Source organism: Ailuropoda melanoleuca, chromosome 11, assembly GCF_002007445.2.
Source record: "Ailuropoda melanoleuca isolate Jingjing chromosome 11, ASM200744v2, whole genome shotgun sequence".
Lineage (NCBI taxonomy): Eukaryota > Metazoa > Chordata > Mammalia > Carnivora > Ursidae > Ailuropoda > Ailuropoda melanoleuca.
The window spans coordinates 67,224,840-67,296,928 of record NC_048228.1 but is presented as its reverse complement, the minus strand read 5'-3'; the positions used below and the strand labels follow the sequence as shown (position 1 = coordinate 67,296,928).

General features: G+C 39.5%; 1 protein-coding gene and 1 long non-coding RNA gene across 8 annotated transcripts in view; both read left to right on the top strand.

Moving 5' to 3' along the window:
- CEP135 (centrosomal protein 135) overlaps nucleotides 1-10,474 on the top strand; it is an 84,055-nt gene extending 73,581 nt beyond the window's left edge. For 4 of the 6 annotated variants that reach the window (XM_034671771.1, XM_034671769.1, XM_034671765.1 and 1 more), the window contains one exon: nucleotides 1-1,311. This exon is cut by the window's left edge and continues 438 nt beyond it. The gene's annotated coding sequence lies outside the window, so the exon portion shown is untranslated. Of the gene's footprint in view, nucleotides 1,312-10,432 lie in introns of those variants that run through there. The other 2 variants (XM_034671770.1, XM_034671767.1) reach the window with 2 other exon arrangements.
- A 4,428-nt stretch (nucleotides 10,475-14,902) lies between these two features.
- LOC117804435 lies at nucleotides 14,903-46,023 on the top strand. 2 transcript variants are annotated; one of them, XR_004628869.1, is made up of 4 exons: nucleotides 14,903-14,997; nucleotides 15,629-15,720; nucleotides 43,559-43,669; nucleotides 44,579-46,023. It is a non-coding gene; the product is annotated as an uncharacterized LOC117804435 (long non-coding RNA). The 2 variants fall into 2 exon arrangements; XR_004628868.1 differs by lacking the exons at nucleotides 43,559-43,669; nucleotides 44,579-46,023 and adding an exon at nucleotides 19,269-19,325.
- The last annotated feature ends 26,066 nt before the right edge of the window (nucleotides 46,024-72,089 follow it).

Genomic DNA, 72,089 nt, shown 5'->3' with positions numbered 1-72,089 from the left:
TCTTTAATGCATTCAAATAGGATTATCCACTTTGATGCTATGCTCTCTTAGTTAACTTTTTTCTTCTAAATGTAAAATTAATTATTCACCAGTTTGTTTTCTGTTAATATATTCAGGTCTATTCTTAACAATAGCAGAGGTCTTGACAAAATAATGATAACCATATATAATTTATTATTGCTAACTCGAAGAACTGTGATGGAAAAGACACATTCATATATTATAGATAGTATTATTATTTTGGTTATCACATGGACTTTAATGCAAATTGTATCAAAGTCAAACTAAATCTGCATTCAGAATTTTGTAAGACAATAGAACAGAAATTTGGGACACTCTTTCAGTAAATAAAATTCCTCCCTGTATTAATTGAAAATCTCAGAGTATAAAAGTATGTGGAGTAAATACAGTATTTTGTTAAAATGCCAATCTGCATTCAAAAATAGCAGTTTTTTTGCTTCTAAACCTGTGTGTTGTAATTTATGAGTCTTGCAGAATAACACTGAATTATGGCATGTTAAATAGAAAACAACTTTTACAATTAATTTTCAAAGTTGTAATTTTAAGGAATTTAGATATATACATACATCAATAGAAGAACAGAAGTACAAAATAGAATGTCAGGTACAAAAACTAATCGTGTTTGAACCATACACATTTGAAGAAAATTCTGTTCTCTGCAGATTTCATTATGATTGAAAAAGAAGAACTTAAGGACTAACATAGGAAAGTTGAAGAGCAGTTATTTATGATACGTTTTGTTTCCTCTTGCTGTTTATTACAGTGGAGTGTGTGTGTGTGTGTGTGTGTGTGTGTGTGTGTGTATACCTGGGGATGGGCACTGTTGTTTTTCCAAAACTAATATGCCTTATATGTTCGGGTTATGCCCTTTGCAATAATTCACTGTGTATTTCGGTGTGACGTGGTTTACTTTTCTACCACCTTTGTAATTTTATGTATTCCACCTCTTTTGTGTGAATTCATGTATTACATAACAAAATACAAGAGAAATGGGACTATTTGCAATGTCATATGGAAAATCTTTTAATAAATATATGTAAATAAAATTAAAAAATCTGTCCCCACCTTTTCCCCCCAAGCAACAGCAAGACATTGTGTTAATATTTTATTTTTAATGTTTTCTATAATTAAAAATGTGTACCTTTAATTGTTATTTTAACCATGTTACTACAATTTTTCTAAATTAGTTTTATTCTAAAATACTGAATGTTGACATTTTATAGATGTTTTTGTTTTAAGTAATTTTAAATTATGCTTGATATAGATTTTCCCAATAAACTTTCCAATTTATTTTCTCTTTCTTACAAATATTTTTTTCTTAAATTTTAGCAATATTCTTAATTCTAAAATTAAGTACAATTAATTCAAATCAAATTTTATCATGATAGGATATGGGGAAATCACTGTGTTTATGTGCCAGGTATTTTTTTTCTCTTTTTTTTTCACTGACTTTGATTTATTTCTAGATAGTTCAAATATAAGAAATGAAGTCAGGGGCACCTGGGTGGCGCAGTCGTTAAGCATCTGCCTTCGGCTCAGGGCGTGATCCCAGCGTTCTGGGATCAAGCCCCACATCAGGCTCCTCCGCTATGAGCCTGCTTCTTCCTCTCCCACTCCCCCTGCTTGTGTTCCCTCTCTCACTGGCTGTCTCTCTCTGTCAAATAAATAAAATCTTAAAAAGAAAAGAGAGAAATGAAGTCAAAATTTCTGTTTGAAATCCATTTACAAAATGATTAAACAGGCTCTCCCCAGTTCTTAGAAGATTTTAGCACCTGACTTACTGTCTTTCTCCCATTAGTTCTATCATCAGTCAGTATCTTCTTAGAACAGTGGTTATTGACCAGGCCTGCACATTAGAGTTACCTGGACAATTTTAATGAAAAACTGATTTCTGAGCCCTACACTAGTCCAGATAAGAATCTCTGGGAGTTAGACGTGAGCATTTGGGGTTTGTTTTTTGTTTTTTTTATTTCTTTTTGTTTTTTTAATTTTAGGTTCTCTAGGTGATTCTAATGTGTCACCAGATTTAAAATGCTAATTTAGAAACTGATCCACCAAACTGATTTCATGACATACTAATGGGACTCAACGTGTAGTTTGAAAACACTGCTCTAGATCTTACCATTATCTCCAAAAATCTCAACTTCTAGCGTGCTATTCACCCCACTTTCTGGGTCATCTGTCGTGCCTGCCTAACAATTCTTTGACTCTACCAGGATCTCCAGACAATTGATTCTCTCACCTATCCCTTGTCTAGAAGTCCCTTGCTTTCCGTTCTATCTAGCATAGGCATCATTTTCTTTGCATATACCCTAAATTCTCTTATACCTCCTAACTGAAAACTCAAATTTTGTTTGTATCCAACTGCTCCAACTACACTGCATCTGTACCTAAGCAGCTGAACGGGACTAGAGAAAAAACCAACCGTGCTGACTCTTTTTCACTTGAAACTTGCAGCCCTGAAAATCAAGGCACTGTGTGAGGATCTGTACACATTTTCCTGGTCAACTCACACTTAATCTCTCCTCAACAAGCATTTCACACCTTCTCTTTACTCAGACCTTCAGTCCTCCCTCTTTCTTGCTCTCAGGTTGTTTCTTTTTTCACTGAGAAAATGGAAACTGAGGAAACTTCCTCACCCTCCCAAATCTATTAACAATATATTTGGAGATATCCGTATCTTTATAACTTCCTATTCTAACATGAATGATTTCTGCCTCTAGCTATTTTATATAGTTGTGATCAGTATTCATTCCTTCTACTACTCAAAAGACTGCTGCATTTGACCCCACATTCCTAAGTCATTTTTGCTCTATTGGCTTGTTCGCACTTGCGTGCATACCTCCCATTTTTAATCTCCCGTTTTAAAACCCTCCCAGACCCAACCATTCCAATTTTTGCACCCTTTAAAGAAAAAAAAAATCTTTAAAAGGTGTTATCTATACTCACGTCATCCCCCCCTTTATACCCATCTTTTCTTCTTGAACTATCCAATCATGCTTTATTCCCATTACTCCAAACCATTTTTGTCACGGTACCAAGAACACCCATGTGTTCTTTATTACATTTTTCACACATAATGTTTCCAGTTAGTGCTTTTTGCTATATTTTGTTCTTATATGATACTGCTTCTGTCCTCTTGAGGAAGGATTGGGGATAGATAGAGCTTTAAAATAAATAAATGCATACGAAGATATGATTAAGGACTTCTTCCAGAAGGCATCAGAAAAAGATTGCAAATGTAAAAAAGCATTTTGGAGGATGCGTGTTGGAGGGCCAACATCTAGGTAATAATGAGCCTTAGAAATATTAGAATGCAAACACTATTTTAAGAAATAATGGAAATGTCACTAAATCAAAGGATATAGTCTAAGGTCTTTATTAAAAGGGCTCAGAAAAAGCCAAGTAGGAGAGAAGGGGAAAACCCACATTTAGATATAGTATTGAAGACGAGGAAAGAAATTTTAAAAGCCCCAGAGAGAACAGTTCACGTGAAAAGGAGCAAGGAGTGTTGGTGAGGTCTATTGTACTAATAAAAAGGGAGGGGGGGGCGCCTGGGTGGCACAGCGGTTAAGTGTCTGCCTTCGGCTCAGGGCGTGATCCCGGCGTTATGGGATCGAGCCACATCAGGCTCCTCTGCTATGAGCCTGCTTCTTCCTCTCCCACTCCCCCTGCTTGTGTTCCCTCTCTCACTGGCTGTCTCTATCTAATAAATAAAATCTTAAAAAAAAAAAAAAAGGGGGGAAGGATAAAACAGGAAAAAGGAAGGGAGGGGGAAAGGAAAGTAAGGGAGGGAGGAGGGGAGGGGAGTGGAGAAGGAAGATCCATAACAATTAGACCAAAACTGGATAATGACAACATGCTAGATGGAAAAACATGAGAAGTCGAATATTTGTGTTATTGGGAGAAGATACAAATACTAACGTTTCAGAAATCAACAAGGTGAAATAACACAGCTAAGAGTCTTAAAAGCAACTATCATAATGATATAACAGTAAACACTTACCTAGAACTTTATTCTTCCCAGGTGCTATTCTGAGAATTTTACATATGTTAACTCATTTAATTCCCACAACAATCATATTCTTTATTCTCATTTTATAGATGAGAGCATGGGCAAGAATTGCCTCTGTACATATAACTAGTAATGGTGAATTCACTTTTAGACAATTTGTTAAGTGACTTAACATTTAAACCAGCACAAGAAAACATGATCCCTGCAGTGAAAAGCAAGAAAACAAAAAAAGTATATTAGAAAATGTGAAACAAGATGGCAGAAGTAAGTCTTTATATAAGAGTAGCCACAATAAATGAAAGTGGATAAATTTCTTCAATTAGATGGCAGAGTCAGGTTGGATTTAAAAAACAATATGTCAGCTACGAGAGAGATAGTTTAAAATAAGAAGCCATTGAAAATTTGAAAATAAAAGGAAAAGATTCACAAGGCACATAGGAACCAAAAAAAAAAATAGAGTACTAATCTTATCTGACTCGATAGAATTTTAGGGAAAAGAAAAAAAAAAAACCAAGGTGTTACATGCTGGTGAACAAGAACAATAATAGAACATGAAGATACAGGCATTACAAACATACAACTGTATGTGTATATGTACATATAGAAAACTTCACACCCAACAAACAGAATACACATTTTCTTCAAGTACATCTCTTAAATTTAAAAATAGACCATATATTAGCCTTTAAAGGAAGGCTTCAAATTCAAAAGGATTAGATCATATAAATCATTTCTTTGACCATATTGCATAAAATTAGAAAATCATTGCATTTGGAAACTAAAATATGTCTTTCTAAATTATCCTCTGATATAGATGAAAATCATGAAATAATTTAGACTGATAAGTAAATGATAACAAAACCACTGGAATCAACATTGTGGGACACAGCTAAAGTAGTAGAGGGAAAATATAACCTAAATATGTTAATCAGGAAATAAAAACCTGTTAACAAATGAGCAAGGATTTAATTCAAGAGATTGGGAAAAGGTAAGAGCAACCCTTGCTCTTTCCCTCTCCTCAAAATAATAGATAAATAATGAAGAACAGAAAACCATGTTAGAGAACAATAACATCAACCACAAAAATTGAGATGAACAAACCAAGAGTTGGATCAATAAAAGGACTGATTGATAAACTTTATTTGAAATAAGGCTTATCAAGAAAAATATGCAAAATTCAAAACAAAAAGGGGAAAATAATTACAAATATGTCAGGTATCAAGAAAATGGAAGTATGAAGAATAGTTACATGCTAATATGTGAAATACACAGGGGCGCCTGGGTGGCACAGTGGTTAAGCGTCTGCCTTCGGCTCAGGGCGTGATCCCGGCGTTGCGGGATCGAGCCCCACATCAGGCTCCTCTGCTATGAGCCTGCTTCTTCCTCTCCCACTCCCCCTGCTTGTGTTTCCTCTCTCGCTGGCTGTCTCTATCTCTGTCAAATAAATAAATAAAATCTTTAAAAAAAAAATATGTGAAATACACAAAATCCATGAAAATGAAAAATGCTGAAATTTGGTACAAGAAATAATATAGAACTCAAGAACAATATGTGATAAAGAAATTGAAAGACAGTTAAATATAAATGTATGGGGTTGTATTTTTCTCAGTTTTAAGCTAATAAATTAACATATCCCTGTTTACTAGATACTGGTAGAAAATAGGAGACTCCTGGGTCAGAGACAAAGGCCTTTATTACTCATGGCACAGCAAGCAGCATAAGCATCATGTCTGTACTGGTTCTCCTTAACCCCCCAAACACCATCCGGGGGGAGGGAGTGTGGAGGAGCCCAGGTGAATGCCAACATGCAAAGGTTCCTGTCACAGCCTAGGAACACTAAGTTTAGGGAATCTGTTTCTTTTATAACGAGCAAGAAGTAAGCCTGCTCTTTGTCCAAAAAGGAGACATTGCCACATCGCTCCATGTTGCTCACAGCAAACACAATGCTGAAAAATGGTGTGGGTGAAGATGGGTTAGGGCCTTGCATTGTTGGCATGCCCACAGCAAGAATATACAGGGGTGTTCCGAGTCCATGGCAGTCTTTCCCAAGGATAATCCACACCTTGACCATATATGTTCTTAGCCAAACTTAAGTTTTTATGTAAGTACGCCACTTCATTGGCCACGCTGCTTAATCTGACCAACAGAGGCTGGGACCAAACCTATTCAGTTTGTCTCATGTAGTATTAGTTAAGGCCAGTATTAGTAAGATTCTATGCAGCAGGAAGAGCCTAACCAGCGGTACTGACCTCAGTCATGCTTCCCAGGATCCCAGACACAGCCAGCTGTGGGGAGCAGTGGGTATTATTTTAGACATTCAGGATGTAGTCTAAGGCCAATCTGTTAATCATTAGGACTCTTGCAATGTAGACTGATCTGCTAATCTCTGGTATCATTGTCATGAGGCAATAGATGAACAGCAAGAATATACAGGGGTGTATATCTGCATGGAGAGAGAGGCTGTGGCCATCTTTCCCGCACTTACAGATAGCCCAAAGAGTCACAAGTCACTCTAGTTTGGGGTTTATTTTGAAACTTGATTTGGATCATTACATTGGTTTGGTTAAGAAACATGGACCACGTCACCGAGTAGTTGGAGCCTTGATAGGCACAAATGGCATAAACCAAGTCTGCTCAGCAACCGGGAGAAGCGTATCCATTTGCATCAATCAGATTTTTAAAAGATTGTACTAAAAAAAAAAAAGATCGTGCTGGTCTGTGTGTTTGTACATAGACAAGGCAGAGTCCGTGTTCGGCGATAGTCACAACAAGATGGTTGAAGAGCAGCCATACCCACGTGAACTTTTCTGTTCTCATAGCACGTGAACAGGGATGACAGATACAGAAGCAGGTTAGATTGCCAGCCACTGCAGTTCTTGATTCAGGCAGACCATATGATTTTTTGCCAGGCTGCAATGTAGGCTCTTTGTAGGGGACAAAGAGAGCATTCATTGCTATTGGTTTGGGCCCCGCTCATAGAATGCTGATTTGTGGATTAGCAGATATAAAGGACCAAATAGAATGCCCAATAGAGGCACATACTGTCTCCTGTTCCCAAAAAGTTCCACAAGATGCTCAACCTCATTTTTGATTGGGGCATGGCTGGAGATGCAGCACTTTCTCCTGCGGGGCCAGAGGAATTGAGCATTGTGAATCTTCCCATACAGTCCCCAGAAACTTCACTTGGCAAGTAGACCTCTGAATTTTGTAGGGGGTTATTAGCCACCCCTGCTGGTGTAGGTGTGAGAGTCAGAGGCCTTGAAACCGAGGCTTCTGACTTGCCAACCTACAGGAGATCACCTTCAAGGTGAAAACTCTGAAATCAGAGGGTAGAGGCTCCCATGCTAAGTCCTGGCTAGCCTGCTAATGATAAATGGCAGTAGGTTTGTCCCACAAGCATGCCTCTACTTTCTGCTCTTCCCTGATTGGGATAATCCTCTCTGACACTTATGGGATGGGAATATAAGCATATAACACCTCAATTTCTACTCTTCATTCTGATGTACAAGCAACAACAGTGCATTGAATAACTCCAAAAAGTCCCACCAATAAGATGGTATTAGCTTCTCTTCCCCATTCAGAACCCTGTCCAAATCCCATCAGTTAAATCTAAGCATCCTTTGGACCAGGTAGGATGGTGACTTGGATGCCTATATCTAGGGGAGCTATAGAAATTTCAGTCCCTCCCTTCCCTGAAGTTTCTCAGTATATTTGTACAGAGTGTGTATGGCCTTCAGTTTTCCATGGGAACAGGGAGAGCTTGACCCAATCATTTAATTCCTTAAGGTAGCAGTACTTTCCTGAGATCAGGACAGAGGAGGGAGAGATCAGAGGGCACAGAGAACAGCTCTCTTCATGAGGCAAAGGCTTGTGTTGATTTTTACTTTCAAAGGGCTGATGGTGGCTCAGGCTCAATCAAACAAAACCAAAATTCTGGATCCTTCCTGCTGACATCACTTAGCTTTGGGGCTCTCTTGACCTAGAAGCCAAAGTCAATTTGCCTTTTAACTGGGGCCCCAGGGCTTGCTGCTCCAGGGTCATGATGACATCTTTCTCCCCCCTGAGGACGAGAACACCATTCAGACACCACCTCTCATTGCTTGGACTCTAAATATCCATGAACAGGACTGAATAAAATACTGTAGGACTGTTGTGGACTGTTGGGTGAGAATATGCACTACCGGTTTCTGTGTAATCTCCTCATACCCTCTTACCTCATCGTTTCTCTGTCAGATAGCCCCATCTGTCAGCGGCCTATCCTTGTTGCCCAAACTGTGAAGAACTATGAGCGGTCTGAGATTCTTGCCCTATGTGCCACCTGGCAGGTTAGCCCGTCACAGTTTCGTGAGTGGTGGCAGAAGACACGAGACTTCTGGGTCAGAGACAAAGCTGTTTATTACTGCACACAACAATTCCTCCTGTCCCCAGATCCCAGCGGGACCACACAGGTCCTTAGATGGACGCCGCACATAGAGGGGGTTTATATCACAGCTGAGGAACAAGAATCTAGGAAATTTCCACCTTCTATATAAGGCTTCAAGCAAATCTGCCCAACCATTGCCCTGGGGGGGAGACATTATCTTTTTTAAATTGGGCAGCAAACAAATCTGCCCCCCTGGTCTGGAGTGACAGTATCTCTATCTTCCAAAGCTAAACAAACATCCCTGAAAGAACGGAGCAAAATCTGTCAGGGCCTCTGAGACAGAGGCAGAATGAGAGCTCCATGGACAATTACCTCCCAACACCTGTAATGTTAACTTCTTCTGTTAAAGAAGTGGTAAAATATACATAAAATACGAACTGTGGTTAATGCACTTTTGATTTTCTAGTATTTATTCAGATTTTTTCAAATCTGTGCTTGTAATAGGGACTGACCCATAGTCATCTTTTGTGTGAAAGCAACATTGTCTAGCTTTGATGTGATAGTTATGTTAACTTCCTAGAATGAGTTATGAAATGTCTCTTTTCCCATGCTCTGGAATCCTTTGCATTACATGGGAATTATTGGCTCTTTGAAAGTTCGATAGAGCTGACTCATGAAATCACCCGTGTAGACATCTTTTTTTGAGGAAAACGTATGACCACGTTTTCAGTTTCTTCAGTAAATACTGATCTATTCAGATATTCTCCCCCTTCTTAAGTCAGTTTTGGTGATTCAGTTTTTCTGGAAAATCTGTTTCATCTAGATTTTAAAAATCCATACCTTAGTAGCTCTTTTCTTGTGAAATACGTGTGTGTGTGTTTTCACTGATTGACCAGAGAGATTGGCCAATTTCTTCCCTAAGAATCAACTTTTTATTTTATTGGTCAAATCTACTACTTGATTTGTTTTCTGTTTCACTGACTTCTCTTTTCATTCATTCCTTCTTTCTGCTTTTTTTGTTTTTGTTCTCATTCTTGAGTTATATACTTAGCTCATTTTTAATCTTTCTTATTTTCTAATGTATTCATTAAAGGCTGCCGAGAGAACTTCAGGCAGCAGCTCCACAACGTTTTTGGTCGTTATTTGTCATTGCTTTCTAAATAGTTTCCAATTTCAATTCTGAATTATTTCTTAACTGGGGTCTCTACACAGTTTATCATCCAAATTGGGACCCTTTGCCAATAAACTATGTATATTATGTCAGGACAATAGGCAAAAGTCAGGACTGTTCTGAGTGAACTGGGAAATATGGTCACTTTATTTTTTTTCACCCTTTTTTTTAAAAAGATTTATTTATTTGAGAGAGAGAGAGAGAGAGAGAGAGCATGAGCAGGAGGGGCAGAGGAAAGGGGGAGAGAATCTCAGACTCCACGCTGAGTGCGGAGCCCAACTGGGGGCTTGATCTCTAACCCTGAGACCATGACCTGAGCCGAAACCAAGAGTGGGATGCTTAACCAACTGCACCACCCAGGCGCCCCCTCTGGTCACCCTATTTTTAACACGAGTTATTAAAAAGGAAGTTTTAAATTTTCACATAGTAGTTACAAATTTTAAATTCAATAGAATTTTAATCAACGAATGTGGTCTGCATGTATCTTGTTTTTCGAAATTTATTGAGGTTTGGGTTTTTTTGGCCAAAAACTTGATTAGTTTTTGTGACGGTTCCCAATAGTTTTGTACAGAATGAGTATTTTCTGCTTTTTGGGTATACATCTCTTGATATCTTTTAGATCAAGTTTGTTAATTCTCTGTGTGATTTGTCAATTTCTAAGAAAGTCTCCCACTCTGAGAACAAATTTTTAACTTTTCCTTTTATTTCAGTTTTTGGCTAAAAAAATTAAAAAGCTCTGTTAGATATGTAAAGTTTCAGGACCGTTATATTTTTTTGTTGACTTGTACCTTTCAGGATTTGATACCTTTTATTTATTTATTTATTTTACTTTTTTAAAAGATTTTATTTGTTTCTTTGACAGAGAGAGAGACAGCCAGAGAGAGAGGGAACACAAGCAGGGGGAGTGGGAGAGGAAGAAGCAGGCTCCCAGCGGAGCATGGAGCACCATGTGGAGCTCAATCCCAGGATCCTGGGATCACGCCCAGAGCTGAACGCAGACGCCCAACAACTGAGCCACCCAGGCACCCCTGATACTTTTTATTTTGACATTTCTTTTATCAGGTATTAATATTGCTACAACTTTATTGAAATACAATTTATATAATCCATACAATTCATCCATTTAAATTGTACAGTTTCTTTAAAAAGATTTTATTTCGTTGACAAAGAGAGAGCACAAGCAGGGGGAGCAGCAGAGGCAGAGGGAGAAGCAGGCTCCCCGCTGAGCAGGGAGCTCGAGTGTGGGGCTCCGTCCCAGGGTCATGACCTGAGCCAAAAGCAGGCGCCTAACTGAATGAGCCACCCAAACTGTATGATTTAATGATTTTTATTATATTCACAGCACTGTCCAACCATTACCACAATCACTTTTAGAACATTTTCATCAACCCCCAAAGAAACTTCATACCAAGAGTTACTCTCCATTTCCTGTCAACTTTTCCCCTGCAACCGTGAATCTATTACCGTCTCTATAGATTAACCTGTCACACAGGTTAATTTGGTATAAATGCAATCATACAATATGTGGTCCTTTATGTCTGGCTTCTTTTACTTAGCATAAGGTTTCCAAGGTTCATCCATGCTATATCATGTATCAGTATTTCATTTCTTTTAATGGTTAAATAATATTCCATTGTGTGGCTAATAGCACATTTGTTTGATCCATTCATCAGTTGATGGGCATTTGGATAGTTTCTACTTTTTGGCCATAAATATTCATGTACCTGTTTTGGATGGATATGTTTTCATTTCTCGTGAGTATATACTTTGGAGTGGAATTTCTGGGTCACATGGTAACTCCGTATTTAATATTCTCAGGAATTGCCAATCATTTCCTAAAGCGGCTGCACCACTTTACGACATCACCAGCAATGTATGAGGGTTCCAATTTTTCTACATTCTTACCAACAGATGTAATTATATTTTGTATTATAGCTATCCTAATAGGTATTATACCTATCCTGATAGGTATTCCATTGTGATTTTTGATTTGCATATGCCTGATAATTAACGGTGTTGAGCACCTTTTCATTTTCTTATTGGCTATTTGTGTATCTTCACTGGAGAAATATCTATTTGGATCCTTTGCTCGTTATAAAATTAGGATGTTTGCCTTTTTAATTATTGAGTTGTACAAGTTCTTTTTATGTTCTGTATACAAGCTCATTTATCAGACATACGATTTTCAAATATATTTTCCCATTCTGTGGGTCCTATTTTTACTCTCTTGATGGTATCATTTGTAGCACAAAAGTTTTTGATTTTGATGTAGTTTAATTTTATTTATTTTTTCTTTTCTTGCTTGTACTTTTGGGTGTCATCTAAGAAACCATTTTTTGACTCCGGGATGTAAAGATTTACTCTTATGTTTTCTCCGAAGAGTTATATAGATTTAGCTCTTACCTTTAGGTCTATGATCCATTTTGAATTAATTTTTATAAATGGTGTGAGATAGTTGTCCAGCTTCATTCTTTTGCATCTGGATATCCAGATGTCCCGTATGGTTTTTTAAAATTAGTATTTGCCTAGTATACCCTTCTATTACTTTATTTTTAGATAACATCATAACTTTGTACTTTGGATGTTAGATACATGAGATACAACAGTTATCCCCACTTTACAGATTTGATGAAGTGTCTGAAGTAGAATGACAGACCCATGCATAGAGACAGAAAGTCAGTACAATGGATAGGATAAGCGTTCTGATTTCTCACCCCATCCCAGGAGCTATTGCCTACCCTCTGAGCCATTTAAATAAGCCCACCTCACTTACAATAAATTCTGAATATTCACAAGAGCTCATCCCCTGGAGTTGTCAGAAGGTAATTAGTAACCTTATGCCTGATTAAGGGAAACTTTCAAAACGATGATACACTTCAATTTTCTCACTTTGGAGATCAAGGCTGTTGGGCAGACACAAGAAGGCTCTGAAAAAGTTGCAAGGGACAAGTAAGATTCTCCTGCCCCACAATATTTCTACTACCTTAGCTTTTTCCTATCTTTGGTTTTTATTTATTAGCCATATGACTTTTGTTTGCACAATTATTTTTTGTCCCACTCAGTTCATTAGTCTCTCCACCCAGTGAAAGATTTTGTTATTGTATTCCTTTACTGAGCACTAAGAAAATTCGATGTTCATGTATAGGGAAAGGATTGAGAAGCAGACATGCTGGAGTACAGAATCAAGAGGCTTTGGAAGTCCATGGTCTCACTGAGAGTTTTCTTAACCTTGGCACTATTGACATTTTGGACTAGATAATTCTTGGTTGTGGGGCTGTCCTGTGCATTGCAAGATGTTAGCAGCATCTCTGGCCTCTACCCACTAGATGCCAGTAGTGGCACCTGCTAATCAGTTGTGGCAACCAAAGATGTCTCCAGACACTGCCAAATGTCTCCGAGAAGGGAACATTGCCCACAATTGAGAACTACTGATTTAACCATATAATCTCTCACATCCTTTCTGTACCCCCTGATACAGCAATTAAGTGGTTAATTTTTAAAAAAGTTCCTTATATTCTGCATCTTTTGTATTATATTATGGTCTCTGAAAATCTATGTCTTCACTGAAAGGCAGCTATTTCAAAAGTGGAATAATGGGCTGATACCTGGTTTGCTGTGTCACACTGTTATTACAGCCCCATATATAGTAAGTATGAACCAATGTGTTTGAAAAGTGAGGGAAAAACAGCACCTGTCAAAACTGGTGTCTGATAGCTTCTGATTTCTGAGGCCCATGAGACATAAAGTCCAACTAGAAAGCTCTATTTTGAGCATTAAATTCTCTAGAACTCTTTCAGCATTTGAAGGCTGTATAATTCGGGTACCTTGCCCTGCAAATTGAAAAGGTGGTAGATCTACACTTGATTAATGTAAATTTGAATTTTTATAGAGTATGTTCTCATGTAGGTGGCAAGACTAAATATGTCAAGAAAAAGATCTCAGTTAGATGTTGTACACAGATTTAATTTTTGGCTCTGAGAGCTCCTTATGCTACTGGATCAAATCAGAAAGATTTTTTTTTTTTTAAATTCCAGTATAGTTAACATACCGTGTTAAATTAGTTTCAGGTGTACCATATAGTGATTGCCAAATCAGAAGGAAGTTGCTCACTCCTTGTAAAATTCTTCATTATGCTTATTTGAAATAAAGCAGACATCCGTTGGAATATGCAAGAACTGAACAACTGAATTTTACCTATAGTCACAAAAATACACAACCATATTTTATGCTGGTAATTAAAATATTTATTTAGAAAAACCCAGTTGGATAAAGCAACATGCACTAGGTTCTCCCAGTATCAAAACTTATCCTTCAAAGTCATGCACTTACATCACAATTATTAGTTGTTTTTGGCATTGGGGTATCTGGCCCAATATTGAGTACCTCTTAGGGTTACCTTCATCTTTTTTGAAGATTTTATGTATTTATTAGAGAGAGAGCGCTGTCTCACACGCGCGCACCTAGCTGGGGGAAGGGCAGAGAGTGAGGGAGAAGCAGATTCCCCGGTGAGCAGGGAGCTCGATCTGTCATCTTTTGTCACGGAGGATTTTTTTTTTTTACTTTGTTTCCAATTTCCCGATTAATAATGATACTGAATTATTTTTAGCATCTTTGCGTGCATGGGGAAGGAAAAGATCACTAGAAACTGATTTCCGAGTTCCACTGAAACAGTCAAAGCAAAAAGTATGGAGAAAAAGTCTCAGTGTTTCCAGTTAGGCCACAAAATGAAAAGTTAACAATTTCCCTTAAAATATCAAACTCAATATTTAATTTCATTATGGCTGGGGACAATAACGCCCAATGTCAATGTCACTGTTCTGATGTACAGAGGCTCAGCGAAGCAATTTTGTTCTGATGTACAGAGGCTCAGGGAAGCCTTTTTATTTCTGTGTGGCATCTTTCAACTTGTTTGACTTCCAGGAGTCCCAGGGCTCTCTCGCAGGGTTGGGGCGCTGCTGGGGGAAGCTCCCTCTGGAGTCCAGGTGGCTCCCATTAGTCTCTGGCCCGCCCAGGTACCAGGGACAGGCTTTGCATGCCGCGGGGTGATGGCTGATGGTCCCGGGCTCTGACCCCACGCGAGCCTCCCTGCGAGCCCACCCCAGCAACCTTAGACCCGAGGCGTTGGGTGGTCCCCGAGCCATCCTCTGCAGGGCTGGGAAGAATTTCATCAATCGCCCTTCGCGTGGCCCGCTCGCTTTGCCTGTGCGCCTCCAGGGAGGGGAGCTGTCCGACGCGCACCCTTCCCGGTGGGCGCGAGACCTCGGGCGCCGGGTGCCCGGCGGCGGCCGGCGGTCCCGGGCGAAGCCGGGCGGGGCGGGCGCGGGTCCGAGANGGGCAGCTGCCGGCTTGCTCGCGTCCGCCACCCGCCCGGGACCTCCGGTCGCCGTCCAGTCGCTCAGCCAGCCACGGCGCCGGGCCCAGACTCAGGTGAGCGCCCTGTCGGCCAGCGGCCGGAGCCAGACAATGGGGGCAGCGGGCGGGCTTCTCCCCTGCACTCGCGACCCCCCTCCCTAGGGCTGTTCCCCCGCGACGCCCCGGGATTCCCGACCTTGCCCTTGCCCGGGGGGCGTGGGCTCGGCGTGGCCGGCCCGTGGACTTAGGGGCGGTGTCCCCGCGTGTACCGTGCGGATCCTCCCCGAGGAACCGGCGCTGGGTGTGCGCCGCTTTGGATCTCACGCGAGGGAACCTGCCGGCGGGCTGCGCCCCGGGAACTTGCTGAGAGCGTGGGACCTTCTAATTCCCTTTTTCCTTCCCGCGCAGCAGCATCCTGTCCCGGGGTCCCGGGGTCGGGTCCCTGCTGCGGCGGGGGCAGAGCGAGACCTCGCCGTCTGGGATCTCAGACGCTGCCCGCGCTCAGCCCTCTCCCCACGCCGGAGCTGCATTGCTTTGTTTAACCTCTGCCAAGCCATTTCGCGCAAACTCTTGTTGCCCCAATTCTGATGAGCCACCAGTTTGATGGCTGAGGCAAGACAAAGGTTCTCCCTGTTTACTAAGGGCTGGAGCCGGGAGACTGCACGCTGCCAGTGGTGTAAAATGTGTTTTCCTTATCTTCTCCCAGGCATTCTTGCGATGGTTTTCCTGGTCCTGTAACCGTCATTTCTTGCAGAGGTCTGTAGTGGTGAGATTGGACCTCCTAACCCTACGGATACGGTAGGTGGGGTATGGCTTTTATTCATGGTTATCAGTAAACAGAAGGGCAGACGTTTACATTTTATGTTTGTTGTTCTCAGAAAAGAGGCATCGTAATATTTTCTGAATTCTGGATTTTAAGAAAGAATGTATATATAAAGAGACATTGACTCAGTAGGTGGAGGGGGGCGGGGGGGGACCTAGTAACTACGGCCATGTGTTGTGAAATTTTAATATGGTTTTACGAATAATGGCCCGGAAACTGATCTGGTGTAGGTGAGGGAGTGTGAGAATGTTGGGGGTGGTGGTGATGGAGAGGGAGTGGTTAGAATACAAAGGATAAGGCAATTTTAGTAAACCGTTCTTAGTAAATATCTTGTAGCAAATTTCAATTCAATAAGTTGTCAGTAAATCGGTGTTCACCTGTAAAAATCACCTATCTTAGTTATTGAATTATATATAAAATGGCTAACAATTATTTGGTATTGTATGTGACTCAGGAATCTGAATACAACAATCAATTTCGAGTAATTTTAAAATGTCAACAAAAGAAATACACCTTCACTACTGCCTCCTTTATTCTATGAGAAAACTGAACCTTAGTTCAATATATTCAACAGAAAATTGTCTGTAAGAAAAGAAATTTCAAAGGCGGGTTTTTTTAAAGAAACCTTTTGAAAAATGCATCTTATGTAGGTGATATGGTTGCACTATAGATTACTTCAACTCAGAAATGTGAAGGGAAAAAAAATCATGCTACTAGATGGCCCCTTTCCAGTGTTAAGATGTATTTTCTTCAAAACCTTATTTTTACAGTCACCTCTGACATCGAGAAACTTTCACTCTAAAGATTTAGTACTTAGCACTAAATTTGGAGTCAAGAAAATAGTAATCTTGACTTGACATACTTAGGCATTTGGTTCAGGAAACAAAAGCTACCGTGTAGTTTTTTCTAAACTATAATGCACTATAATAAATGTAAGCTATTATTATTGCTGGATGAAGAATTGTATTTTTTAAAAATTAATTGAAATTAGTATGAAATTCTCCAAAGCAAGGGACAGTTTATAGTCTTTTTTTGTAGTCCACATTTCTAACTTGGCTTATAGTAGGTGTTCAATAAATAGTTATGGAAAGAATGAATTAATGAAAAATAAAATACAAATGGACCAAACAGGCATACAGATTGAACTGATTTTCTTCTATTTTAATGAACAATTACTGAAGGCCTACTGTGTGTCAAAATTGTGTAAAATGTTTCCAAATATAGTTTATAAGAGCCTGATGACTTTCCTTTTTTGATCACTTTTGATGTCTGTTTCTATGAAGAATGGGGCCCTTTGGGTGGTATTAATGATCATCTCATATAACCGCATAGCACGCTAAAGCATTTCACTTGTTGTGTGTACATATACTTTCCCACAATGGCCTATGGGAAGGCAGACCAGATGCTATCATTCCTGTTTTGTAGGTGAGGAAACCCAGACATGGCGAGATTAAATGACTTGCCAGCTCCTTGGCACTGAAGCAGCAGTGCCAGGGGCAGAAGCTGGATCTCATGCCTAGTGTTTTCACCTCTGAATCACACTACCTTTTTCAAGATATACTATACTCCAGAAAATCACTCTCAAGTTAGGATTCATGGAAAAAGTCTAACTTTCAAATAACTTTTATATAAGGAAAACTTATATTTTACAACCTAGTAATTACCGAAGTGGCTAAATGTGCAAGTTAAAGGTGACTAAATTTGAACCCTGGATTAACAAGTTACTAGCACCGTATCTTTGGCAAGTGACTGAATATCTCCAAGTCTCAGTTTTCTCATCTGTAAAATGGTGGAGGTAATAGTACCTATCTTAAAGGGTTTGGAAAAGGATCAGATGAAATCACGTATATACGATGTACATAGCACAATATTTTAGCACAAACTAAGCATTCAGTGTCAACTAATTATTTTTCTTATTATAATGTAAAGCAGTGCCTTTTATATATTAATTTTTAAAAAGATTTTATTTATTTTAGAGAGGGAGAGAGCACGAGGGGTTGGGGGAGGAGCAGAGGGGGAAGAAGAAGAAGGAGGAAAGAGTCCCAAGCAGACTCCAAGAATCTCAGGCAGACTCCATGCCAACCATAGAGCCCAAGGCAGGACTCGACCTCCTGACCCTGAGGTCATGACGCCAGCTGAGACCAAGAGTCTGATGCTCAACTGACTGAGCCACCCAGGCACCCTTAAAGCAGTGGCTTTTAATATATATATACATTTGCACAGTAAGCGGTGAATTTTATATTGCCATCTAGTATACAGACATGTTACAAATATGTTAAAAAGAAATTCATGAATGAACGCTTAAACTTCCTATGTGCAATGCATTTTTATATTTTTATTCTATCTTATTTAAAAATGCTGGTTAAGAACCACTGAATGATTTCAGATGCCATTAATGGGTAGGACCTGAAGTTTGAAAAGCGCTAATGTAAAGGATGATCAGGTTAAATGAAAGAAAAATATTTTATTGAATCTTTATATTTTTCCTTTTAATCATTTACATAATTTGGAATGAATATTAAATTACACTGAAAATAGATTCTTAAATATTTCATAGTAATTACAGTATTCAGTAATTGAGTATTTATCATGATCTAGGTACTGTGCAAAGCAGTCAACTTATATATGTTATCTTATTTAGTGCTCACAACAACCTGTAATTTGGCCCTGTGTTTCCATTTGATAATTGAGATTACGACTCAGAGAGGTTTTATTAACTTGCCCAGGATCATAAAGTTAGTAGAGATGAAGCAAGAATTCATACTGAGCTCTGTTTGACCCCAGAATTCTCTGCTGTCTCACCCCCACCACTCTGTTCTGATGTCCTGTCACAGTGATTGCTGTAGATTTATCATTCTTTTTATGTAAATTCAAATGGCAATCTCAAGAATTTACCCCTTGTGGTACATCTTTTGTAGTTTCCTTTGAAAGGACCATTTGAAGAAAAATTTCAGCTTAGTAAAGTAAGAAAGCATATTGGGTAGACTAGTAATTCACTTTGACTTTGACTGTTCTTTGATGTAAATATTTTGGAATAGCTTCTCAGATTTTTACGATAGAGTCAATTAATTGGTCAGTTTTATTGAGCACCCAAAGGTTTAATATGTCTTCGAAAGAGACATGAAATAGCTGTGTAACTATAAAAAGACTTCATTAGGAATGAATGTCAGCTTTTGTTAAGGCACAAAATGAAGACTTAAGAGCTGCGAAGAGTATTTTATGGTATATTGATTTGTCTCAAAGTCACCGGGCAGTACAAGTATTTATTTTGTTAAATACTTGAAGGAAGCACAATGAACTGCCCTATTAATTTTTTTTTTTAAATTTCAGTTATTTGCAAGCGTTTCTTAATTTTTAACAGTAGTTCAATTTTAATTTTTTGATTTTTGGGACTTTCCTCTTTTAAAACCGTTGTCAGAATAATTAAAGAATGTTTTAAGGGAATATATTTTATAAACAGTACTTAGAATTTACAAGTAGGTGATTTTTTTTTTTTTAAAGATTTTATTTATTTATTTGACAGAGATAGAGACAGCCAGCGAGAGAGGGTACACAAGCAGGGGGAGTGGGAGAGGAAGAAGCAGGCTCATAGCAGAGGAGCCTGATGTGGGGCTCTATCCCACAACGCCGGGATCACGCCCTGAGCCGAAGGCAGACGCTTAACTGCTGTGCCACCCAGGCGCCCCACAAGTAGGTGATTTTAAATGACAGTAGAAAAGCAGATTTCCCTGTTTCTTTCACACTTACATCTTATAGATTCAGACTCTTGTAGTGTCTGGTTTGCCCTATTACCGTTGACATGTAGGAGTGCCTCTTAAAAATGAGATGATTACCAGGTGCTTAAAGATACATAAGTATGCTCCTGCTTTTGCATTATAGTGTCTCTGTGCGTGGAGCTTTAAACTCTTAACTCCATGTTTAAACAGTTTATTTGTTGAATTAAGGTGAGTCCTTTCAAGTTTGATAATTTTAAAATCAGAGTCTGTGTAGATCATGATGATATATTTGACAAAAAACATCAGTTTCATGGTTTATGTGGTTTGAAAATCCATATGTTTCTGTTCATCAGTCTTCATTTTCTGTTAAGATTAGATAGAAGTGAATACATTGTTTTATTTATTGTTGGATATCAGATTTCATCCTTAGGTTAGCCCTCAAAAAACTGTTTTGCCACTAATGAAATGTGTACAAATTTAGTAAGCTTACATCTTATGCTTAATTTACTAACTTATTCCTTTTGTCTAACACTTGACCTTTACTAAACTGGTATAGTTTCTGTGAGCATCAGGAAACATTCCAGCTATTGAATTGTTGTAATTTGATACTATACTTGGTTACCTTATATTTTGTGCTATTTTTTTTATTGAAGTATAATTGACATACAATGTTACTAGTTTTAGGTGTACAACCAAGTGATAGTACTGTTACTCTCGATGTGAAAATTCTTAGAGATAAGAGCATAATCAACTTAAATGTTTATGCTGGTGGCTTGCAGCAGATCCATATGCATATATTAGATTTACATATAGGTGTGATTTCCACAGATATATGAGAAGTGCAAGATTATAAACTCTTAATCCATAAATTAAAAAGATTCTTAAGGAACTCTGTGGAATTAAAAAAACAGAGTAAAAACCTTTAAAAGATGTTGAATGTCTTATAGTTACATGTTATCAGAAACATTTAAGAAGCCAAACAGCCCAACCACGTGTAATAGCTTTTATATTGTAATAAGTTTGCATGTGAAAAGGTGATTCCATTTGAAATGTGAAAACGAAAAGCAGGAATATTTTCAATCAGATGTTAAAATCTTCACCAGCTCTTTCAGATGTTTGTAGATTTTTCAAAAGCGTATTTTAAGGCTTAAGGGGAACTTTAAATAAACTTGCTTCTAAAACTTGCACTATAGTAAATATTAAGTGTTTGAGGAAAAGATACAGAAACTGCATTTCCTGAAACACCTTGGGAGATATTTAAATCAGAAGTAAGTACTCAGCTCATTAGAGACAGGTTGTTAGGATGTAAAAGAGGTAGCAGCTGCTAAGAGGAATTATTCCCAGTAACAAGAAAGGATTTACTAAAAGGTGTTGGGCTTTTACCAGGGAGGGTAAGAACAATCCACCCAGACGTCCACTGGCCTCCCTGGTGAGGGATTGCCTGGCACAAAGAGGGAAAAAGGGGAACAGGCAGGGAGGGGATGCAGTAGAGAATTTTGGTTATTATTTAAATCTGAGATAAACTGGAGTCAATATATAATCAGTGAAAATTCTTGTTAACCCATGGTTTATAATAACCCATGGTTTCCTCACATAGGAGACATAGAAAGGAAGGGCCATGGTCCTATGATCAGTGTTTTTGGAAAAAGAAACATCAGTACACTGAACCCCTTGACAAAGCCATTTGTGATCTTAGATGGGGGCCACAGCTGTTCTTAGGGAAGCTTGTGACTGATCCAGCAGAGCTAGTAAGACACTGCTGGTGAATTCCTGACTGCTTTAAATGATGCATGCAGGATTTTCTTCATTTTGAAAAGTTCTTAGTAAATTTAGAGTGACTTTTTCTCTACCAGAGTATTGTTGTGACAGACGCAGTGGACTTTCTTGGCTCTATTATGATGCAGCTGCCCAGGCACGTTTGTGATGGGTTAACTGTTTTCTAGAGTTAATGAGGTCAGGGTCACAGGTTCAATTCTTGGGAAGGCCAGTTAGCTTTGCTTTGTTCTCTGATCTCATATTGTACTCTTAACCCAGACAAGCCATCTGGCGAAGGCAGATCAATGATCACAAAGGGACTAATAAACAAGACAGTGTGAGAGAAGCAGCATGACTCTTTCTAGAACAGTGGATGTTGAGTAATTAGAGAAACAATCCCAAAAGCATGTGCAAATTGTGTTTTATAGCATTGTCTTAATATGTGGAGGAAAACACGTTGTCTATTATTTTTCTTTGTCATTTCTGTTGAAGTCTCCTTTTAACAGTTGTTTTTTCCTAGTTGGGATTTTCTAGAAGTCTCATTCATTATGTTCTTAATCTGAATGTTCTTAATCTCCCTTTAGGTTTGTAGGATGGTGGTTATAGTAATGGGAACGGGATAAGTCTGCGAGTAGTAGATCAAACCACCTACTCTGTTGTTTACAGATCCAACTACACTGAATTTAGCAGGGGATCACTTAACAGTTTTTCTGAGTCTCCCATGACGTACGATTCTCTTCTTCCCTTTATTGAAATTACCTCCAGTAACAAGCGAAATACTGAAAATCATCTAGATTTGTGCTGTCTCATATGGTCTGTGTGGCTGTTGAGTATTTGAAATGTGGCTTGTCCAAATGGAGATATGGTGTGAAAAAAGAATGTAAAATACCTTATTAATAATTTCAAAATAGACTATGTTGAAATAGTATTTTAGCTATGTTAGGTTGAAGAAAACATTATTAAAATTAATTTTACTTGTTTCTTTTTACTTTTCTGAATGTGCCTGTTAGAAAATTTAAAACTGCATATGCAGCTCACATTTGTGGCTTGCGTTCTACTGGGCAGCAGTGTTCTAAACCAGCCCCTCATTTTACAGACAAGAAAGCTAAGGTTCAGAGGTTAAGTAACTGAGCTGAGTTCTTTCCATTGCCTGTAATCTCTTCTTGCTAATAGGTTAGGTGTTCTGGAAGATGGAACTCTTTGAACCATTAGAGGACCATTTAGTTCATGGCAATTATCATTAAGTTGCAAGATCTGTGCTTGAGTCACTGTGTGTTAGGTGTTATGCCAATTTGTGTGTGTGTGTGTGTGTGTGTGTGTGTGCACACGCACATATATAAGAGGGAGAATTTGTAATGTTGATGTTTAGACTCAGGTTTAGCTTCCTATGTAGGTCAGAGGTCTTATAGCTTTATTTACTTCTGAGAAAAACACATTAGGTATTAGACATTAACAGCTGTATCTTGGATAAATAAGATGGTGTTCATTAAAGAGCTACTTTAATATATATTTCTTACTACAAAAATTTCAGATAGTTTTTTTTTTTTTAAGATTTTATTTATTTATTTGACAGAGATAGAGACAGCCAGCGAGAGAGGGAACACAAGCAGAGGAAGTGGGAGAGGAAGAAGCAGGCTCATAGCGGAGGAGCCTGATGTGGGGCTCGATCCCATAACGCCGGGATCACGCCCTGAGCCGAAGGCAGACGCTTAACCGCTGTGCCACCCAGGCGCCCCTCAGATAGTTTTAAATGAACTTTGGTGGACAAAGCAGCAAGATTTTCAGGCTGTATCCCTTTTGGAAGGAAAAGAGCTAAAGTGAAGAGATATTGCTTACTTAGCCTGTGTTCTGAAGAAAGAGCAACGAGCTTTTATTCTCTTAGCCATGACTGCTCCTGCTGCGCCAGCTGAGGAAGAACTCTCCAGAGTTGGCTGGTACAAAGCCATGGCCCCAGAATGTGGGTTTTCTGTCAGTTCTGTGAACATTATGGTCTTTAATTGGCACCAATATAAAGGGAGAAAACCTTAGGACCAAATTTGTTGTCTTTGTTATTTCTTGTGGAGATTTTTGCTTTCTCAATTAGCACAGGCAGCTCAAATTAACATCTTAAAGATGTTCACTTTATGCACCTTCAGATCTAGTTTTTCTTTTTGGTCTACACAGTTCTAAGACACTGTCAGTTTGTTATCAGTGACCTAGTGACTACTAGTAACCAATGACTTTGTCAGGCAGCCTCTGACACTTCAATTAATCTCATCATCCACACTAGCTAGAAATGTGCAGGAATTTATCTTTTTTTTTTTAAGATTTTTTTTAAAAAGATTTTATTTATTTATTCGACAGAGATAGAGACAGCCAGCGAGAGAGGGAACACAAGCAGGGGGAGTGGGAGAGGAAGAAGCAGGCTCATAGCGGAAGAGCCTGATGTGGGGCTCGATCCCATAACACCGGGATCACGCCCTGAGCTGAAGGCAGACGCTTAACCGCTGTGCCACCCAGGCGCCCCTTTTTTTTAAAAGATTTTATTTATTTATTAGAGAGAGAGCACAAACGGAGGGAGAGGGAAAAGCAGATTCCCCACCGAGCAAGGAGCCTGACATGGGACTCCATCCCAGGACCCCAGGATCATGACCTGAGTGAAAGGCAGACGCTTAACTGACTGAGCCACCCAGGCAACCCCAGGAATTTATCTTTTTAAGTAGGGGTAGTGTGGAGGTTGAAAGGTGGTATGTGATTACTTCCAGAAGATTGGCTTATAAAAATATTTACCGATTACCATTTTTCTCTCCTTTTTGTCTGTTACAAAAACCTGGTTGATCCTGGGTACAGAGAAACAAAACAAGATAGCAGTCTCTGAATGGTTACCTTTGAGTGGCCAAAATAAGTAACAGTGCCCTGTGGTATGAAGCTTAATGAAAAGTATGTCAACCTTAAAAATAAAACTGCCGGTTATTTTACCAGCAAAAGATGTGCTTATTTGAGAATAGCAGAGAATTGCAATCTGGGACATGGAAGCTATGGCAGAATCATAGCCAAGACTGAAGAACAAAGGAGAGGACTGCTCTTTCATAGAGGAAAGGGGGGAGTTGGGAAGGGCTTCTCATGGGCTGAACTGTGAATGCCTCTCATTGGCTGGGCTGCTGGGATTGTAAAAGTAGTGTCCACCTGCCATGTGCCTCTTCCCCTTGGGTCTGAAATTGCCGGCCCGTGCTGGGTGTGAGAGCTCCCCCTGCTGGTGTCAAGACTTCATTCTAAATGAGGTCTTCTTTTTTTTTTTTTTTTTAAGATTTTATTTATTTATTTGATAGAGATAGAGACAGCCAGCGAGAGAGGGAACACAAGCAGGGCGAGTGGGAGAGGGAAGAAGCAGGCTCATAGCGGAGGAGCCTGATGTGGGGCTCGATCCCATAACGCCAGGATCACGCCCTGAGCCGAAAGCAGACGCCTAACCGCTGTGCCACGCAGGCGCCCCAAAATGAGGTATTCTTTTATTAATTTTCACAAGTACCATGACCATCCATAGACCATCCAGGCTGAGTCATAGGAAACCCACTTTATCTCATGGCAGCAGACATGTACTGACTACACACCATGTGCTGGGCAGCATAGGTAAAGCATGAGAAGAACAAAGGCTGGGGGAGTGCAAATTACTTGCATGCAAAAATACTAATAATTTTGTCTTAGAGTCTAACTTAAGAATGTAACATTTTTACATTGTTGCAGAACGAATGCATTATGATTTATGTTCTACATTTCACTAGCAGATTTCATGTGCTGTCATGTTTACTGTCACCTCTCCTTTGTAACAGTAACTAAGTTTTTTTTTCTTTGTCATTGGGGCAGCCAGGTGGGAGGCTGGGAGGCTGTTGTTGCATTGGGAGTCATATTGAGTACACCTTCCCTGTATTCCCTCCCTTTCCCCCTGATCCAGCTGCTTCTATCAGGCAGTGTGGAGTTGGTAGTGAATATAAAAATGAAGAACTCACAGTTTAGTGAAGAAGAAACACAAGGCAGACTGTAAAGTGTGCTAGGATAGATCAAAATGCTATAGGCACTTAGAAGAAGGAGTGATTATTCTGGTGAAGAAGGATCAAATAAAGAAATATAAGGAGGTCCTTACAGAGGAAGTGATATTTGAGCTGGGTCTTGAAGGATGGGGAGAATTTTGACAGATGGAGAGGGGGTGGAAAGGTAAGCATGAAAGCCATGGTATATTGAGGTGGCAGGAACATCTGATGTGGAAGGGAGTGGCAGAGGCAGGGCTAGAAAAGTGGGTCAGGCAAAATTCGGAGAGATTTGAAAAAGGTGAGGAGTGCTGACGTTTTTTTAGGCAATGGAGAGCTATCCAAAGCAGCGAGTGACATAATTGCCTTGACTTTGGAAGGATGACTAGGATCAAAGAGGCCTGGTTCTAAGGCCAGCATTCCCTCTAATTAGCCTAGTGACCTTGCGCAAGTCACTTCACTTCTCTTGGCTTCAGATAATCTCATGTATAAAATCAAAGGGTATGGGGCAAGAATTATCCAGTCAGTCAGTAAACAGATATAGTAGTTACCAAGGGCTTGGTCCATGCCAGTTACCAAGTGCGTTGTTGGTGCTGGGATACAAGAGCAGACATACAGGCCCTTTGCGATGGAGGCGATAATTCTGGTGGGAGAGGGACCGTAAATAGAAAACACGTAAGTATATAATATAATGTCCTAAGTGCTTTAAACAAAGTAAAGCTGAGTGAGTGGAGTGAAACGTGGCACTGTTTCTGGATAGAATAGCCCAGAATACTTTGAAGGGGGAGAGCCATGGGAATATTTGGAATCTCTTCCAGCTTTCAAATCATAGGTATAATTAAGTGAAAAGCTGTGGGAGTTCAGCCTCTTCAACATCGATTAAAATCAGTTTCCAGATAGATGTTGTTCTTACAGTTTCGATTAGTTCCACCAATATGGTTATTGATGGGCAGGATCTTCTTAGCGCTCCATCTTTAGATAGCTTGACTAAGTACAGCACAATCTCATTTTAGAAAACAGTTTCTTTGGTGTGCTGAAAAAATGCCACTCGTGTTGGTAATTTGGATGCCATCTCTCTCCCTCCGCACATTATCCCTCTCAAACCTTGCAGTGTATGGAAAGGGAAGATGTTAACATTTAACCAACTAGATTTGAGGTGGGTGTTCAATATATTGAATAGCTCTTCTGAGTTATTTTAATATAAATTAAAATTAAGTGGGAGCTCTGGGACAGCCCTGTTTTAATTAGAGCTTGAATGCATCTTAGGAGACCATTTCTGCCAGTTACAATCATAACAGTGGCATTACGATTTTTTTTAAAAGAATTGTTAATAAGTTAGGTCTATCCTGACATCTTCCAAGTTTGACGTGTAGGTGATCCTTGTCAAATCAAGTGAAAGGCTGAAGAATGCAAACATTTTTCTTTGGCCCTTAACCTTTTTCCAGGAGATGTGAAATAGTTGAGCAATGATCAGCAGAAGAGTATGCATACAACTGGCTTGTTCTTTATATGAGATATTAGGTTGGAAAATCTGGACTTACTATTTATTGAGGACCGTTAGAGATTTAAATCGATTTCCCACAAATGATGTCTGCAGTGTTGGGAAGCTAGAGTGGTGGGTTGTACTTTTAGAGATGGTGTAAGATGTGACCTCTGCTGGCCTAGAATCCAGGCTATGCTCCTTGTTTCCTTGCCCAGTACTTCACAGCCAGTGAAACTGGCCCTGCCTGAATTATTTAACTCATCTTATCCTTTAAGATAGTTACAAGCAGTTGTTATAGAACTGAATGATTTATAATTTGGGGCTTGCACATGTATTTTCGTTCTTTCTTCATTTTCCCTTTTACTGAAGATAGAAGTACCTTCTGGGTCTTTGGTTCTGCCTGCTGATTGTTTCTAATCCCTGCTCTAGATTACCTCATTCTGCCAGTCCCTGTTGTAATGTGATTTATCTTTTTAAAATTAAATTCTCATTAAAATTCCCTCATGCATCTATCTTTCTCAGAATGTTTAGCTGTTTGGTATCGAGCTTGAGAAGAAAGGAAAGACCTAAGGAAGAAAGGAAAGAAGGAAGGAAGGAAGGGGAGGAGGGAGAGAGAAAGGGGAATTCTGTTTGGACATGGTACTAAAAGGTCATGTTAGTATGTGATTATTATATTTGAATTTCTGAAATTTTTGTTTTTTCTCAAATGTTTAAAAATATTTTTTTTTTAAAGATTTTATTTATTTATTCGACAGAGATAGAGACAGCCAGCGAGAGAGGGAACACAAGCAGGGGGAGTGGGAGAGGAAGAGGCAGGCTCATAGCAGAGGAGCCTGATGTGGGGCTCGATCCCGTAACACCGGGATCACGCCCTGAGCCGAAGGCAGAAGCTTAACCGCTGTGCCACCCAGGCGCCCCTAAAAATATTTTTATTATGGCAAGTATATATAACATAAAATTTACCATTTTAACTTTTTAAAAGAAGATTTATTTATTCATTTTAATGAGAAAGAGAGAGAAAGAGTGCACACACTGTACGAGAGAGCGAGGGGAGGCACAGAGGCAGAGGGAGAGAAGCAGACTCCCCGCTCAGTGCAGATCCTGACATGGGGGTGACCTCACAAACCCAAGATCATGACCTGAGCTGAAATTAAGAGTCAGTTGCTTAACCGACTGAGCCACCAGGCACCCCACCATTTTAACCAGTTTAAGTATATAGTTCATTGGTATTAAGTACACTTAGAATGTCATACAGTCATCTCCACTCTTCATTTCCAGAACTTTTCCATTATCCCAAACAGAAACCCTGTGCCTGTTAAACAGTAACTCCTCATTCCCCCCATTCCCTGGTAACCTTTTGTTCTACTTTCTGTCTCTGTGAATTTGCCCATCCTGGGTACTTCATGTAAATGAAATCACACAGTATTTATCCTTTGGTGGATGATTTACTTCAAGTAGTGTAATATTTAAAGATTTATCCATGTTGTAGCATATATCAGACCTTTATTCTTTTTTGTGGCTGAATAAAATTACATTGTATGTATATAACACATCTTAAAAAATTCATTCATCTGTTGATGGACATTTGAGTTGTTTCTGCCTTTTGGCTCTTATGAATAATACTGCTGTGAACAGTGTTATGTATCTTTTTGAGTTGTGGCTTTGAATATATATCTAGGAGTAAAATTGCTGGAATCATATGGTAATTTTATGTTTAACTTTTCGGGGACCTGCCATACTGTTTTCCATAATGACCATACCATTTTAAAATCCCACCAGCAGTTGCACAAGTGTTCCGATTTCTCCATGTCCTCACCCGTTATTACTTGTTATCATAGGTAATATGGGTTTCTCCTGCTGTCCAAAAGTAGAGCATTCCTTTGAAACCCTTTGTAAGCCGAAATGGCATAAGATGAAGAAGCAATTACAATTAATTTACATGGAAAATATTTTGAGCATTCCCAGACTGCAAAAATAACCTCTTAGGTTTTACCGATACCTACAATATCTCTTGTTAACGGGCATACACAATAAATCGTGATAAATTGCAGATGCTCACAGGGACGGTTTAAAGCTATGGAGGCCTGACGCTGAGATGCTGAGTGTAGTGCTTGGGGAAGGAGCTTGGCAGCGCCACTTTCTCGGCTCAGGATGTGCACTGCCTCTGTAATGGCTCCCTGCAAAACAAATGCTGAATGTTTTTTTTACTTTTTGCCTTTTTTTTGGTAAAATCCAAAATCCTTTTCAGATTTTTTTCAGTTAGTGAAAACAGGTATTGATGTGAGTCTTTTGTAGAAGCAAAGTGGCGTATCATAAACTTTTGAAAAGCAGGGGAATAACTATTACATTGAATATATATACCACATTTTGTTTATCCATTCAGTTGTCAATCAGCACTTGAGTTGCTTCCAGATTTTAGCTATTGTAAATAATGCTGCTATGTACATGGGTGTACAAAGATCTCTTCAAGACCCTGTTTTCAGTCCTTTTAGGGTATAGACCTAGAAGTGGAATTGCTGGATCATATGGTGATTCCATTCTTAATTTTTCAAGGAACCACCATGGGTGGTTCTGCAGTGGCTATACCATTTTACATTCTACCAACAGTGCACAGGTTCCAGTTTCTCCACATCCTTGCCAACACGTGTTGTCTTTTTTTGGGGGGGGGTGTTGTTTGTTTTTTGTTTATTTGTTTTTTTGATAATAGCCAGCCTGACAGGTGTGAGGTGATACCTAATTGTGGTTTTGACTTGCATTTCTCTAATGATTAGTGATGTTGAGCATCTTTTCATGTACTCATGGGCCATTCCTATATCTTCTTTGGAGAAATGTCTATTCAAGTCCTTTGTCTGCTTTTTATTTAGATTGTTTGCTTTTTTGTTGTTGAGTTTTAGAAGTTTTCTATATATTCTAGGTATTAATCCCTTATCCAATATATGATTTGCAAATATTTTCTTCCATTCTGTGGTTGCCTTTTTTTTTTTTTTAAAGATTTATTTATTTATTTATTTATTTGAGAGAGAGAGAGACAGCCAGCAAGAGAGGGAACACAAGCAGGGGGAGTGGGAGAGGAAGAAGCAGGCTCCTAGTGGAGGAGCCTGATGTGGGGCTCGAACCCAGAACACTGGGATCATGCCCTGACCTGAAGGCAGATGCTTAACCACTGCGCTACCCAGGCACCCCATGTGGTTGCTTTTTTATTCTATGAATACTGTCTTTTGATGTATAAAATTTGAAAATTAGTGTGAAGTCCAATTTGTCTATTTTCTCTTTTGTTACCTGTGCCTTTGGTGTTGAAATTGTTGCCAAATTCAATGTTGTGAAGCTTTTGTCCTGTGTTTTCTTTTAAGAGTGTTATTATTTTATTGTCTGGGGTCTTACATCCTAAAACATTTGGTCCTTAATCCATTTTGAGTCAGTTTTTGTGTATGGTGTTAGGTAAGGATCCAGTTTCTTTCTTTTGCATGTGGATATTAAGTTTTCCTAGTACCATTTGTTGAAAAAGGCTGTTTCCCCCCATAGAATGGTCTTAGCATCCTTGCCAAAATCATTTGACCATATATGTACGGGTTTATTTCTGGGCTTTCTGTTCTATTGTATCAGTTTCTAGGTCTGTCTTTATGCCAATGCTATTGTTTTGATTACTGTAGCTTTGTAGTAAGTTTAGAAATTTAGGAAGTGTGGGTCCTCCAGTTTTGTTCTTCTTTTTCAAGAGATTGTTTTGATTATTCTGGCCCCCAGAAATTCCATGTGAATTTTAGGAAGAGTTTTTCAATTTCTGCCTAAAATGCCATTGGGATATTAATGGGGAGTGCATTGAATCTGTAAATTACTTTGGGTAGTATTGACATTTTAACAATATCAAGTCTTTCAAGCCATGATGTGATGTGTTTCCATTTATGTCTTCTTTAATTTCTTTAAGTAATATTTTGTAGTTTTATTTTTGTTTGTTTATTTTAAGTAATCTCTGTGCTCAATGTGGGGCTCAAACTCATGACCCCGAGATTAAGAGTCACATGCTGTACTGACTGAGCCAGCCAGGCACCCCTGTTCTGTAGTTTTAATTGTACACATCTTTCACCTCTTTGGTTAAGTTAAGTCCTAAGTATTTTATTCTTTTTTTTTTTTTAATTTGAGAGAGAGAGCACAGGCAGGGACAGGGGGAAAGGGAGAAGCAGACTCCCCACTGAGCAGGAAGCTTGATGCAGGGCTCAATCCCAGGGCCCTCGGATCACGACCTGAGCCAAAGGCAGATGCTTAACCAACTGAGCGGCCCAGGCGCCCCCTAAGTATTTTATTCTTTTTCATGTGATTGTAAATGGATTTGTTTTTGTAATTCCCTTTTTACATGGTTAATTGTGTGTAGAAATAGAACTGATTTTTGTGTGTTGACTTTGTATCCTGCTACTTTGCAGAATTCATGTACTCTAACACCTTTTGTGTGTGTGTGTGTGTGTGTGTGTGTGTGTGTGTGTGTAGTCTTTGGGGTTTTCTACATATAAGATCATATCATCTGCAAACAGAGATAATTGTACTTCTTCCTTTCCAATTTCGTTACTTTTTATTTCTTTTTCTTCCCTAATTGCTCTGGCTAGAATTGCCAGTACTTTGTTGAATACACATAATGAAAGCAAACATCTTGCCTTCTTCCTGATTTTAGAGGAAAGGCTTTCAGTCTTTCGTGATTGAGTGTGATGTTTGCTGTGAGGTTTTTTTTTTTTTTTTTATGGAAGTAAAAACACCACTTTATTTTTCTGAGTAAAGGCTAATCACTCTAAATTCGGAATTCTAAAATCAAAACATAAGAATTCTCCCCTCCTTTCCCTCACCTTCATGGAGGGAACCAGTTGAGGAGCTGTCAAGCGCTCTTGGTGGTCTTTGTCTCTATGAAACAAAAAACTCTGCTGTGGGATTTTAATATATGACTTTTATTAAGTTGAGGTAGTTTCCTTCTCCTTCTGTTTGTTGAGTGTTTTTATCATGAAAGAATATTGAGTTTTGTTAGATGTTTTTCTGTATCAGTTGAGATAATCATGTGGTATTTTTCCTTCATTTTATTGATAGGCCATATTACATTGATAAATTTTTGTATGTTGGACCATCCTTGCAATTCAGGGATAAATCCTACTTGGTCAAGGCTTATAATCCTTTTAATATGCTGCTGAATTCTGTTTGCTAGTATTTTGGTGAAGATTTTTGCATCAGTGATTCTAAGGGATATTAGTCTGTAGTTTTCTTTCAATGTCTTTGTCTGGCTTTGGTATCAGGGTTATGCTGGCCTTATAGAACAAGTTAGGAAGTATTCCCTCCTCTTCAATTCTTTTGAAAATTTTGAGAAGGATTGGTATTCGTTCTTTACATGTTTGGTAGAATTCACCAATGAAGCTCTCAGGTCCAGGACTCTCCTTTGTTGGGAGATTTTTGATTACTGATTCTATCTCCTTACTTATTATAGGTCTCTTCAGATTTTCTCTTTCTTCATTATTTAATCTTGGTAGGTTTTGTGTTTTAAGGAATTTGTCCATTTTATGTAGGTTATTGAATTTTTTGGCATACAGTTCATAGTACTCTCTTAATACTTTTCGTTTCTGTGGAATCAGTAGTAATGTCCACACTTTCATTTCTGATTTTAGTAATTTTGAGCATTTGCTTTTATTCTTAGTTTATTTAGCTAGAAGATTGTCAATTTTATTCATCTTTTCAAAGAACCAAGTTTTGGTTTCATTGTTTTTTTTTTTTCAAATTTTCTGTTCTCCGTTTCATTTATGTCTGCTTAATTTTTATTTTCTACCTTCTGGTAACTTTGGGCTTAGTTTGTTCTTTTTCTAGTCCCTTAAGTTGTGAAGTTAAGTTCTTGATTTGAGCTCTTCCTTGTTTTTTAATGTAAGTGTTGATAGCTAATTTCTCTAGCACCTTTTGCTGTACCCCATAAGTTTTGGTGTCTTGTGTTTTATTTTCATTTATCTCTTAAGTATTTTCTAATTTTTATTGTGATTTCTTTGGTCCATTGGTTGTTTAGAAGTGTTTAATTTCCACAATCTTGGGAATTTTCTAGTTTTATTTTTGTTATTGATTTCTAACTTCATCTCATTGTGGTCAGAGAAGGTACTTTGTATGACATCTTTTTTTAAAAAAATATTTTATTTATTTATTTGAGAGAGAGAGAGACAGATTGATAGAATGAGTGGGAGGAGGGGCAGAGGGAGAAGCAGACTCCCTGAAGAGCAGGGAGCCCGGTGTGGGACTTGATCCCAGGACCCTGGGATCATGACCTGAGCCGAAGGCAGATGCTTAACTGACTGAGCCACTCAGATGCCCTGATATCTATCTTTTTTAATCTCTTGAGACTTAATTAGTGGCCCAGCATATGGTCTATCCTGGAAAATGTCCCATGTGAAGTTTTTGCTTCATATATTTTGATGGTCTGTCATTAGTTGTGTGTTTATAATTGTCACATCTTCTTGCTGTATTGAACCTTTTATTAATGTTTAATATCCTTCTTTGTCTTTTGTAATATTTTTGTTTTTATTTATTTTCTTTAAATATTTTTTATTTATTCATTTGAGAGAGAGAGAGACAGAGAGAACACAAGCAGGGGAGAGGCAGAGGGAGAGGGGGAAGCAGGCTCCCTGCTAAGTAAGGAGCCAGAAATGGGGCTCAATCCCAGGACCCCGGGATCATGACCAGAGCTGAAGGCAGACGCTTAACCATCTGAGCCACCCAGGTGCCCCAATATTTTAAAATTTAAAGTCTGTTTTGTCTAATACTAGTATAGCCACCATTGCTCTCTTTGGCTATTTTTGTCTGAAATATTGCATCCATCCTTTCACTTTTAACCTGTTTGTGTCTTTGGATCTCAAGTGATTCTCTTGTAGATAGTTTATAGTTGGGTCATGTGTTTTTATCCACTGTGCCAATCTCTGTCTTTTATTAGGAGAGTTTAATCCAATTATATTTAAAGTAATTACTGATAAGGAGGGACTTAATTCTGTCATTGTGCTATTTGTTTTCTATACGTCCTAGAGCTTTTTTGTTCCTCATTTCCTATATTACTATCTTCTTTTGTGTTTAGTTGATTTTTTTTGGTAGTAAAATGTTTAAATTCCTTTCTTATTTCCTGTATAGCTGTTTTCTTTGTGATTACTGTGAGGATTACATTTAACATCCTAAAGTTTAACGCACTAACATGATTTTATAGAACTTTAATAACATACAAAAACTTTTTTTTATAGCTCTGTTTCCATGAACCCTTTTAGTTGTTGTCACAAAATTACATCTTTATACATTGTGTGCCCCAAATCATAAACTAATAATCCTTTTAAATGCATTAGTCTCCTAAGCTATGTAGAAAAATTGGGAGTTGCATACCAAAGTTACAGTAATAGCAGCTCTCACATTAATAATATCTTTTTTCTTTAAATGTATCAGTCTCTTAAATCATGTGGAAAACAATAGAGATGCAAACTGTTGTTACAATTATACTAGCTTTTATAATTGCCCATATATTCATTTTTATTGAGATCTTTATTTTTCCATACAGCTTTGAGTTACTGTGTAGTGTCTTTTAGTTTCACCTGTAGGACTCCCTTGAGTATTTCTTGCAGACCAGGTCTAGTGGTCACAAATTCCCTCAACTTTTTTCTAATCCAGAAATGTCTTAGTTTCTCCCTTACCTTTGAAGGACAGATTTGCCAGATATAGGATTCTTAGTTGACACTTTTTTTCTTTTAACACTTTGAATATATTAGTCCACTGTCTTCTTACATCCAAAGTTTCTGGTGAGATATCTGGTTATCTTATTGAGGATCCCTTGTATGTGGTGATTCTCTTCTCTCACCGTTTTCAAGATTCTATCTTTAACTTTGTCTTTTCAAGGTTTCATTATAATGTGTCGTGGTGTGGGTCTCTTTCAGTGTTCAGAGTACTTGGAGTTCATTGAAATTCTTGAGTGTTTATATTCATGTCTCTTATCAAATTTGGAAAGTTTCAGCCATTATTCCAATATTCTTTCTGTTCATTTCTGTCTCCTTCTGGGGTTCCCATGATGCGTATGTTGATCTGTTCCATGGTGTTACACACATGCACACTTAAGCTCTGTTTGCTTTCCTTTGAGCTCTGTTTCTCAGCGACAATAATTTCCATTGTCCTATCATCAAGTCCACTGATTCTTTCTTCTGCCTCCTTACAACTGCCTTTGAATACATCTTAGTGAAGTTTTCATTTCTGTAATTGTACTTTTCAGCTTAGAATTTGTTTTGCTTCTTTTTAGGTTTTCTCTCTCTTTAATATTTCCATTTTGTTAATACATCATTTTCTTAAATCTTTCCACATCTCCCTTTAGTTCTTATAGCATCTTTAAGACACCTGCTTTAATGTCTTTGTCTAGTATATCTGCCATTAGGTCCTTTTTCAGGGACAGTTCCTGTTGATTTGTTTTTTCCTTTGAACATATGCTTTTCTATTCCTTTTTTGTGACGTGTGATGTTTGTTTGTTTGTTTGTTTGTTTGAACACTGGACATTTTAATCTAATAATGTGATAATTCTGGAAATCAGATTATCCCCCTTACCTAGGGTTTGCTCTTTTTTGTTACTGTTTCTGTTTTTTTGGTTGTTGTAGGCTATGTCTGTGAAGAGGATTAGCCTGAAGTTCTTTTCTGAGCCTTTCCCTGGGCATGTGTGATCATTTTCTAATTTTTCCTGTGTATATGTTTTTTTGTTTTGTTTTGGTGCAAAATGGTGATTTTATTAAAGCATGGGGGCACGACCTGTATTCAGAAAGAGCTGCTGCCCTGGGATTGTGTGGAGTAGCTCAGGGTTGTTTTTGAATGTCTTGGTTTTTAACGTCTAGCTCCTTGAGAAGGGGGAAAAGTGAAGAGTGAAGTGGGGGAGGGTAGAGACACGGGCCCTTTAAATCTCCTGGAAGTCGCTTCAGCCAGAGGGAAGAGGCTTGCAGTACTAGGGGGAGGTGCAACAAAAGCGGTTGCCAGCCTCTTTGTCTGCACTTATGTGGTCAGAAGCAGCAGTCAGCAATCAGAGCACAGATCCCCAGTAGTTGGAGGAAAGAGTCCTTTTTGCCCACCCTAGCTCCCAGTCGTGCAAGCTGTTCTAGGAACACATGCAAACACAGTTGCCTGCCACTCACTGGCTGGGGGTGGAGGATGAGTAGCTGCTACTGTGCTAAGAACTAAAATTGACCAAAATTAACTATATTTTATAGTTCAGATTTACCCCTGGAAGTTGCAAGTCTTCAACAGACTCCAGAGTTGCAAAATAATTGCATCGGACAGGTTCTGCCAGTGAGTTGTTTTCTAGGTGGGGAGACAGATTCCTGGTGCTTCTCTCTCTGCCATCCTACCAGAATCCTCTCCCCTTTGCCCAATTTTGAATTGAGTTGTTTGCTTTTTTTGGTGTTTAGTTGTAGGAATTCTTTATATATTCTAGATATTAATCACATATCAGATCCATAATTTGCAAATGTTTTCTCTCATTCTGTGAGTTGTCTTTTCACTTTCTTGATCGTGTTCACATGTTTTCTTAACTCTAACAATTATACATTCAAGTGAAAAGAAATTAATATAAAAAACAAGCAGCAGGCACAAACCTCGCTATACAAGTAGATGGTAATATTGGCGCTGTTTGATGAAGGCTCCCAGGAGAAGACAAGATGACCAAAGTCTTTGAGTCACAGTCTGGATTCATGTTCCCTTAGAGTTTACAAGTGCTTCTTCTGGGAAGCCGGTGGGCAAGGCCAGGAGTGAATCCTGAGAAATGTAGGGCTGCTTACAGTCTAACCATCTGACATAAACAGGAGTTGAGTAAGGTAATTCAAGTATTTTTTCTTCCATGTTGCTTCCCAAAACTTTGCTGATAACCCTAATCTCATTTTCTTCCATATCTCTATCTACTTGGATTTAGCACTAATATTTTGCCTATGGTATTCACCCTTTGCCCCATTATATCTTCTTCTGTGTTAATTGTACATTTTGCTAATTGTACATTTGTCCTGGTATGCCCATAGCTCATTTTGGTGAGAGAAAAACTACCCACTAGTTCGATCAGTAGCCAGATAAGATTTCCCTCTGGTTATTTCTTTTGGGGACGGGATTATGCACTACAGTTACATCTGCAAGATGTTTTTCATTAGTCCTCTTTTTGCAGCTGCTGTATCCAACTTTCTCAAGAAACTTGCCCTTTTGACCTGAATTGTCGTTGTTTATAAATTGAAGCTGCAGTAGTGTGCTTATAGTTTTCATTGTTAAAGAAAATTGCCATTACTACTCTACCCAAACCCATAGTTAGGATAATGGGAAGAAACATCAGTGTACACTTATTGGCTCTTTGAGTCTGGGAAACACTGAGGTGATTATGTGAAACTAAGTAAGCAAAAAATGGCCATCACAGATTTTCAGGAAATGGTCTTTACGATGTGATAGATGGAGAAAGAGCCTGAGGAGATAGCATAAGTTTTCAGTACATGATCCCTCGTCTTTTAATTTTCATAAGTAAAAACAAAACAAAATAGAACAAATTCTCAAGGAGCGTGAAGGTCATTAAGAAGTTTAGAAATAGCTGTGGTTCCTGACGTTTCTCTGTAGAGGTGCAAAGTTGGAAGATGGAAACCTAACCTCTGTAGTTCTTTTTTTGATTGATAAGATGGGTGCATATAAGAGCCCACTTTTTGTGCACCTGATCAGCTCCAAGTGTGGTCTGCTGTAGAGTTAGCATTGACAAATATGTTGATATAAAAGCAGGAACTATTAATCACATCTTCTTTCCACTCCCAGGGTTCCATCTCAGTTCTTAAGAATGGATAAATTTCATGATGCTAGTATTGCAAAAATAGATTCAACAAGTGTAGATTTTTTTTTTTTTGGCAATTTTGTCTTTTTATAAGAGAAAAGAATTGTTCTCAGACGCAGTCAATCTTCATTTTTACTGAGTGAAATAATAATGCCATAAAACTGCTTTGTTGGAATAATTTTATAGTTACCAAATTTTTATATGTATAAATGTGTATGTATACATATACATATGACTTTACATTTTTTTCAAGATTTACTTATTTATTTTAGAGAGAGAGAGAGAGCGGACACAAGCAGGGGGAGAGGCAGAGGGAGCGAGAGAGAAGATTCCCCTCTGAGCCCAGAGCCTGACATGGGGATCTATCCCAAGACCCTGAGATCACAACCTGAGTGGAAACCAAGAATTGGTTGCTTAACCAACAGAGCCACCTGGGCGCCACTATGACTTTGTTTTTATACAATCTTATTTATAAATAGTTTCTCAAAATTTAGCATTTGTATTCAATTGGTTAAAGAGCCAGTATCTTCAAAAAGGTAATAAGGAAACAAGTGTTTCTTCAGAGGATATTTCAGAGTTTTATTGCACTGAGTAATGTTTCAGTATAAGACAATGAGCCATTTCTGTACCTAGCCTCAGGTTATTGAGTCTTGCAGTATTTTTTGGACTCCTTCCTTCAGCCATGACAAATGTGTTAGCATCTGTCTTAGAGCTAAGAATAGTTTAATATAAATTCCATACCACCCACCATACTTGCAACAAGAGAAGAAATAAATAAGAACTTTCCCATTCCCAGTAGATTGAAACTTCCAGACTCTGACTTTAGCAGATCTTATTTCATGAACATCTCTAAATATCTCTGCACTATTTACAGGGTAGAAACAGTATAGTTAGGCAATCAGGGTTCAGGATTGAGCTGTGTACTCGTAGGACACCTCTACCTACCTACCAGCATGCTATGGACTTCTTGCTCTAAATCCTGCAAACTGGAGCTCCCCTCTCTGACCATAGTCTTCGGCAAGACTTCGGAAAGGCAATTTCAACACTTTCTCAGGTATTTCAGTTCCCTTAAGATCTCAGTTCTTTTGACAGACATTTTTTTTTGTTTAAAGATTTTATTTAAAGAGAGACAGCCAGCGAGAGAGGGAACACAAGCAGGGGGAGTGGAAGAGGAAGAAGCAGGCTTCCCAGCGGAGGAGCCCAATTTAGGGCTTGATCCCAGGACTCTGGGATCACGCCCTGAGCTGAAGGCAGATGCCTAATGACCAAGCCACCCAGGCGCCCCACTGACAGACATTTTTTTGAGTGTCTGCTATGTTGACATTTGGTAGGTGCTGCATAGTAATAACTTACTTCAGTGTGGATCAGTACACTTTACAAGGTACTTGCGTATATGTTAGCTCACCTAACCATTATCCAAGCTCCTTTTCTTTAGTGTTTAAGATGAAAAACTTTCCTTTTGCAAAGCTGAACTTTCTACTTATTTTTTAAATCTTCATTACCTTCCATCTCCTCAGAAACTTTGGTCTGAGATTATCTCCCTTTCCCACTTGTTCTTTCCCTTCTTCATATATATATCCATAGGCCTGGCCTATTATTAAAAAACAACTCTCTCTCTCTGCCCCTCCCTCTGCTCATGTGCCTTCCCTTTTTCTCTCTTTTTCTCAAATGAATAAATAAATAAATCTTTAAAAAATAAAGGGAGGGAGTGCCTGAGTGGGTCAGTTGGTTGAACAACGGACTCCTGGTTTTGGCTCAGGTCATGATGTCAGGGTTGTGGGATCAAGACCTGTATTGGATTCCCCACTCAGAGGGAGGTCTGCTTGGGATTCTCTCTCACCCTCTCTCTTTGCCCCTCTCCCTGCTTGTGTTTGTGCACATGCTCTCTCTCTCAAATCAATCAATCGATCTTAAAAAAAATAAAAATAAAAAACAAACAACTACCAGGGCTTACTTGGAGATGGCATTCAATATTTTTCTCCCACTCTCTTACTCACTCACTCACTCACTCACAGGTTTTTCCCAAGTAGAGCCTCAAGTGTTTACCTTAACTCTTAACATTTCTACTAATTCCTCATGTTATGCATTCTGGCTTCCTATCCTCATCTTCAACTGAAACTACTTTTCAAAGATTCATCAAAAATTTCAAAAAAATGAAGTGACCTTTCTGCAGTCTATATCGGACACAGTTTGGTCATAGATGACTGAAGTGATTCTTCACCCTTCAGGACAACTGAAGTCATCTGAGAGTTGCCAGTGTGGCTCAGAATCACCAACTGTGGTTGTTGGGCAGTAGTTAAGGAGACAAGCCAAAAGTAGGATATTCAGAGCTGTCAGTCCTTGAGGAAGATGATGAAGTGCCTCTGGAACCTCTTGATGTGAGCCTTTATGTTCACACAGGTGACAGGGACCCATTATTTTCTGTGATTCATCACTTTCCTTTTGTACTTATGCATTTGTGGGATGAGGCCACTGACAAAAGTACCTCTGCTTTTTCTTCATGTCCCTACAGGTGATCCCCAACTCCTCTGTAGTACTTACAGCTTCTAGTGAGATAAAGTCCAGGCTGGTTCATCTTAAAACTGAGTATGTGCTGTCTTGGTTGACTTGGGCTCATAGTTTTGAAGGTGCCTTCAGGATACCATACAATGCAGAGCAGGAGCTGTGGTTCTCTTCGAACACCAGAAGGCAGCCATGCAGTGAGTTAGTTTTGAATACCCTCTCAAGAGATAAAAAATCAGACAATTGTATTATTATCTCCATCTTTAAGTTTTCTTGGGAGCATTGTTAAATATGTCAAAGCTCCAATGTTGTGCAGAGGGAATCTTCCACTTCATTTGGGGATCAGTAGTGTATCTAAAATTTTAATTGCAGTCATGATTCCCAACAATGTGGCTAAGAGGCAGGTGTAGAACTGTGGTAGTGACTCTCCTTGGTAGAAAGAATTGTTTTGCTCTGGCTCTATATGTCTATCTGGAAAACACATGTACACACAAATGCATACACTCTCACACATGCAGTATAGGGAAGGCCTGTTATAGTGCTGTGTGCACTGAAGAAACTAAATAAATAGCTTGTTGAATTATTGCATGAAAATATAAATGAACACATGAGGAGCAAGGGTTCCTGGATGTTATAGGTGACTGGAAAATAGCATAGAGGAGGAAAGAAGATGGTGATAGGAGAAAATAGAGGGAAGTAAATGGGTAAGACAAAAGAGTAAAAGTTAGATACATTCAAAAGAAATCTAATGAGTAAGTTAGAATTAGTCAAGATGGCACAAACACACACACATAGATCAATGGAACAGAATAGAGAACCCAGAAACAGACCCACAACTATGGTCAACTGATCTTTGACGAAGCAGGAAAGAATATCCAATGGAAAAAAAGGCAGTCTCCAACAAATGGTGTTGGAAAAACTGGGCAGTAACATGCAGAAGGATGAAACTGGGCCACTTTCTTTACACCATACACAAAAATAAATTCAAAATGGATGAAAGACCTATGTGAGACAGGAAACCATCAAAATCCTAGAGGAGAACACAGGCAGAAACCTCTTTGATATTGGCCGTAGCAACTTCTTATTAGACACATCGCTGGAGGCAAGGGAAATAAAAGCAAAAATGAACTGTTGGGACCTCATCAACGTAAAAAGTTTCTGCACAGTGAAGGAAACAACCAATAAAACTAATAAGGCAGCCTGTGGAATGGGAGAAGATATTTGCAAACAACATATCTGATAGAGGGTTAGTAACCACAATCCATAAAGAACTTATTAAACTCAACACCCAAAGGACAAATAATCCAGTTAAGAAATGGGCAGAAGACATGAATAGACACTTTTCCAAAGAAGACATTCAGCTGGCTAATAGACACATGAAAAGATGCTCAGCATTACTCAGCATCAGGGAATACAAATCAAAACCATGATGAGATACCACCTCACACCTGTCAGAATGGCTAAAATGGACAACTCAGGAAACAATAGGCATTAGCAAGGATGTGGAGAAAGGGGAACCCTCTTACCCTGTTGGTGGGAATGCAAACTGGTGCAGCCACTCTGGAGAACAGTTTGAAAGTTCCTCAAAAAGTTAAAAGTAGAACTATCCTATTGCCCAGCAGTTGCACCACTGCTAGGTATTTACCTAAAGGATATAAAAATACAGATTTGAAGGGGTACATGTACCCCAGTGTTTACAGCAGCATTATTAACAATAGCCAAACCATGAGAGAGCCCAAATGTCCATCAACTGATGAATGGATAAAGAAGACATGGTGTATATATACAATGAAATATTACTCAGCCATCAAAAAGAATGAAATCTTGCCATGTGCAATGACATGAGTGGATCTAGAGTACATTATGCTAAGTGAAATAAGTCAGAGAAAGACAAATACCATATGATCTCACTCATATGTAGAATTTAAGAAAGAAAACAGATGAGCATATGGGGGAGGGGGAAAGGAGAGAGGGAAACAAGCCATAAGAGACTCTTAATGATAGAGAACAAACTGAGGATTGTTGGAGGGAGGTGGGTGGGGGATGGGCTAGATGGGTGATGAGTATTAAAGAGGGCACTTGTTGTAATAAACACTGGGTATTGTATGTAAGTGATGAACCACAAAATTCTACTCCAGAAACCAATATTGCACTGTATGTTAACTAAAATTAAAACAAACAAAAAAAGAATTAGGATGGTTCAGATGGTACACAATAGAATAAGAGTTGCCTGTTCTTTTATAAAAGATTATATAAGACCCTTGCCTTTTCAGGAAGGAATGGAAGTCTTCATCTAAGAGCCTTTGTTTCTTATAGAATATTAGGTGTAGAAAATGGGAATTCAGAAAAGGAACTCCGATAAATACTTCTTTAGAGGAAGGCCAAAAGCAGGAGAGGAGTATTTATTAGGGGAGAGGGGATGAGTGTCATGGAGGAAGAGCCAATTCCCTGCCCTTGCTTAGGCCTTCAGTTAGATACTGGCATGACTTGATTTTCTGAAGAATCTGGCCTGTCCCAGAACATGCCTCATAATATCTCAAATTTTCATCATTTGCTTTACTTATTTGGTTTTGGTTACCTGTCCCTAAAGGGTTCCTCTTAAAAATGCAGTTCTTTGCTCGGGAGACGTAACCTGTTATTAGCATGGATTAGTGTATCTAATTAGCATAAATAACTTAACACAGAAACAGGTTCTGGTTCTACAGCTCCTTGTATGACAAGGCTGAATCTCTCTACCTCATTTTTCAGATCAGATGATTGTACTAGATTCTGTCATTGATTTAGAAATTCTTATTGAGTGACAGTTACATGCTAGAGGTTGTTTTTAGATCCTAGAAGAACCACCGTGAGCAAAACAGAGTAAACTTCCTCTCCTTCTAGAGCTCAATTCTGGTGCGTAAGTGTGGAGGGCAGGCAAACAAACAGATAAGTGAAATATATAGTATTTCAGGTCATGGTTTAAGTTTGGAAGAAAAAACCAGGGAAGAAGGATGGTCCGGACATATGAGGGTGGGAAGATAGTGGTGTTGGCAATTTTAGATAGGGTGGTCAGGGACAGTCTCTCTGAGAAGTTGACATTTGAAGGAGGTGAGGGAACTAGAAACCATGTGCTTATCTGGAGGAAAAGAATTTCAAGCAGAGCAAATAGCAAGTGGCATGGGCCTGAGGCAGAGCCTGCCTCCCATGTCTGAGGGACAGTGAGGAGTCCCTGCAGCTGAAGAAAGGAAGTGAGCAGAAGGAGAAAAGGTGCAAGGAATGTAGAAGCAGACTCTGTGGGGCCTTGTGGGCCACTGCAAGGGCTTTGGCTTTTATTTCAAATGAGACAGGAAGACATTGGAGGGATTTAAGCATCAGAGTGACATGACTTTAGGGGAGTAAGGGTGTCCTCATGGAATCCATTTAGAAGATTATTCATAGCTTGGACTGGAGGGATAGTGGTGGAGAAGTGTTAGGTTCTGGGTATGTTTTAGAGGAGAGGACACAGACAGACACAAGAGAGAAGGCCATATGAAGATGGAGGTAGTGATTAGAGTTGTGCCTTCACATGTCAAGGAATGCTGTGGTGAGAAGCTGGATGAGGCCAAGAAGGATCCTCCCCTGGAGCCTTTGGAGGAAGCATGGCGCAGCTGACGTCTTGATTTCACACTTCAGACCTCCTTAACGGTGAGAGAATAATGGCAGCCTTAGGAAACTAAGACAGGTGCCTGTTAGACATCAATGCGGCGATATTGATGTGACAAATGAATTTGAATTTCAGGGAACAGAGCTGGGCTGGAGATGTAAAATTGCTAGTCTTTAGAGCTGGTGTTTAAAGCAGTGAGAGTAGGGGCGCCTGGTTGGCTCAGTTGGTGGATCATGCGACTCTTGATCTCAGGGTTGTGAATTCGAGACCTATGTTGGGTGTGGAGATTACTTAAAAATAAAATCTTAAAAAAAAAAAGCAATGAGACCCCCAGGGAGAAAGTGTCTTGAGAAGAGATTAGGTCCCACGACAGCCCCAGGGCGCTTCTGTGTTCCGAGGTTGGACAGGTGAGAAGAAGACTTAGGAAGACTAGCTGGTGAGGTCATTCAGGCAGAAGTCTGGGGGGAAGCGCTGACTCTTTCTCCCTTTCTGTGAGTACCAAGGGGGAAAATGATGTATTGCATTAGAGACCTCCTACTTTTAAGGTGCTTGGTAAGCTTTTGGTCTGTACTAACCTCAGATATCTTCCACCAGGGAAGACTATATTTTATGGGAAGAAGAAAGGAGAGGGAGAACCCTCTATCCTGCTCAAGAGGGAGCTTGAGTAGAGAGCTGCCAGAATACTGTTGGCGCGGCAGCAGGGAAGCTGTGTCTTTGGTCCTTCTCTCCTCCTACTCCAAAAGAATGTACCCGATCAAAGGACAAGTTAGAATCAATTAGAAAGTTAGACTCTTTCAAGTAGTTACAGCAGGTTGAGACTAGAAGGGGCTTAATTAATTCGGTAATGTGTGTTCGAGCTTAGCATACAGCTAGACATACAATGGGTAAGCAATTTACGAAACTATTATTAGTTAATATCTACTTTTTAATCCTAAACTTTTATTTTGCAGATAAGGAAATTGAGACTTATGTTCAGGAACCAACAGTGACTGCCTTAATCTACACTGAATGGAGAAATTAGCAGAGTCCTTAGCTTGGCATCCAAGGCCCCTGCTTTCTGGTTCCAACTCCATTTCTGTTCTGACTCCTCACCGGCCACTCTCTCCTCACCCTCTACTCCGTGCACATGTCCTTCCCTCTTGATTCCATGCCTTCAATCCTTTCCACTTTGCCTGTAGTCCCTTCCACTTCCTCTCTCCCTCTCCAGCTCCTTGCCCATTTTCATGGTTCTAACAACACCTGTGAATTCTATCCTGACCTCCCTGCCACCCTACCTTCTTCCTCTTCAAAATTCTCTAGCAGGATTCCCAGGGCACTATCTGGGTGCTGCCCAGCTTCTAGTCCCTCATACCTCTCCTGCGGACATCTCCAGCCCGTGTGGCAGAACAGAGCTTGTTGGGTAAATCCTGAGGGAAGCAGCCCAGGGGCTATTCAGTATGTGTGTGTGCGTGGATATGTGTGTGTGTGTGTGTACCCTTGGGTTCTTGAGGAGAAGAGAATTGTGGTTTTTTTTGCTTGGCAGCTGTTCTGCAGAAGCCCTGCTAACAGAAGTTGTGTGTCTGGCATGGCCTGTGTGACATTTTGCCATCAATTATTACCTTGTAAAAAGACCTTGTAAGTCTTTAAGGTTGGATCCTTTCATAATATTATCTGAATTGAAATAGCTAGTATAATACCCCTATTTGAATGGACAACTTCTGAGAATCAAATAGGTTACTTCTTTTGGTAAGACTCATATTCTCCTAAAATTTTTGCACTAGGATAAACTTAGAGTAGCCTAGAAAAAGAAAAACTTGATTCCTTGCAGGAAGATACTGCTAACAGTGATGTGTGCCCACAGTAACCAGTGTCTTTTCAGATGGACTCTTCTTGCTTCACGGGCAGAGGAATACCAAGGCTTCCTTGGTAACAATAATGACAGATCAGTCATCTTGTATTTACCTTTGCTCCTCTGTCTAAAATTGTATTTACCTTGTCAATAGATGATCTAAGTTATTTTCCTCTACCTTAGTATGTTGTGATTGTAATAATTACTCTTAGTGCAGGTTGCATTTATTTATTTAATTCTTACAAAAGTTTCAGAATTGGGATATGTGGGTCCAGATAAAGCGTGAACTCTAAGGTACATAGTATAAGAAACATAAATTATGCTTCTGTTTATACTTTCACTCTCATAAATTATTTTTATTTGTCTTTCTATCTTGGGTATCATAAATGTGTTCATTTAAACTCTGAGTAAATGGATACATTATATTTGATAGCATAGCATAGTTTATTCCCTCATAGTAACTTGAAGGTAATTCATTTGAAGTTGTTGACATTAATGAAAGATAGTTTATAGAAATGAAGACTCATTTGCTTTAATGTCAGTGTTGCTTCATGGCTGGTAACAAGCAAGAGCAGAAATAAAATTCACTTATGTTCCATCATGTGATTTCTATTTTTATCCCTTTTTAAAAAAAAAAAACCAGCTTTTAAAAACTTTTTTTTTTTTTTAAGATTTTATTTATTTATTTGACAGAGAGAGAGACAGTCAGTGAGAGAGGGAACACAAGCGGGGAGTGGGAGAGGAAGAAGCAGGCTTCCAGTGGAGGAGCCTGATGTGGGGCTCGATCCCAGACACTGGGATCACACCCTGAGCCGAAGTCAGACGCTTAACGACTGAGCCACCCAGGTGCCCCTAAAGACTTAATTCACATACCATAACATTCACCCTTCTATTTTTTATTTTTTAACACTCTTCTATTTTTTATTTTTAGGGGGGTGGGAGAGAGAGTGTGCTCTCGCACATGCAGGGGTGGGGGAGGGGCAGAGAGAGAGAGACTCTTAAGCAGGCTCCATGCCCAGCCTGGAGCCCAACAAGGGGCTCAGTTTCACGACCCTGAGATCATGACCTGAGCCAAAACCAAGAGTCAGACACTTAGCCGACTGAGCTACCCAGACACCCCTAACATTCACCCTTTTAAAGAGCACAGTTCAGTGGTTTTCAGTGTGTGTGCAGTCGTGCAGCTATTACCACTATCTAATTCCAGAATATCTTCATCACCAAAAAGAAACCTTTGGCATTCACTCCTTGTTACTTTGTCCCTGCAGCCCCTGGCAACCACCAGTTTACTGTCTATCTCTATGGGTTGCCTATTCTGGGCATATCATACAAATGGAATCATACAGTATGTGGTCTTTTGTGACTACTGGTTTCTTTCACTTAGCATGGTATTTTCAAGGTTTGTCCATATTGTAGCAAAGCTCTGTGCTCCATTCTGTTTTATTGCTGAATACTATTCCATCATGTGGATATACCACATTGTACTTATCCATTTACCATTTGATGGGTATTTGGGTTGTTTCCACTAATTTGTTTCCAATAATGATGCAGTGAACATTTATGTACAAGTTTTTATATGGGCGTCTATTTTCTGTCTCTTGGGGATATTCTTGAGAGTCAGTTCCTGGCCCATAGGATTAACCGTGTTTAATGTTTTGAGGAACTACCTGACTTTTTCCCACAGTGGCTGTACCGTTTTACATTCTTCCTAGAGGTGTAGGAAGGTTCTGATTTCTCTACATCCTTGTTAATACTAGTTAGTATTGGTCTTTTTAATTATGACCATCTTAGTGGCTATGAAGTGGTTTCTCAGTGAGCTTTTCATTTGTATTTGCTTGATGGCTGATGATGCTGGCCATCTTTAGATACGCTTCTGGACCCTTTATAGATCTTCTTTGGAGAAATGTGTATTGAGATTCTTCAGCAATTTTATGTTTGGTTTTCTTTTTTTTTTTTTTTTAAGATTTAATTTTTTTATTTGACAGACAGCCAGCGAGAGAGGGAACACAAGCAGGGGGAGTGGGAAAGGAAGAAGCAGGCTCCCAGCGGAGGAGCCTGATGTGGGGCTCAATCCCAGAACGCCGGGATCACACCCTGAGCCGAAGGCAAACACTTAACGACTGAGCCACCTAGGCGCCCCAATGTTTGGTTTTTCAAAAATTGCTTTGTAAGAGTTCTTTATTCTACATATAAGTCCTTTAACAGATGATATGGAAATATTTTCTTCCGTGCTGTAGGTTGTCTTCTCACTTTCCTGTTGGTGTCCTTTGAAGCACGAAAGTTTTACAGTGTGACGTAGTTCAGTTTATTTATTTTTGGGCTTTTGGTGTCATAGTTATGAAAGCATTGCCTAATTGTGGTCACAAAGATTTGTTCCTGTGTTTTCTTCTAAGAACTACATAGTTTTGGCTTTTACATTTAGGTCTTCGATCCGCTCTAGTTAATTTTTATGTGTGGTATAAGGAAGGGCTTTGATTTCGTTCTTTTGCATGTGGATATGCAGTTGTCTGGCACCATTTGTTGAAAAGACTGTTCTTTTCCTCAATGGATTGTCTTGACGCCCTGGTTGAAAATCAGTTGACCATAAATGTGAGGGTTTATTTGTGGACTGTCAATTTCATTCCATTGTTCTGTATGTTTACTCTTACACCAGTGCCACCCTGTCTTGATTAATTTGGCTTTACTCCTCTCCTTTTCATACTCACGTTACAAAAAGGGGTATTTATATTGTATAAGTGGAGTTGCCTTTTATTGGATTAGGTAATTAAGTTTGTGGGAAAGGCACAAACACAGGTGCTATTACCCTTGCAAATACTTCGGAAGGCACAACATTGCAGATCAAGCACCATTTTACATTGGTTCAAAACAGGCAGTTTTTTACCTAGCTGCCCCTTAGTTGAGCACCAGCTGAAGGAATTGGCTTCCATGTAAGGGCTCTGCTATTTGAAAAATACTTACCTTTAGGGACGTCTGGGTGGCTCAGTCGGTTAAGCTTCTGACTCTTGATTTCAGGTCAGCTCATGGTCTCAGAGTTGGGAGATTGAGCCCTGTGTCAGAGTCTGCTGAAGAGTGTCTCTCTCCCTCTCTCTTTGTGCCTACTCCCGCTCACTTGTGCTCTCTCTCTCAAATAAATAAATACATCTTAAAAAAAAAAAGAAAAGAAAATGCTTACCTTTAAGCACTAGAATTTCAGTACACATAGAAATTGGGCCCAAAGCAGATTGCCACCTCCTTTCCCAAGACCTCTCTGTACATACATACTCATGGACTGGATGGCTGGCTCAGTTGCTGACACGACTCATTGCAGTTGTTCCTTTCACCCTTCTCTTCTACTCTCCCTTTGCCTTCTGCCTTTCCCTACTTCCCTCTCTTCCTTCTTCCCCTCCTTCTTTTTCCTTTTTCTTCCCTCTTCCCTCCCCTCCTCTCTCTCTCTTTCTTTCTTCTTTTCTTTTCTTTTTCCCCTTCTCACCCCCCCAACCCACCTTGCTGAATTTCTGAATCTTTATGTGGCTGTGATTTGACTTAAACCCCAAATTAAAATGTATGCAAAATGAGCCAACTCTATCTCTTGCAGTTTTGATTTTAGCAGTTAAAGTAACTCTTTGGCGGGGCGCCTGGGTGGCTCAGTCGTTAAGCGTCTGCCTTCGGCTCAGGGCGTGATCCTGGCGTCCTGGGATCGAGCCCCACATCAGGCTCCTCGGCTGGAAGCCTGCTTCTTCCTCTCCCACTCCCCCTGCTTGTGTTCCCTCTCTCACTGGCTGTCTCTCTCTCTGTCAANAAAAAAAAAAAAAAAAACTTAAAAAAAAAAAAAAAAAAAAAAAAAAGTAACTCTTTGGCAAGCAGTCAAACTTTAGGCCATAGTAGATACTTTTGAGGGCTTCAGCTGCTGGTGGCTGGACAGTGGAGGTGATGTTTTTAATGATCTAGTACTCTCTTTTTTTTTTAAGATTTTATTTTTAAGTAATCTCTGCACTCAACATGGGACTTGAACTCACAGCCCCGAGATCAAGAGCCTACCTATTGAGCCAGCCAGGAGCCCCAACTATCTAGTACTCTTAAAGAAATAAACCCTAAGACTTGTATACATACAATCAGCCAATATATTGGGGTTGCCTGCCCTTCTCCAGTCCCACACACTTCTCTTGGTCTGCCTTTTGGTGACTTCTTTCCCAGTGAATGACCTTGTTCATTTATCTTTTTTTTTTTTTTTTAAAGATTTTATTTATTTATTCAACAGAGATAGAGACAGCCAGCGAGAGAGGGAACACAAGCAGGGGGAGTGGGAGAGGAAGAAGCAGGCTCATAGCAGAGGAGCCTGATGTGGGGCTCGATCCCATAACACCGGGATCACGCCCTGAGCCGAAGGCAGACGCTTAACCGCTGTGCCACCCAAGCGCCCCTCATTTATCTTGATTTCACCGAGATGAGGTTTTTTGAGAAGGGTAGCGTGGGGGCAGGAGAGTACACAGTGTGACCTCTCAGTGCAGCCCTTCGGAACAACTATTAAGCAGTTTTCCATACTTTAACGTTTTTCTAGAGTTTAATTCTATTCTGTCAGCGTTTATTGTGCCAGCATCAGATTACCAAGATCTTCAAGAAGATCACTGGCCATGGGAGATGGAAGAACAAATAGATAATAAAGGAAAAATGAGATGGAGTTTTCTCAAAAAGTTAAAAATAGGACTACCCTACAACCCAGCAATTGCACTACTAGGTATTTATCGAAAGGATACAAACATAGTGATTCGAAGGGGCACCTGCACCCCAACGTTTATAGCAGCAACATCCACATAGCTGAACTATGGAAAGAGCCCAGATGTCCATGAACAGATGAATGGATAAAGAAGATGTGGTATATATATATATACAATGGAATCAAAAGCCACCAAAAAGCCATCAAAAAGCCACCACTCAGCCATCAAAAAGAATGAAATCTTGCCATTTTTATGGGTGTGGACGAAGCTAGAGAATATTATGTTCAGTGAAATAAGTCAGTCAGAGAAAGTCAAATGCCATACGATTTCATTCATACGTGGAATTTAAGAAACAAAACAGATAAACATAGGGAAAGGGAAGGAAAAACAAGATAAAACCAGAAAGGGAGGCAAATCATAAGAGACTCTTAACTATAGGAAACAAACAGGGTTTTTGGCGGGGAGGTTGATGGGGGGATGGGATAGTTGGGTGATGGGCATTAAGGAGGGAGCTTGATGTAATGCACACTGTCTGTTATATGCAGTGATGAATCCCTAAATTCTAACCCTGAAACTAATAATACACTATATGTTAACTAACTTGAGTTTAAATAAAATCTTAAAAAAAATAGTTTGCTTATTTTCCTGATTAAAAGAGTATAACCTAATCATTGTTAAAAAATGTAGGAAAGTCAGGAAAGTGTTAACAAAAAAGTAAAGCATGCATTCTTAGCAAGGATGATGTTGCCTCCAAGGGGACAAAAATTTTTTTCTTTGGGGTGGGGGGACTAAAATCAGATATAACAGTGGTTTATGGCCCTCTAAAGGACAGCAATATATAAACAGGTATTTAAATTCTATGGGGGAAGGATCATTAGGAGAAAATGTCTAAAAAGGCTTATTGGGTGGTGGGGGAGTACTTCCTCTTCAAATTCATATGTCGAAGTCTTAACCTCTGATACCTCAGAATGTTACTGTATTTGTGAGATAGAGTCTTATAGAGGTAATTAAAGCAAAAATGAGGTCCTTAGGAGGGTTCCTAATTCAATACAACTGGTGTCTTTATTAGAAAAAGAAATGAGAACGGAGACAAAAGGGAGACCATGTGAAGGCACTAGTCTTCAGTAAATTGTATGCTCCACGTGAGCTGAGGCCTGTCTTATTCACCATTCAGTTTTATAATATTACTAGTAAGTACCATTCGTAGGTATGGAAGCAATAAGTATGGAAGGAATTTATCCTTCCATATCAATATCTAATTTGAACTTCAAAATTGCTTTATACAGTGATTAGGTATGAAGATTCCTATAATATAGATACCTCTGGGCCTTTATCATGTCATTCCCTCTGTGGAGAAAGACACTTCCCTACACCTACCCCTTTTCTCTGTTAAAATCTTTCAGAACCTAGCTTCCTCCAGGAGTCTTTCCCTGGCTCTCCAACATGCGTCCTTACGACTCAGTATTTCCTACCATGGTGCCGACCATGCTGTGCTGTGATTGCCTATTATTATTTATTTTCCCTGCCAGACTGGCGGTCCTGTGAAGGAAACTCTGTCTTTCATCGCTCTATTTCCAGCATCCAGCAGAATGCCAGGATATTTTGTTGATTGATGAATCAGATCATAGAGCTAATAACTTGAACTTAGTTTGTTTAGCATCTAAATTCGGTTCTTTCTCAACTATACCATGCTGCTGTTCTACTTATTCACCTGAGTTATTTGTCATAATGGGTGTGGTTTTATCTCGGAATACAGAAGAATGCTGGTGGGTTCTGCCCTCTGCACTATGCTAGAGGCCTCTTTCACACTCTGACAGTGTGGTATGTATGTGTGTGTGCGTGTGCGTGTGCGTGTGCGTGTGTGTGTGTGTGTGTGTGTGTAATGGGTATAAAGTACACCTGAACTTGTTTTATACCACAATAAGAAAGCCTCCTGGAAGTACTTTTATAGTTTTTCGGTAACTTCTTATTAGAGATTGTGATTCCTTCCTCCTTCCAGCAGTTGCTAGAGATGGGTATTGGACACTCTTTATGGTATAACATGAAGTTAACAAAGCTGAATTCATATTATATGTACATCTGGATCTTAATTGTTTCATTTCTTTTTTTCACATAGACTTGGATGTTGTTAGGTCCTGGGATACAAGGGTGAATAGGAAAAGGGTCCACTCACATGGAACATACAATTTATTGAGGATAGTTACGAAAACAGATGAAATCTACCTCAGTGGGGTAGTGCTGTAGCAGAGATAGGGACGGAATGCTATGAGGCCTGATGAGCTCGGCAGCTGCTCTTCCTGGGGGTATTTTGGGAAGTCATCATATATGAGCTGGGTTTTGAAAGGAGAGTAGGAATTTGTCAGAAGAAAAGAAGGAAAGAAATATACAAAGACACGAATCTATGAAAAGATCTGGTCTAAAAATGAATATATATGTGGGAAAGAGTTGGAAAAGGAGTATCTCCAAATCAGTAGTTGGTGTTTTATGGTTGTGGAATTGAGTAGGTTTCTCTCTTTCTTTTTCAGAATGAACTTTAATGTTGTTGCTCTATTGTTTTTATAACAAAATAAGATGAAATAGAAGCCTATGACTGTTGTAGCAGAGTATTAGAGTGAATTAGTTTATTTCTTACTGCTTGTATTTGTACTTATTTTTTAATATCCATATTAAAAAACTAGTAATGCCCAATTGACTACATTGTTATTAGGTTTTTAGAAGAGGGTGCAGAACAGGATACCATTTGGTTCCCTTTTTGATAAACAGATCCCAAGTTTCCTTTTCCCTTGAGTTTCCATTGACTGGGTCTCATCTGGGAGGCCAGGATAGGCCTGGTGGGGTTGGGGGACAGGGTTACCCTTTATGGAAGTATACGAGGAAAAGGTCTGAAACCTTGTTGAACAGCGAGTTTACCCTGGATGCAATTAATAGAGCGCGTTCAACCTAGAAGGTGAGACAGAAATGTCTGGCTGGCAGGGATCTGAGAGAGAGCAGATAATTTTAGTTATAAGAGAAGAATCCACAGATGGAACTTTCAGAGGCACCACAGGTCCAGAGAATGGAGTGAGAAACACTGAGCAGGTGAAGTTGGGCTGTACAGGAAACGAAGTCTGCAGACACTTGGCTGGTGGTGGAAGGTTCTTTTATGTGCGGTCTAGCAAGTCTTGCCAGGGCAGGGGAAGCCATTTACAGGCACCATGCCGGATCTAACACTAGACTCTGGAGGTTTTCCCAAAGCAACTTTAGAGTGAGGCTGGGTAGCCCTCTCTTCAGTTTATTGAACGATTACAACAGACTTGAAGGGATGGAGATATATATATATATATATATATATATATATCTCCAAAGATGTCTCTTTTCTAATTTTATTTGTAGAAGGAGGATTGTTTTTTAAGATTTTATTTATTTATTTGACAGAGAGAGAGAGACAGCCAGTGAGAGAGGGAATACAAGCAGGGGGAGTGGGAGAGGAAGAAGCAGGCTCCCAGCGGAGGAGCCTGACGTGGGGCCCGATCGCAGGCCTCTGGGAACATGCCCTGAGCCGAAGGCAGACGGTTAACAACTGAGCCACCCAGGTGCCCCGTAGAAGGAGGATTTTTTAAAAAGATTTTTAATTACTTCGTATTTGAATCACCACATTTTTTTCCCCTTCAGAGGATATTTTTCTCTGTCCCTTTTGCCTAACAATTGTTTATTTCATCTGGGTCAAAACCAAACTTATTTCTAATGTCTTTTTTTTCTTTTTTTGCATTTTTTAAAAAGTAAGCCCTACATCCAACATGGGGCTCGAACTCATGACCCTGAGATCAAGAGTCACATGCTCTATGGACTGAGCCAGCCAGGTGCCCGTCTAATGTTCTTTTGATATATTTTCTTTTAATCTTCTTTTCCTTTTTTAAAAATGTAAAAACTTCAACTTATTAACTGTGCAATAGAAGGGTTTTCTTTTTCCCAGCAACAGAAGGCAAGTGTAGGTTTACCACTTGAATAGTTTAATAATTTGAATGATCAGATCATGAGGGCTAGGGGAGTGTCATGGGTAGAGACAAGAGAGGCAGGGTAAGGACAGTTGCAGCCTTGAAGCACTGTTTTCTAATGACTTATAATTAGTGTTATTAGATAAATAATATATTAAAATACCTTTCAGAACTACATTGAAAGAAATGGTAGTAAAAAAACAGGAAAGAATTACCTCAGAATGGTAGCATTTTCTGGACATATGATCATTCATCTGTCCCATAAAATACTATTTTTTTCAGAAATGGTTTAAAAATTCTAAATCATCTTACATTATTTGTAGGCAACCAAGTACATTGGATCCCATATTAAATTGCAGCAGTTTTCTCTTGTCTTAAGGGCCTGCTATGGCGTAAGTCCAAAGATCGGATGCCTGAGAAGTCCTACATATCTTTAAATTTTTCTACGGTGCTATTAAAAAATAGCGCACATGTTACTAAGTGGGTGATTAAAGATTCTTGTTTATCAGATACTCTCTGATTATAAACTGAAGCATGGCTTCCACTTTCATAGAACCTCCTTTGAACTTGAGTATGGTGCATGCTGTGGTAAATGGTGGTAGTTTGCCAACTTATTAATAAGGTCAGTTTTCTAGATGATATAGTTATAAAATACAGGCCCTTCTCTCATCAACAGATAGTTTCAGTAGCAAAGTCAAAGTGCTAAGACTTAAAATATTTATTACGTTTTTATTTTTAAGTAGGCTCCATGCCCAGAGTGGAGCCCAATGCGGGACTTGAACTCACGACCCTGAGATCAAGACCTGAGTTGAGATCAACAGTCAGATGCCCCACCACCTGAGCCACCCAGGCACCCCAACATTTATTACTTTTAAAAGCACCCATCCATGGGGCACCTAGGTGGCTCAGTTGGTAAAGCATCTGACTCTTGATTTTGGCTCAGGTGATAATCTCAAGGTTATGAGATCGAGCCCTGCATTAGGCTCTGCACTGGGCGTGGAACCTGCTTAAGGTTCTCTCTCTCCCTCTTCGTCTGCTCCCCCTTCCTCTCTCTAAAAAAAAAAAAATAGAGCACCCATCCTTTAATGACCAGCACACCATACCTTTTTAAACAAAGACAACGATATATTTAGAGATGCCCTTTTCTCAAAAAAAAAAAAAAAATCCTAAAATGTATCATTTCTCTAGCTATATTAGATCTTTACAGCATTTTCTCTCTTTTCCCAATTATCTAATTTCCTTAGATCAAATGAAACCCCTGCATGATATCTTCTGTTCAAATTCTTTAATAACATTTTGTACTTAACACTGCTTTGCCTAAGACCCACCTTAGATGAACTATGGAGAGTGTATCACATATAGTTTTATTTTTAATGATCAAGGTACCTGTTCAGGGTGAGTTAGAAATACAAAGATCTCATTGAAAGAGAATGCTCACGTAAAAGGGCTGATTGGTTTTCTGATAAAAGCATTTTTTGTTTTCTGCCTTTATTCATTTCAGCTGTAGGAGGTACACGGTTAGTATTTGTGGCATAATGATGACATCATGAAAAGTTAAATGATACGTTAATTTAAAGCATTAGTGTAATAGATTTAACAAGACATTAAGAGTCAAATTAATGCTATGAAGTCATAAAGGAAAAATATTGTTGGCTAGATGATAAGGGAGGGTTTGGGAGGACTGTGGTATTTTTTTGTTCATCCATCCATTCATCACATGTTTACTGAGAGCTTACCGAGTTCTTTCTTGGAACCTTTCTATATGTTGGGACTAGAGCAGTGGATAGGAATCAGCAGTTCTCTGTTCTTGAAGTGTTGACATTCTGGTAGGAGAACAACACACAAGAGAAAAAAAAATAAATTTAACAAGAAATATCTGAAAATGGCCCTGCAGGGGCACCTGGGTGGCTCAGTCAGTTAAGCATCTGCCTTCTTCTCAGATCATGATCCCAGGGTCCTGGGATCAAGCCCCACAGTGGGCTCCCTGCTCAGCGGGGAGTCTGCTTCTCTCTCTCCCTCTGCCCCTCCTCCCTGCTCGTTCTCTCTCTGTCTCTCTAAGTAAATAAAATCTTTTAAAAAAAGTGAAAATGGCCATGTAGAACTTTAATACAGGGTGCTATGATAGAGTGTCTCGAGAGGATACTTTAGATTGTTGGCCAATGTAGGGTGCTTTAATGGGGTGACATTTAAGCTGAGACCTGAATGACAAGAAGGAACCAGGCATCCTGTGATCTGGACATTACAGGCAGAGGGGCAGCCAGTGCCCAGACCCTTCGGCAGGAAGGAGCTTGATCTGTTGGAGGGCCAAAAAGGTGAGATCAGAAAGGTTGGTAGGAACCAGATCATGTAGGGCATGTAGGACTTTTTTTTTTGTTGAGTTTGGATTAAATGCTAATTGCAGTGGTAAGCCATGGGAGGGCTTTAAACAAAGGAGGGCCATGAGCTGATTAATTTTTTAAAATTTCATCCTGGATGCTGTGTAAAGAATGGATTTAAAGAAGGGAAGAGCAGAAGCAGGGATGCTAATGAGGGGTGACTGCAGAAGTCTAAGCAAGAAACTTTGCTGTCTTTTCGAGGAGGGTGGGGGGGGATGCACTGAAGTGGATAAACTTGGGATGTGTGTTGGTATAGAGTCTACAGGACCTGCTAATGGATTTGAAATGCAACACTGGGAAATAGAAATCAGGGATGACTTCTAGGTTTCTGGCTAAGCAACTAGGTAAATGATGGTGAACTTTAAAGAAAGACTTGGATTTAGAGGGAAGGAGCCAGGAATTTCAGTTATGAAGGTAGCAATGGACATGGCTTATGGAGTAGGTGTTTTAGATTGGGTAAAAACAGACTTTTTACTCAACGCTTCCAAGAACAGAGGACATCCAATTCTCCTTGATAAATTAAAAACTACTATAAAAGTATAGTTTTTTCCCTACGTCATGAGTTGTCAGGAGAAGTAGACCAGGAAGGTTGGGGAAATAAAGAAAGAGTGGAAAATAGAAACAAGAGGAATAAGCAGGTCAGAGAAAGACATGGAGATGGAGAGGTACAGAAAGAAAAATTACAGACAAAACAAGACAGACACTCAGAATTAGAGACACAAAGGGCATGAGTATCCACAGTGTTCTACACTTAGAGCTAAAGAGAGATACAGAAGACAGTTGGAAAGGAGGTCAGAACATTCTTCCTTTATTGTAATTTACTGTAGAAGTGATACCAAGATACTGGCCAAAAGCAAATGAAACCAAAACCTTTTTAAAAGTGGAAAAATTGCCTTTATTCCATTTTTTTTCTTTTCTATTTAGAGAGGATCTTGCACCCTGAAATATGTCCAGGATGAAAATGGTTTTTACAATTTGTTATTAGTGGCATGTTGAATAATGATCCGAAAAATGTATCAGTAGCAAAGCACAATTATTCACTTTTGTAAAGAAAAGAGACACCCAAAAGGGATTCTTTCTCCTTAATGGAAAAAGTGACAAATTAACTTTCAATTATTGGGTAAAGCTGAACTGTGAGAGGAAACACATAAACAAATACACAGTGAATATTTACATACATTCTACACCATACCATACCTACCCTAACGCCACCTAAATTTCTTGATGTAATAAATAGTCTCCATTTAGAATAGAAAAACACTTCGAGATTTTTCTTTGATTATTGTAAATAGGATCTGTATTCATCCTAGACCCAGTGTTTCTTTTCTTTAAAATTGGTTATTGGTTAAAAATGTGTTTACTAGAATTCCACAAGAACCCACAAATCAATCCGTTTGGCAGGGAGATATGAGTAACAAGATTTTAGATAAGTGTATTATTAGAAGGCCAAGAAAATAGAATGCTGTGTGTACTGTAAGAGGAAGTATATCAGTAGGACCTCCACTCTGCTTCCCTTCAAAAGTCCAGTGAAACTCTATTACAAATAATAAAAATAATTGAGAGAGTTTAAGCTATGGAACTATATTGGGCTGAAAAGTCAGGAACTATGTATGGCCATGGATTTTTCTTTCTTTCTTTCTTTCCCTTTTTTTTTTTTAAAGATTTTTTTTTTAAAGTAATCTCTACACCCTGTGTGGATCTCGAACTTACAGCCCCGAGATCATCAGTCTTCTGGTCCACAGACTGAGCCAGGCAGGCGCCCCAGGATTTTTCTTTTTATCTCTTCCCTTTCCTCCTTCTCTCTGTCCCTCCTTCTTTCTCTCTTTCCTCCTTTTTAAAAAAAATTCTTATATTTCCCCAAGAGGACATGCAGAGGACACCTAATTAAAACATTACACATGGCTCTGTTATTCATGGATATGTCCTAGTATTTCTGTGAAAAAAACTGGGCTAGATTTCTAAAATCTATTTTAAAATTCTAAAATAATACTGTGAAACTTTCATGTATCCTCTTTTCCTGGCTTCTTGCCTTTTAGGATATTTTATGAAGATGTTAATACTATTAGCATTAGGGTCAGCTCTGCTGGCTTCAGGACAGAACGAAGCCATGGGCACTGAGAAATGTCTGATGAGATGACTGGGGATGTGTTATGATTTATAAAGGCAGACAAATTACCACTACCTGTTGTTCGTGAATGAAATTAAGTATCTGCCACAGAGGAGCTGTGTATGAACAGTCATTCATGACCGAGAGCTGCAACAGACGATAGTCTAGTTTGTTAGTGTGGAAAGCTTTATGCCGGAACTATTACTGTCTGAGTTTTCCTTGGAAGTTTCAAGGTGAGTTTTGATTATTACGTACAACTTGAAAGGTTAGGCAATGGATTACATATGAGGCAACTGTCCTATGTAGTGAAAGAGAGACATTTTGACTTGAATTACCACTTAAACACAGCAGCTAGTGCCTACAGGTTGCCACATAGCTGTGCAGTTTGGGTTTATGCAAGAATATGGTGGGTAGAATGGAGTGCCGGTGCTTTCTTCGCCAAGAACGAGGCATACTTCCCGACATATCTTTTCAACAAACACTCCTACCCAGGTGACAGAGATTAGAATAGATTTTAGAAGGGACCTTAAGAGGAAAAGATGAGGGGTGCCTGGGTGGCTCAGTTGGTTAAGCATCTTCTTTCAGCTCTAAGTCATGATCCCAGGGTCCTGGGATCAAGCCTGGAGTTGGGCTCCCTGCTCAGTGGGGAGACTGCTTCTCCTTTTGCCTCTGCCCTTCCCTCTGCTTGTGCTCTCTCACTCTCTAATAAATAAAATCTTTTTTTAAAAAAGAAGAAAAGGTGAGAGTAGAGAGGGAGAGTCTGAAAGATGTGTTGCCCATTACTAAATATTTCCCTCCCATTTGATATTACTCAACCTGGAGTTCTTAAAAAAATAGTAGTAATATTGTTATTTTAAAGTTTATTTATGTGGCTCTCCTGAATACCCTAACAACTCCCTTTTTACCTTCAAGTGGGAATTACTGCCAGTCTGTGTTTGGCTGACGGTCACATCAGCACCAAGTGTGGTGGTTGCGAGAGCTCCCTGTACCCAGAGCCAAGGAAACGATTGTTACATAAGCTCTCCTGCTGATCAGCTGTGTGCCCTCGAGAAAGTCTCTGTGTTACTGGCACCAGAGTCTTCATGTGTAACAGGGGTTGACAGCTTTTTAATCTAATGGACCAGAAAGTAAATATTTTAGGCTTCCCAGGCCACATATTGTCTCTGTTGAATATTCTACTTTGGTTTTACTTGTTTATTATAACTCTTAAAAAAATATAAGAAACATTCTTAGCTCCTGAGCCATACAAAAGCAGGTTGTGGGCTGGATTTGGTTCCCTTGCCTTAGTTTGCTGACCCCTTATCTATATAATAGGAAAGGAGTGGGGAGAAAAGTAAAAAGGAAGAATTTGAACTGGCAGTTTTTGGATATAGGACTGTGAGCAACAGCAGGCTAAAGGGTAGATTCTGGGAGCAAGGGTTTTTGTTCGCTTGTTTTTTATTTTAAATATGTATCTTCATGATATAATTTCTCTTGTAGTTTTCTTGGTTTTAAATTCTTATCTCCTATTCTTCAGCTCTCCACACATTACTTACCATTCTGTAGTACCCCCCAAATTTCTTATCGTATACAGATTGCTGGGAGAAGGAAACAGGTCAGAGGAATGGCTTTCTTTGCAGGTGGAGATGTGACATTTCACTTACAGAAAGGAAGCAGCCTTTGTATTGCTCCTGGAGGCCTAAGCAAAGAAATGAGTATTAAACAGGCAGACCCCAGCAACTCTGAATTCTGGGAGGGACCTGGGAATGGCTGGGGAAGGCAGAGAGTGAATGTTAAGAAATAATCCAATTCTTCCTTTCTGATAATGTTGAATGTTGTTACATTTAAACCAGCAGTTCAAAGCTCTGTTTAGAGTCCCCTTAGCCCATTTTGGAATGTGATAACGTTTTGGTTTCCTGAAAGACAAAAGACATTTTGGTTTCCTGAAAGAGGGCACTCTAGACCACACACCTCAGACTTCCCACTTTCCCTCCACATCCTCCCCCACCAGTACACCTACGTCCCGTGCCCCTCCTGTGTTTCTCCTTTTCTCTGCCCCTCTTACATGACTTGCACAGCAGTCAGAAGCTGTCCAGCCACATCGCTTTCCCACCTTGGCCCAGTGAGTTTCTCCACTGTTGCTTTGGGCAGGTGCAGTTGGTGACTTGCATGTGGTCTAATTACTGACTTCAGTGCTTTGATTCCAGAACCACTTTGAACATTTTCCTTCTATCCTCAGGCAGGCACATTGGACAAGAAAGCCTACACCAAGCTGTACTTTTTCACCTTCTGTTTACTTCTACACCGCAGTAATTTGGTAATGGCTCCCTCCCCTCCACAAAAATGCTCTCTCTGTCTCTTTTTTCCTTTGGAAGGCTCACTAGTGATTTTGGCAGTGATACATGGAACGGACACTTTTTCAGCCCTTTCCTAACTGAACATCTTTGTTGCAGGGGCACTGTTGGCCATTGGCACACGTTGAAATGCTTTATTACCAGGTTTCTTGGCTCCTTCTCATGCTTCTTGCTGCTCCTTCTCTTGCAGCACTGCCCCTGTTTCACCCCCCACCCCTCTGTCTACCCCTGTGATGTTGCGGTTTCCCTGGGTTCTTTCTTGTCCTACGTGCTCCCTTGAGATGGTTTCATTTATTTGTGAGGTGTTAACTGCCACCTCCATGCTTGCAGCTGTCAAACGTGCATTCCATCCCTACCTTTTCCCCCAACTTCACTCCCCTTTATCCAGATGCTTGACAGACATCACAAAATTCAGTTCACATCAAACTTATCCCAGTCCCTTCTCATAAAACCGGAAGCTCCTCTTTTATTCCCCATCTTGGTTACCCAAGTCACTCATCCAGAAGTGTGAACATCTTCCTAGACCTTCATGTGTTTCTCTCTTTTTTAAAAAAGAGCTTTTTAAAAACGTTTTTAAAAAAGAGCTTTTTAAAAACGTTTTTAAAATTATTTTTTTAAAAGATTTATTTATTTGAGAGAGAGAGAGCATACGTGAGAACGGGTGTGTATGCTCAGGGGGAGGAGAAGATAGGAAGGGAGAGAGAAAAAATTTGGGTATGGAGCCCTATGTGGGCTTGATCCCAGGACCCTGAGATCATGACCTGAGCTGAAACCAAGAGTCAGATGCTTAAACGACTGAGTCACCCAGGCACCCCTACATGTTTTTTTTGTTTGCTTCCTTCCCCACCTAATCATTTGGCAAATTTTGCTGATTTTATCTCATAACTGCTTCTCCTCTGCATCCCTCCGCTCTGCTACCATGTTACTAATTCAGGCTCTCATCACCCCTTTCCACCTTTTCTCCAGTTTTGTTTTTCTTAAATCCATACTTCCTTGGGTAGCCATATCTAATATTCAGACCTGTTGCCCTGTCACACTGCTTCAGTTTCTTCAGTGGCTAACAGAATAAAATCCAGACGCCTTAGCGTGCCTACAAGACTTTCTGATCTCGCTCCTCCACTTCTCCAGACCCGTTTTTTTGATCATTTTACCTTCCAGTGATGCCATATTCTTGGAGTTCCTGGAGCAGTACATGCGCTTTCATGTTTCCATGTCTTTTCTTGTGCTGCTCCTTTTGTCCTGGCTCATTCTCTGTGTACTTCAGCACTCAGCTGAGATTCGTGCACACACGTTAGGCGTCCCTTTCTCTTACCATGTTTATTGAAGTTATTTGTTGATATCTAGGTCTCCGTGGACTGGCACTCCTCCAAGACAAAGGAACAAAAATATGTCCCTCCTCGAATCCCAAAGCCTTCCTCTCATTTAACCCTTACGACAACCCTGTGCAGTTGACATTATTATACCTGCTCTATGGGGGAGGAAACTAAAGAGCAAAAGAAGCTAAATAAATATCTTACTCCATATCATGTAGCGAACGTAGCAGGAGCCCAGGGGATCTGTCACTATTTACACAGACTAGTTACACATTCAGAATGAAGCAATAACTTGTAGTGATTGTAAATTTAAGAAATACTTTTACAGACGTTATCTTGTGATTTTTGGGATGATGGAAAGAACAGTAGATTTAGTATCAAAGGCTTAGGCTAAAATATTGTTTTAGCCAATTCTAGCCAAGCTGATTCATGCCAAGTTCCCTCCTCTGAGCTTTGCCTCCTCTTGAAAGTGGGCATGGTAGTAACTGAACAAGTCCTGCGCGTGGAAGTGCTTTGTAAGGGCTGTACGATGTGTACAAACGTGACTTCTTCCTTCGCATTCCACTTGAGTTTACAAAGACGGGTATGCCTCCGAGAACAGACTCTGGCCAAATTACTTTTGTTCTTCGTGGTATTGTACCTCAGCCTCTTTACTTTCAAATTAGAGATATTTCCTTTCAGTTTTGAGGAGCAAATGAATTCGTGTTTAGGATCACCAGGACAGTGCCCCGTACGAGTTTGGGAGTACAAATGTACATGCCTTGAAAAGCTCCTGCCTTAACTTGAAGTCGGATTTCCTGTGCCAGAGAAATTGGGTCAGTCTGTAAGCGAAAAGAGCTTGCATTGCTTCGGCCATGGAGCTTCTTATCCTGTCTTTTGTGCGCAGTGAACATGATGCTTCCCTCTCCCTCTCTGCTCTGCTGCTGCTTTTGTTACCGGAGGGTTCACTTTGCAGATTTNTTTTTTTTTTTTTTTTTTTTTTTCTGAGCCCTATCACTTTTCTTGATAGAATGTCTGCTGTGAAATTGCCGCCTATGGGCATCACTTCCTGTAGGGAACCTAGCTGGTGTGTGTACAGGAATCATTCAGAGTCATTTTGGTGAGGGTATTACAGGATTTTATGGTCTGCAACGCTGGATTCCCAATTGAATTGCTCCAAGTGCCTCCCTGTAAAGGAGGAGGTTTTATTTCATGGGCAGATAGAGTTTCAAGTTATTACTAATTTGTATAAAAAGTTCCAAATGAGAAGTTTTACATTTACTATATGTCTTCACCTGAAAATTTCATTTAAAAATAGTTTCATCGGGGTGCCTGGGTGGCTCAGTCGTTGAGCATCTGCCTTCTGCTCAGGGCGTGATCCCAGGGTCCTGGGATCAAGCCCTGCATCGGGCTCCCTGCTCTGCTGGGAGCCAGCTTCTTCCTCTCCCACTCCCCCTGCTTGTGTTCCCTCTCTCTCTGGCTGTCTCTATCTCTGTCAAATAAATAAATAAAAATCTTTAAAAAAAAAAAAGTTTCATATGGGGGCCTGGGTGGCTCAGTCGTTGAAGCACCTGCATTCAGCTTAGGTCATGATTTCAGGGTCCTGGGATTGAGTCCCATGTCAGGCTCTCTGCTCAGCAGGGAGTCTACTTCTCCCTCTCTTTCTGCCCCTCCCTGCCCCCACTCTTGCTTGTGTGCTCATGCGCTCTCTCTCAAATAAATAAATAAAATCTTTAAAAATAAATTAAAATAGGGGCTCCTGGGTGGCACAGCGGTTAAGCGTCTGCCTTCGGCTCAGGGCGTGATCCCGGCGTTATGGGATCGAGCCCCACATCAGGCTCCTCTGCTATGAGCCTGCTTCTTCCTCTCCCACTCCCCCTGCTTGTGTTCCCTCTCTAGCTGGCTGTCTCTGTCTCTGTCAAATAAATTAATAAAATCTTTAAAAAAAATAAATTAAAATAGTTTCATTTCTTTAACAGAAATATATTGAACAGCGTGTTTGTACCAGAAACTACTCTGATGAGGGGATTGAGTAGACACATATTCCACCTTCTTTGAGTTTATGGCTTAGTCTGGAAGGTATGCTTTAAATGGGTAATAGTCACATGTGATGCCTATAATGACAGGGGAAATGCAGGGTTCAGGACAGCTGTAATGGACTATAGCAGGGTCATCTGTCTGGCACCCCTTTTCTAGGATCACCACTTATACCCACTTATTGTTAAGGCTGACCCGATGATGGGGTCATGGTTGATTGGTTCAAAGGTGACAGGCCAATAACTTCTCTCCCAGGAATTTTTGAAATGTAACAGAGGCAGGAAAGCCAAGAAATTTCTGGACGTCTAAACAGTAATGTGAGAGCATGGGCGCTCTTAGGGTCACCCCAAGCCCTGGAAAAGGAGAAGAAGCCCCAGCAAGAGAATGGGAGGAAATGAATCTGAAACTCAGAGGTGTGGAAACCAGAGACAGAAAGTTCTGGCAGCATTTGGGTTTCTGGTTAGAGTTCTTTGTGAGGTCCAACCTGGGTACCCAGAATTATTACAATAAATCCCCCCCCTTTTTTTTTTTTTGCTTGCTGTAGTTCGGGTTAAATTTCTGATATATGACACCAGCACAGTTTTTTCTGATACAGACGTGTATGGCATGGGAACCTAATCCAAATTAAGGAATCAGGGAAAGCCACTTGCAACATATGTTTACACAGTGTTTTATTTTTGGTTAGATTCCCTGGGTTGCCCACAAATGATTGTTTAACTCCTAGTGTAGCTAGAATTGGTTTTTGNCAGCACAGTTTTTTCTGATACAGACGTGTATGGCATGGGAACCTAATCCAAATTAAGGAATCAGGGAAAGCCGCTTGCAACATATGTTTACACAGTGTTTTATTTTTGGTTAGATTCCCTGGGTTGCCCACAAATGATTGTTTTAACTCCTAGTGTAGCTAGAATTGGTTTTTGTTTCTTCTTAGAATGGATGGATTCATTCATTCATATTGAAGGCCTACTATGTTCTAGGGGTTATACTGGACATTGGGAAAGTAAAAATATTTACAACGCCCTGGGCCTCTGAGGAGAATTTGCTCTCTGCTAAACCTCTTACTGATGTTGTCATATGCTTATGTGTCATATGCTGCACATGTCATATGTAGATGTGGGCTACTCTGTGACACTAACTTCTATATGACATTCTGTCTGTGGTAAATGCATTTCCTAGTTAGTGGGGAGAATTTGTGCCCTTTGGCTATTGCAGTTCATTAATGCAAAGAATATTTTTTGAATACCTTTTATGTGTCAGGAACTGTTCTGAGCTCTGGAAACAATGATGAAGAAAAGGCTCTGCTGTCATGGAGCTTAAAATTTTAGTTGGGGGAGATGGGCAATAAACAGTGAACAAATTAATGAACAGAAAATTTACTCAGTGGCATGTGCCATGAAGAAAAATAAAAGAAGGGCCCCTGGGTGGCGCAGCCTGCTAAGCGTCTGATTCCTGGTTTCCGCTCAGGTCGTGATCTCAGTGTTGTGAGATCAAGCCCTGAGTCAGGCTCTGCTCTCAGCACAGACTCAGAAAGTCTGTTTCAGATTCTCTCTCTCCCACTGCTCCTCCCACTTGTGCTCTCTCTCTAAAATAAACAAATCTTTAAAACGAAAAAAAAAGAGGATGCTGTGGACAAGGGTGACTGGGGAAGGGGCAGGGGAGAGTGACTGGTGTCAGGGAAGACATCACTATAGAGGGAACTTTTTGAATGAGATGCATCTGACTCAGGGAAAGAAGGAAATAGGGTGCTTCCAGAAATGTGCCTCTCCATACCACCAGCTGTGAGCTGTGAGTGGGGAGTACTGGTTAGTCTTGGGTCCCGAGGTGGTCTCTTTGGTATAGGCCTGGACTGGCTAGTAGCTATAGGTGGCAGTTGGACACTGAACGTGACTCGTCCAAATCAAAATGTTCAGTAAGGGTAAAATGTACACTGGATTCTGAAGACTTAGAATGAAAAAAATGTATTATTTTAATATTAATGTTAATATTGATTAATATCGATTACACAATGAATTGATAATATTTTGACATAATTCTTATATAAAATATATGCTTAAATTTCATTTGTTTACTTTTACTTTTTTAATGTGACTGCTAGAAAATTCAAAATTACATCTGTGACTCATATTGTTTTTCTATTGGACAGCACTGGTATAGATGAATTAGCCAGTGCTTTGGACTTAGGCTGATGGGGGTTTGAGTACTTACTAGGGTTTTATAGTAGTTTTTGTATTTGTTTATTTTACTATGGACAGTTTACTTGATTCTCCCAGCCGATTTTCATCTATTCGGTGGAGCTGATGGTATTGTCTTGTAGAGTTGTTTTGAGGATTAAACCAGATTTGGTAGAGTACCTCCTGTGTGCCAGGCACTGGGAAATCATACTGGCCTCTAATTTAGAAATGTTAGTTCCTTTCCCCACTCTGGGATGTGACATAAGTTAGTCATGCCTGCCTGTGGGTACTTGAATGTGTTTGGAACTAAGGAGTGACTGTGTCGAGAAATTGCTGTGCAGGTTTATGATACTATATTAATTTGCATTTTTGCCTTGTAATTATTCTCATCTTACAAATAAAGAGATTATATTGGCCTTGTAGAGTTCCGTAGGCACCTAGAACCTGGCCTCATGTTTCCTGCCTCCTGGCTAAGTATCCTTCCTTTAAATGGCTGTTGTTTTTCTCCACAAGGTAAGGGAGTTCTTCCACTGGAAGCCCTGAATAGGAATTCTGGTGCCAGATTCCATGCCAAAGTGAGGCCTTATCTTCCTAATGTTTTTGATACTCTTGTTCTACAAAAGTGACAATATCAGAATCTTGAAGACCTTGTTTATGCTTCAAGAGATTAGGTAACCAGAAGCCCTTCAGGCTCAAGGCCATGTACGGTAGTGATTGGTTGGAAGAAAATGCTGATGCCTTTTATTTTGACAGAAACACAAAGGCCTTTCCTTCCCAGTTGTTCTCTGTTTCTCTGTCAGTAATGTATGCACTATGGCTGGCAGGTCCTGGGCTTCAGGTTTGGGACACTGGCAATTAAGACGATTTGGTTCCAACAAGGAAACTTTAAAATTATATCATTCGGAAGACTGAATTTGGCTCCTTGTTAAGATCAGAAGTCAGTTGCATAGCATGGAAAGGTTTGCTTAAATTTTAGTTCAAGTATTATTTATTGACCCCAATGTTAGAAAAAAAAATTTTTTTTTTTAAGATTTATTTATTTACTTGAGAGAGAGAGCTGAGCACTGGGTAGGGGAGGGGCAGAGGGAGAGAGAGAATCTCAGGCAGACTCCCTGCTGAGCATGGAGCCCCACACAGGGCTTCATTTCACAACCCTGAGATCATGACCTGAGCTGAAATCAAGAGTCAGCTGCTTAACCGAATGAACCACCCAGGCACCCCAATGGTTTGCTATCTTATTAAATCTTATTAAATATCTGAGGGATTTGAAAATTGTATTTGGGAGAAAACTATTCTAAATGCAGTGAAAATTGTGTTGGTTTATAGATATGTGTTTTCTTCCAATAATGACTTGCTTCTTTGGAATCCTTGTGTCTCCAGTTGCTTACACCATCTTCCCTAATGAGTCATAATAATGTTTGCAACTCCACTCAATTGGCTACTGCAGTCTTTTGGTTGGGAATGTAGGCATAGGAAAAAAAAGAAAAAATTTATATAATGATGTATGTATATATATATATATTCATTTATATGTATTTTAGAAAACCATATACATTTGACAGAATTATCTGAAATCTTAAAAATTACATTTCTTGTAATAAAAGCAAAGAAATATAATTTATTTTGTGCACCAATTTACATATCCACCAGTAAAAGAAGAAGGTACAATTTATCTACCCTTACCACCACTCATTATTGACAGCTTGATTGTTGCCCATTTCATGAGTATAAAATAATATTTCTTAGGATTGTTGACCAGTTGAATTTCCCTGTGAATTGGCCCATCATAAGTGTTGTTCATTGGCCAGTTGTTGTGCTTGGGTTTTGTTTTTTTCTTTCCAATTTCAAGGAAGTCTTTATATATTGTGGATCTTCTCTCTTTCAGTTCTTTGTCTTTTAGCTTTGTTCATATTGTCTTCGGCCAGGAAGAAGTAAGGAAACTTAACAGTTTTTTCCTTTGTGATTGGTACTTTTTGTTTCTTTTTAAAGAAATGGCATAAAGCTATATGTGCGTTAAGAATGATATTTTAAACAAGATGTTAAAATGTATAAAATAAAAATAATCTAACTTACAAGGGTTACTTTGATGTCTGCGTGGAGAATAATAGTGAGGGGCAGAGACCAGGTTGGAGGCTCTTCCTTAACAGGTGAAATATATGGTGTTATGGTGTAGTGAGAAGTAGCCAGGTTTTAGATATGTTTTTATATATTTCATATTTTTCAAAGGTAGAACCAACAAAATGTGGTGATGGATTGGATGTGGAAGGTGAGAGAAAGAGAAGAGTCAAGGATGATGCTAAAGGTTTCTGTCTGAGCTATCGGAAAGTTGGCATTGCTATTTACTGAGATGGGGAAGATAGTGGAAGGAGCCAAGTTTGGAGGGGAAGGTCAGAGGTTCATCTTTGGACATATTACATTTGAGATGTCTGCTAGATATTCAAGTAGAGTTGGTAGAGGATGCAGAGGAATAGATGAGGCTGGAGTTCGGGGGAGAGAGCCAAGGTGGAAATATACATTCAGGAAGTATCAGCATATAGTTGGTATTTAAAGCTATGAGACTGGATGAAATTACCCAGGGAATGAGTATAAATTATGACAGGAAGAGGCTCAAGGACTGAATCCTGAACTACTTCAATGTTTAGAGGCTTGGGATATGAGGAGGATTCAGCAGAGATGGAGAAAGTCTCCAGGGAGGTAATGATAATGAAGTTCTGGAGCAAGAGAAGACAATGTTTCAAGAAAGGACGGAGCAGTCCACTGTGTGTGATGCTGCTGACAGGAAAGAATGAGGACTGAGAATTAACCATTGGATTTAGTCATATGAATGTCATCAGTGACACAGACAAGAGCAGTTCAGTGGAATGGTGGTGGAGACAGACTAATTGGAATGGGTTTAAGGGATAGTAGAAGGAGTTGAATTGGAGACAGCAAATAGAGATAGCTTTTTTGAGTTTTGTTGTTATATAGAGCAGAGAAATGGGATAGAAGCTTTAAATGGAAATGAGAGGGTTTTTTTTGTTTTTTTGTTTTTTTTAAAGAGGGAAATATAGCATGCTTATATGTTCCAGCACATGCCAGTGGATGTTTGAATGGGAAAATTAATGATGTAGGAAAAGGGGGGAGAATTGCTGGAACATTCCTCTTGACTGGCCAAGAGTGGATGAAGTCTCATGCACAAAGTGGAGTGGTTGGCCTTAGGAAAATGGAAACATCATTCACAGTAGTAGGAGGGAAGAGAAAATACCATACATGGGCCCAGCTACAGAGAGGTAAGTGGATGCAGTGGTAAGAGCTTGTAGAAGTTCTCGTCTGATTATCTCTACTCCATCAGCTTAGAGGGGCAGTTCAGGGGAGGCCCTGTTGGAGGTTTGAGAAAAGAGAATAAGGTATGGAATAGAGGTCTAGGAGAGTGGAAGAATGGGTAGTATTGTAGTATGTTAGGATTGTCTGACTCCACCAGGGACTCTGTTGCTTGAGTTTTATGGTCATGAGTTGAAAACGTGACCCATTTAGTTGAGTGTGTTTCTCTGGCCGTGTTCAGAAACACTGGTACAGCTGTGGGAGGGGTAAGGATTGGGTTTAGCTAGTTTAGTACTTTGACAGGTGAGTAGGATGAAATGAGAAACGGAGTTAGGGAGGTGAAAGTGTATGCAAGGAAGTGATGATTATGATGGACCGTGGATCTAGGCTGGCTATGAAGAAATTAGAGGACAAGAAAGTAGTGAATGATGGTAAAAAAGCTATGGGATCAATGGCTTGCAGGAATGGAGGGGGTCAAGGAATTGTTAGAGATATTTGAAGGGAGAAGAGCAAGTGATAGAGAATTGGATTGAAGGGCTGCTATTGTTGATAATTTTAGAGAAGTGGCATTTTCATTTCTGATCTGATTTTTAGTTGGCAGTTATTTTAAGGAATGATTTTTACCTATTCTTCCCTCAGTTCTTAATATTCTATACATCAGCACTTAAATTTCTCTAAAGGAACCTAAAATAAAATTGTTTGTTTAATTTTCAAACCAAGAACAATTTGCTGGGCTTTGCTGGTCCTTCAAAATTTTTTTTTCTTTAGATGTTATTTATTTATTTATTTGAGAACGAGAAAGAATGTACATGCGTGCACACACACAGACACACACGTGCGCACATGAGTGAGGGGAAAGGCAGAGGCAGAGGATCTCAAGCAGATTGTGTGCTGAGCATGGAGCCTGACTTGGGGCTTGACCTCATGACCCTGAGATCATGCCCTGAGCTGAAACCAAGAGTTGGACAGATGCTTAACGACTGAGCCACCCAGGCGCCCCAAAATATTTTTTTAAATGCTCTTTGGCAAGTCTAGTGCACTTCCAGTTTGAAGTTCTGGTACTTTAAGCTGTCTTTGCACACTGACTTGATGAATGTTTTATTGCAGCACACATAGAGTGTCTAGTAAAGTTACTTTGAAATTGAAGTAAAATTAGCTCTCGCCTATGTGAAAAAATGTGAGAACCACGAAGGATGTAAGGTTTTCTGGTGGAGCAGCACGATAGATTCTGCTATGGACAGGTTGTAAAATCTGCCTTGATTTTTCATATTTTTGTAGATGAAAGTTTGAAAAATTTTTGAAGTTTTTAATTTTTATATGTGATGACATAAGTTTAATGTTAACTCTTTTCATATTCATATACTTATACTATTTTGGTAAAAATGGAAGTAACTGTTATTATGGTCTTGGGAAATTCTACAAAGTGTGATCAACCTCAAAAAAGAAAATTAATTACTGAGGCTTATTCTGACCTACTCTTTAAGAATAATTTTAATTATCACAGATTTAGAGCACTATTGCTTCATTTTTAGTAACTGATACAATTAACACTTCTTCCACTTAATAATAACAAGAACTGAAGATGTCAGCAGGATAATTCCCAGAAGTCAAAAGCTAGTTTCCCAGGAGACCTCCATATTGACACTTGATGTGTCACCAATAACTATTCTTTACCAAGGTAAACAACGTGAACTCTCTGCTGAATTTCTGCTCTGTTAATTACATTAAAAACAGCATTTGATTTTTAAAGATTTTGTTTATTTACGTAAGAGAGAAAGCATGAGAGGAGGAGCAGAGGGAGAGAGACAAGGAATTGACTCTGTGGGGAGCCTGGAGCCCGATGCGGGGCTCCATCCCAGGACCCTGAGATCATGCATGACCTGAGCTGAAACCAAGAGTCAGTTGCTTAACTGACTGAGCCACCCAGGCGCCCCTGAAAACAGCATTTGTGTTGATTTGCTGAGCATTGATTGAGGAGCTGGTGGATGTTTACTTTCACTTGAAGGTATAGGTAATCGTGGATCTCGGTCTGAATTACCAAAGTCTGTTTTGAGAACTTGGATCTTCATCTTTTAAGAGTATTGTAGGTACCTTTAGAGTCACATGGAAGTATTTGGTTCGGCTGGACTTGTATCCATCTACTTATGACTACCTTATTCAAGTACCATTTTTTAGGGTCCAACATTAGGATTTGATATTCTCTGTTTCCTCTTGCTCCTTTATTTTCTTGAATGAATTTGGACCTTATAAATACCTATTCTTTGGGACATGCTTTGATGCTGTATTCACCTGCCTTTGGTATGACTTGGTCAAAACCACATTTTACCCAAGTTAAAAATAAGACGTGTCTGTG